The 72,089-nt window shown below is 46.1% G+C and overlaps 1 protein-coding gene across 3 annotated transcripts; it reads left to right on the top strand.

Moving 5' to 3' along the window:
• The first annotated feature begins 31,533 nt into the window (after positions 1–31,533).
• LOC542424 (gamma-tubulin) lies at positions 31,534–56,618 on the top strand. 3 transcript variants are annotated; one of them, XM_008650083.4, is made up of 12 exons: positions 31,534–31,872; positions 32,502–32,702; positions 32,859–32,970; positions 33,109–33,509; positions 33,724–33,777; positions 33,858–33,962; positions 34,440–34,514; positions 34,596–34,640; positions 34,748–34,876; positions 35,324–35,428; positions 35,499–35,560; positions 54,003–56,618. In XM_008650083.4, the coding sequence occupies exons 1-11, from the start codon at positions 31,744–31,746 to the stop codon at positions 35,550–35,552; spliced, it is 1,410 nt and encodes a 469-aa protein (XP_008648305.1). In that variant the 5' UTR covers positions 31,534–31,743; the 3' UTR covers positions 35,553–35,560; positions 54,003–56,618. The 3 variants fall into 3 exon arrangements, with proteins under 3 accessions (XP_008648305.1, XP_020394786.1, NP_001358557.1); XM_020539197.3 differs by lacking the exon at positions 54,003–56,618 and adding an exon at positions 44,174–44,458; NM_001371628.1 differs by lacking the exon at positions 54,003–56,618 and having other exon boundaries at positions 31,593–31,872; positions 35,499–35,711.
• Positions 56,619–72,089: the final 15,471 nt, after the last annotated feature.

Raw genomic sequence — 72,089 nt, forward strand, 5'->3', positions numbered from 1 at the left:
AAAAGGCGAAGAAGCTCCTAAGGGAGGCTTACGGCGAAAAATAAACGCTGATTCCGCCGAAACTAAAAGGCGAAGAAGCTCCTAAGGGAGGCTTACAGCGAAAAGTCAACGCTGATACACCGAAAAGTAAACGGTGAAGCCGAAAAGTTAACGGCAAAAAGATTTTTATCATTCTTGAGGGGACGAAGGGCCGTGCTTATGGTTTTTTGAACATATGTCTTAATATTCATTTGTACACTACATGTCATCATGTCATTTGCATTCATAAACATCCATTTAGACATATATAGAATCATCATCATGCTACACAAAAAAGACAGGTGCTTCAGAGAATAAGGAAAAGATTCGAAGGAAAAATTTTCTATGCTTCGTTGTGTACGAAAAGAAGGGAAGGTGTTTTTCGCCTTCGGCTCAAAAGAGAAGTTTTGTCCACAGCAAAGCAGACTGGATGCGGATAAGGGAGACATAATATATTACAAGGTATGTACAAATTTACATAAGTTATTCCATATCTATATTACAAGAGTTTCTCCAAGAATTTTTGCACGAAAGCACATTATAAGCAATTTTAAGCTTCAGCTAAGGCTTCGTCTTCAGTTTTATCAAACTTCAGCATTGTCAATCTTCAGCTTCGTCATCCTGTATATACCAAACAGCACAGTAAGAAAGGTACAAATTTCAAAGGAGAAGGTAAAAGTAACAAACATAAGTTTCTTACCGGCTTAAGATGGCTTCGAGCTTCGTCGCCTGCCATTTTCCGCCCGCCACTTACCCAGATCTGGGTCATGAATCTATTTCCGATGCTTCTAGCTAAGTAGGGATATCTATCAAATCTGAAGCAGACAAGCTGAAGTTTGGTCTGTTCACAATGTTTCCATGCGTGCAGCCAGCCTTCAAAAAAGCAGCAGCTGTGCCCCGAGAAGATACCATGGCGCAGAAGTCGGCGTGCCCACCAATAACTTCGTCAAGGGCGTCAACTTCGCCTTCAATATATTCTAATGTTCTTGGCAGATTCTCAGCTGAAGGTGTAAATTTCGAAGAGCTAGCTCCGACAGAGTGAAACACATCCTTCAGCCGCTGCACGCATCGGCTGCCGAAGCTTAAGCATTTCTCCTGAAGTTCTCTAAAGGATTTCTGCAAATTTGAGTATTTATCCACTTCAGCTTTCAGGCTTGCTTCAAAATATTTCTTTTCTTGCTCGAATTTTTCTGATTGTCGGAGCAATTCATTCTTTAATTTGTCATTTTCAGTTTGGACTTCAGCCAAAGAGCCCTCCATGGTCTGAATAACAAAATCCTTCTTTTCTAATGCACCTTCATGCTCTTTGACCATGATCTCAAGGTCTTGGATTGCGAAGTCTTTCTTTTTTAGATTGGCTTCGTGATTTTCAATTTTTTCAGCCAAATCTTGAATGACAGCTTTGTTTTTCTCTTCCTCCAGATCTTGTTGCATTTTCAGAACCTTGCTTAATAATATGCTCTGTCGAAATGATCTTCGTTAGAACACGACCCAAAAGATAATAATAATAGTAATAAAATAACAAAAATATTCGTTACCTTGAAGTTAGCATAAAGCAAGCTTCCGGCGATGTGGTGTCATTGATAACGGCACAAGTCCGCTTCCAGCTTCGGCAAGCCAATGCTTTTGGAAAGGGTTCTGACAATTTTGGCCTCGGTGCGATTCCGAAGGCACCTTAGTTTCCCTTCGTTCACCCCACCAAATAGCATAGCCCCTGATTTATATCCGCAAGATATGACATATTTTTTCAACTCCTCTTTTTCGGCGTCTGTTAATTCTTGTCCAAGCAAATCTTGAAAGTTAAAATCTCCTTCTTCTGAAATTTCATTAATCTGCTCTTTCCCCTTTTCAGTTGCCGTATTCACTGCAGCCACAGTAGCTTCTTCTTCAGCCATTTTAAGGAGTATATTGTCGATAACCTCAAGTGTGGTTTCCAGGTTCGATTCTTCGGTGGCCCCGGTAGCTTCGGCTTCGCCGGTTTCAGCTTCAGTAGTTTGCATCCCGGTAGCTTCGGCTTCGGCAGTTTCAGCAAAGGCAATTTTTGACACCATTGCCGGTGGCGGCGTCTGATGGATCACATCTGTTACTTGAATAATTCTCCGTTTTTTCGGCTTCGCGGGACTTTCTGCTACCGAAGCTGCCTTGTCCTTCTGAAAAAACTTCGTCAGTTCCAGTGCCAGTGGACTTAGCCTGATAGGCAAGGGTTCAGTCATTACCTTCATAATTTCTTCTACTTCAACAGCAGAAGGAGAAGCAGGAATATCTTCTTCTCGGACCGGCGTTTCCGGCTCCGGGGATGCACTTTTTCTCTTTCTTGTAGGGGCCACCTTCGGCTCAGGATTTAACTCTTCAGCGCTAAGATTTTCAGAATCTTTCTTTTTCTTTTTGGCTACCTTGACGATCTCTTCGTCAGTAGCGCTGGCAATCCTTTTTCGCTTCGGGCCTCCAGCATCTCCGCCCAGTCGACCGTAGTCAGCGTATTCAAATCCTATGGCGTCAAGCACCCTGTTCAGCCTTCGTTTCGGCCGAGTGCCGAAGGCCGCTGTCATTAGTTGGTCCTCTTTTTTAGAGTAGTTCCCAAGAATTTCATTACTCATTATTTCAATTGTATCAAGCCATTCTTGGCAGGGTACTTTAAAATATTTCTTGAATTTATAATGATAAGGTAGCCTGACCAGTTCCCCCTCTTTCTTTTCCCCTTTAAGCTTCGGCATTGTCCACTCTTTCATAGTTGGAAAAACTCTGAAGGCCAGGAATTCCTGCACTAAATCTCTAGTGCCAATATGTTCTGCAATAATTTTGAATTTGCCCAGTGCAGCCCAAGTTGGACCATCTACTGCCATTTTGCATCGGGGTCTTGTTTCTCCGAAGGTTAGTTCAAGAGGGCTCTGAACCAGCTTCTCTTTGTCTTCGTCAACTTTGACATAAAACCATTCTGATTTCCAGCCTGCCGGCCATTTGCTTCGATAGCTGATCACGGGAAACTCCGTGGTTTTCCGATAAGCAAAATTATAGCAACCAAAATTTTCATGCAGACCATCTTTTCTGGCCTTAGTTTGGTAATGCAACTCATGAACTCGACAGAAGCTGTCGGCAAACGGCTCCACCGCCTGGCTTCGGAGAGCCCAGATATAGACGCTGAGCCTGACAATTGCGTTGGGAGTCAGTTGGTGAAAGTAGATACCAAATCTTTGCAGCACATCAGAGATCATCCTATTTAAGGGGAATCTCAACCCAGCTTTTAGGAAGCTCTTGAAAATGACAATTTCATCCTTTTCTGGCTTCGGAGTAGTTTCTTCCCCCCCCCCGAAGCGAAGTAGCTTCTTCTCATTCTCACTGAAATAACCCGGCTTCACCATCTTGGAGAAATCAGCCTTGGAGACAGTAGACTTTCCGAAGTCCAAGTGGCTGGGCTTGCTTGGCACGACAATATGGTAATCATCATCGGAATCAGCTTCCTCAATATTTCCTTCTTCCGCTTCGGCAACAACTTCTTCTGTCTCGGCAACAGCCTGCTCTGTCTCGGCAGTACGGATTCCTTCCGAGGTCACCAGTCCGGATCGTTGCATCGATTCGGAGATAGGAACAGTCTCCGCTCCTTCGGCTTCGCTTCCCTCACGCTCAACTCTAGCGGTAGAGCGCACTCTGGCCATTTAATTCTGAATTTCTTGGGAACTAAAAAACTTTTTCTTCCGAAGCTTTTTTCTTCTGACGAAGTAGGCTTTAGACTGGAGCTTCGTCCGATTGCGAGAGCCAAGCTTCGGCTATGGTTAAAAATTTTGGTAGCAAAATAGTGCAATAGCAATGAATGCTGTGGTAACTTCACACCTACCCGTCTGTTTATATAGTGCTGCAGGTAAGAAGGTGAATCGTCAGGATTTTTACACCAGACAAACAGCTGCTTACACCCGCTGCACAGTGGACCGCAGAGACCAAATAGTAACCCTGCAGGGTGGGACCGCTACGCGCTTGGAAACTGAATCGTTTCTCGACAACGAGCTCAGGGAAGGTGTTTTTCGGACCTTCGGCTTCCTGAAGCCTAAGAGACTTTTTTCACGGATCAAGCTTGTTACGAAAAACGATCTAGCACCGCGAAGGGGCTACTATTGGGACCATGCTTCGTCGTCGAAGGTCCTGCAGGAAGAAACAGCTTTGGATGAAGCTGTCTGCACGTGATGACCGAAGGTTGCTGTTCATGAAGCTTCGGAATTACAAACCGACTTAAAAGTAGAATGACCTTTTAGTCCATAAGTGTTTGAGTCGTTGTTGTAAACTTTTATGAGGGACATGATTGTAATTCCTCACAGGCTGTGTCTTGTGCCTATAAATAGTGAACAGTATTCCTTTACTGTTCACACATTCCTGTAATTGCAATCGCATCACTCGGGAATTATTCTTCGCCAAGGCAGAGGTATAAATGTATCTAATATTTGAATACATTAAGTTGATATAATATGAAAGTGATGTTATTTATTTATAATTTATTTGTCTTTGATGCTTCATATCCTGCATTATTTTATATAATCTATTAAAATTCAATTACGAAGATTCAACCTTCGTAATTGTACCGTCCTTAACCTTCGTCCGAAGTTCATTAAATCCTTAAGGGAATAATGCTTCAGCAGACGAAGGGCATTAACATTTAACATTTTATGTTGCCTTGTTCTTAATTCATAGCATTTGAGAACGAGTCCCCAACACTCCTGCTTGATATAGAACATGTGGCACACAAATATGTGGAGTCATAAAGGTTGCATATGTCAAACCGAATATGACATTGCACCAGCTTCAAATTTGACTTGGTAATCACAGAAGTAACCATTAAATTATGTCGTAAGGACAACAGACTTGAACTGAGCAAACAAAATGTGCCCCGAAATCTAGGGTGGGTATGATGCCGGGTGGTAGACGAATCCCCCCGGATGCTTCATCTAAATCCACGCTAAGTCCCCTCAATGTACCACGGGAGCAGATTCATGTACACTTATGTCAAACGTTGATGAACTGTGTTAAGGAAACCCTAACCGATAGAGGAAATCCATGTACACTTGTGTTGCTCGTACTATTCGAATCCGGTCATTCACATGAGTTCGGTAAACTACAGAACTAACACGTACAAGTTCAAAAATAAAGGAACATTCAAGAACCTGGGAGGAGAAACAAGAACACGGTCGCACCTGAATAACTGAAGATCCGGGCCGCAACAACACGAATCGAACCGATGAAGTCCGGATCTGAGGAAGGCGTCGATGCACCGAGAGGAAAACAACGGATGCGCAGACGAAGCGCCTCGATGGACTGCGATTTGTGGGCGCTTCGGTTTCCGAGGCGAACGGGGTTCACTGCTCACGAACTGGACGTGCTCCTCTTCGTCTTCCTCGCCGCCGACCTCCACTGGCCCAAATCGGCCTTCTGCCGGTAGATCCACCGCCTTGTCGCCCGATGTCGTCTGACTTCCAGAGACGCGTCGAGAGGAAGCAAAGTAGACCGGGAACTTTCCTCGGTCTGGCGCGAGCGCCGGCTTCTGCGATAAGCAGTCGTGGAGGAGTGAACAGTCGTCCGCTTCATCTGGCATGAGAGAGAAGGGGAGCGCGTCGGAGAGATGCCCGTAGGGCTCGCCGTTGTGGGGGTTAGGGTGAAACTATAGCCCCTAAACACTCAACAGTGTTAGGGGAGGGGATGGGAAGGGGGGTGCGCTGCAGACAGTCTCAGAGGCTACCGAGTGATCTAGTGACGCTAAACTACAACAGTGCAAGGGGAGGGGCGCGCTCAAGCGTTGTACCTAGCTTTAAGACCGAGTTCAACGATCATCTCTAAACTTATCCTCTTATATTTTCTCACGCACCACGTTAGCAACCTCTCTCCCCTATATCTATACCCTCTGCAGCGTTTCTCCCTATATCAAATCTTTATACCCCACCGTACTATTATTATTTACTCCCTGCGATATCAAAATACAAATCGTTTAGGACAATAACACGGTCTCCAAAATATAACATTGATCAATGTTTTTTTGTTAAAATATAAAGGAACTTTTAATATATGTATACTTTTGCAAAAGTATTTTTTAAGATAAATCTATATATATGACTATTAAATTTCAAAACTAAATAACAAAGTCGTTATTAGTAGTCAAAATTTTATATGTTTGACTCAAAGCTTGTTCAAAACGGCTTTTTTTAAGATTGAAGGGAGTCCATATCTCTTCAACTAACTCAGCTAACAACTATTTTTTTTCTCTTTGTACAGTGTTACAGCGCCTTGTGCAGAATTTGAAGATCCGTGGTATTATAATTATTTTGCTCATATTCGTTGAACATTTTCTGAATTTTTTTAATAAACGCTTATTTAATTCTAGAGCACAATTATTGTTACTACAATATAAATACAAACATGATAGGGTTGGAAAAAAGTTTGAGCTCGATGAGCTGGCTCGGTCTCGCAACAACTTGGCTCGGAGCGGCTTGACACTTAGAACGAGCTCGGGCCAAGCCTATTTTTGTAGCTCGTGAAAAGTACGAGCCAACTCAGCTTGGCTCGCTACATCTCGCGAGTTGGCTCGTGACTCGATCCAACAACAATTTGTTAAAAAAATTCTAATTAGCATATGCTGCTAGTACCAAATAGAGGATTAGTTTATGTTAGTTGAGATTACAATACAAAATTAATCTATTTCTATATTATATTAGTAATATGTTTATTTTCTATTTTAAAATATGTTAGTTAAATTATTTTCGAGATTTTATCTTATAATTTAGAGGGCAATTTCATATTTATGGTCAGGCTCGTTGGCTCAGCGAACCGGCTCGCGAGCCTGGAGCGAATCGAGCCAACTTTTCAGGCTCGATAGAAGAACGAGCCGAGCCGAGCTCGGCTCGTTATTTGACCGAGACGTAGTGAGCGAAGCCGGGCTCGCCTTAGCTCGTTTCCACCCTGTAACACCTCTGGTGTTTATGTTCCGCTCGACAACGAGTATGGATTTAAGCACGTGATATCAGTAAATCAGACGGACACTAAGGTCTATTTATCTTCATTTATCGCGATTTTAATATCGCATCTGTTTCGTCTGTCGCGAGTGCGACATCGTTTTTATTTTTATCTGTCCGGGCTCTTCCTAAATTTTTGTGATGTTCGGAACATAGTCATTTCGAAAATCGGTGCGTCCGGTGATTATTTAAAATTCGTCGCTCGCGCGAATACGAATTCGGAAGCCCGACTCACTCGGATGATTTTATCCCGGACAAATTAATTTGAACTCGACGACTAAGTTTTCAGTGTAAAATAATTTAATCCCTTTTTTGTTATCTGTGACATCGCGTCTATGGATTTTTAATTAAATTGTTCTCGTACCAAGTGGCCAGCTGGCTGGAAGAGTGAATGGTTTTATGTCAGAGTTGATGAGAAGAAAGAGGAGTTGGTTCAAAGCCCATTAGAATTAATCTTCGGAGAGACTAGGCCCCGGTGCGACATGAAACTGGATAGCCCAAACCAAATTGCACTGGGCGAATTTCGAGTTATTGTGGAGCACATTGGCACTAGGGATCTGGTGCAAGAATTCTTGGCTTTTAGAGTGTTCCCAACTTTGAAAGAATGGGACGTGTCGAAGCTCAAAGGGGAAAAGAAAAAAGAAGGAACTTGTTCGGTTGCCCTATTATTATAAATTCAAGAAACACTTCAAAGTTCCTTGCCAAGAATGGTTAGACACGATTGAAGTTATGTGCAACGAGATCCTCGGGAATTATTCTAAAAAGAAGATCAACTAATGACTGCAGCCTTCGGCACCTGTCCGAAAGAAGGTTAAATCGGGTGATGGATGCTCTAAACTTTGAGTATCCTGACTATGAGCGACTGGACAAAGGTGCCAAATGACAGAAAAGAAAGAGAGTTGCTAGTGTCCTGGATAACGAGGCTGCCAAATTGGTGAAAAAGGATGAAGAAACTTTGAAGAAAAGAAAATTAAGCCCTGAGCCGAAGATAACTGCTTCGAAGAAAAAGAAAGCTTCAGCTCTGAAACAAAAAACAACTGAAATTGAGGATGAAGCTCCTTCAACACCTCCTGCTATTGATGTAGAAGAAATTTTAAAGGTAATGATTGAATTTTTGCCTGTCAAGATAAGTCCACTAGGGCCACATCTGACGAAGCTTTTTCAGAAGGAGAAGGAGCCTTCAACAGCGAAGAAGCCAAATGACCCGAAAAAACGAAGAATTATTCGTGTAGTTGAAGTTATCGAGCAAACGCCGCCGCTAGCATCGGCGTCAAAGACTCCAGCTATTGAGAGCTCTGCTGCTGCCGAAGCTATACCCGCCGAAGCCGAAAGTGCTGAAGCTGAAACCGCTGAAGATGTGAATCTAGATGCCACGCTTTCTAAAATTGATACAATGCTTCTAGATGCGGCCGCGGAAGAAGCTGCTGCATCCGCTGAAGAGATCCCGGGCACAGTTGAAAGTGAAATGTGCCCTTGGGCCATTTCTATAAGATTTTGGTGATTAAGTGCCCAACACACATTAAGGGAATGAGTATATGCCAAAGGGTGGACAAAGTGCAAATCAATACAAAGGTATGATTCTAGACTTAGTACATTGGTTTTTGTGTACTAACATATTTGTCTAAGTGCTAGAATCAGAGAAAAGACAATTGGAAAAGACTTGGCTCGAGCAGCCAAGACTCTGCTCAGTCTGGGTGCACCGGACTGTCCGGTGGTGCACCGGACAGTGTCCGGTGCGCCAGGCTGGCTCTGGTGAAAAAGCCGCTCTCGGGAATTCGTCGGCGGCGTACGGCTAAAATTCACCGGACTGTCCGGTGAGCCAGCAGTCGGCCGAGCCAACGGTCGGCCGCGCAATCCGCGCGTGACACGTGGCGGGGCCAACGGTCTGAAGGGGCACCGGACTGTCCGATGTGCACCGGACAGTGTCCGGTGCGCCAACGGCTCCAAACCTTCAACGGTCGGCAACGCCAGAACAGGAAAGAAATCCGCACCGGACAGTGTCCGGTGGTGCACCGGACTGTCCGGTGCGCCAGTCGACAGAAGGCAAGAATTGCCTTCCTGGAATGCTCTCAATGGCTCCTAGCTGCCTTGGGGCTATAAAAGGGACCCCTAGGCGCATGGAGGAAAACACCAAGCACACTTTGAGCATTCTTGATCATTCACACTTTGTTCTTGCGCACTCGTTTGACATTCTTAGTGATTTGAGCTCCGTTCTAGTGAGAACTTTGAGATATTCATTTGAGCTCAAGTCTTGGTCGTGTGCGTGTGTGTATTGCTGTGGACTTGTGTGTGTTGCTCATCCCATCCTTACTTTCGTGTTCATTTGTGATCATATTTCGTAAGGGCGAGAGACTCCAAGTTGTGGAGATTCATCGCAAACGGGATATAGTGAAAGGAAAAGAAATACTGTGGTATTCAAGTGGATCTTTGGATCACTTGAGAGGGGTTGATTGCAACCCTCGTCCGTTGAGACGCCACAACGTGGAGTAGGCAAGTATTGAACTTGGCCGAACCACGGGATAAACCATTGTGCCTCTCTGTGTTGATATCTTTGTGGTTATTGTGTTTTGCAAAAACTCCTTTCTAGCCACTTGGTTTTATTGCTCTAACACTTAATCAAGTTTGTGGCAGTAAGTTTTTACAGGATGACCTATTCACCCCCCCCCCCTCTAGGTGCTCTCAACAGTGGCTGGAAAAGGGAAGGAGAAAGCCGAGGATATTTCGGAAGAAGAGGACTTCAACTTCCAAGATATTCTTGGGCAAGAATTATCGAAGGCTGAAAAAGAAGAACTAAAAGAGTACGCTATATCTTGTGGATACAGACCAGGTGCGCTACTCTTCGGGGGAGTTAACGAAGAAAGCTTAGGATGCCTTCGGGACCACACTGGGGCGAAGGTTGTTGGTACTATATCAAAGAGTGTTGGCTTCCCGAAGGTTGAAGCAGACCTCAGCAGGTACCGGCGGCAACATATCGTCGGCAGCCTATTTTATGCTAACTTTAAGGTAAAATTCTTAACTTTTCATTGTTTTGATATGAAGATTGTTTTCTAATGAAACTTATGTTATCGGAGCTTACTGCTAAGCAAAGTCCTAAGGATGCAATAAGACCTCGAGGACAAAAAGAATGAAGTTATAATTGAGGGCCTGGAGAAGAAGATTAAAGACCATGAGGCTACTTTGGAAAAGAAAGACTTCGTAATTCAAACCATGGGAGGTTCACTGGCGGAAGCCTAGGCTGAAATTGCTAGATTGAATAGTGAACTCTCCATGGAAAAGAAAATTTTCGAAGCCAAACTTGAAGCTGAAACTGAGAAAAATTCAAATTTGCGAAAATCACTGAAAGAACTTCAAGAAAAATGCTTGGACTTCAGCAACCGGTGCCTGCAGCGGCTAAAACAGGTTTTCAACTCGGTCGGAGCCGGTGCGGAAGAATTCAGTCCTTTGGTTGAGAACCTGTCAGAAACCTTCGAACATATTGAGGGCGAAGTTGATGCACTCGACGAAGTTATAGGTGGACACGCCGATTTCTGCGCTCTGCTAGCTTCTCGGGGCACAGCTGTTGCCTTCATGAAATCTGGCTGTGAACATGGAAAAATTGTCAACAGACCAAATTTTAGCTTATCTCCGACATATTTAATTGATATCCCTAGCCTAGCTCGGAGTATAGGAAACAGATTCATAACTCAAATTTGGGTAAAAGGCGGGCGAAAAATGGCTGGCGACGAAGCTCGAAGCCACCTTAAGCCGGTAAAAATTTATGCCTGTTACTTTACCTTCTCCTTGAAGTTTGTACTTCTCTCATACCATTTTAATATGTACAGGATGATGATGCTGAAGAAAAATGAGCCGAAGCTTGACAGGTGATCCGAAGTTTAGATGATCCAAAGCTGAATGATCCGAAGCCGAAGACATTGCTAGAAAAATTCTAGAGAAAAATCTTGTAATATCATTGTAGAAAATATTTGTAATTTCAGAATCGGATACTAATTCTGTAAATTTGTGCATATTTTGTAATATATCTTTACCTTTTTGTGCATGTATTGAACTACTTTGCTGTGGACGAAAATAGCATTTTTTGAACCGAAGGCGAAAAACACCTTCCCTTCTTTTCGTACACAACGAAGCATGAAACTGCTTCTTTTTCTCTTTGCCGAAGCCTTATCTTTAGAGCCGAAGCACCCGCCTGTGTTATGATGATGATGATCCTATGTATGTCTAAATGAATGTTTTATGAATGCAAATGTATGATGTAATGTGTCGTGTAAATGAATGTCCAAACACACGCATACGAAGCCACAACAATAGCCTTCATTCCCTTGGGAATGATTGAAGTCTCTTTGCCGTTTATTTTTCGGCTTCACCGCTTATTTTTCGGTGTATCAGCGCTGACTTTTCGCAGTAAGTTCTGCATCCCCCTAGGAACGTCTTTTGAACTTCTTCGCCTTTTATTTCGGCGGTATCGCGTTGACTTTTCGCGCTTCGCCTTATATTTCGGCGTTATCAGCGTTGACTTTTCGCTGTAAGCTCTGCATTCCCTTGGGAATGACTTTTGAGCAGAAAACTTACGCTGCGCTACCTTAGGAACGACTTTTGTAGCTTCGTCGTGCTCTGCATCCCCTTAGGGACGACTTTCGAGCTTCTCCCTGTTTTCTCCTTTTTCTCTGCACTCGATGGTGCATGCTCAATTTTTACATTTACATATCTGGGGGATTTTTCTCTCGTACAGCTGAATAAGAAAAAGAGAAATTACATGCTATGGCCCCATTAAAAACCTTTCTCCCCCTTCGGAAAGGAAAAGGGTGCCATAGAAAAAATAAAAAGATTACATCAAGCTAGACATAATATTGCCGAAGCTCATCCGCATTCCAAGATCTAGGAATGTTGTTGTCGTCTATATCCTTCAGTCTGTAAGAACCGGGTCTTGACGAAGATACTACCAAAAAAGGTCCTTCCCACTTCAGCTGTAGCTTGCCTACTGTATCTAGGTTGGCCACTCAATGAAGTACCAAATGCTCTGGCTTAATGTTCTTTAGCCGAACTTTTCTGTCACGCCATTTTATTATTTCGCCTTGGTATTTATTGATATTCTCCACAGCTTGAAGCCTGATCCCTTCTATAACATCTTTTGCCATAGAATAATCAGCTTCGTCTTCTGTCGAAGCCACTGTTCTTATTGATCCTGTCTTAGCTTCTTCTGGGGTTATTGCTTCGTCACTAAACAATAGTTTGAATGGTGTAAAACCTGTTGACCTTGATATTGTTGTATTGTGGCTCCACACCACTTTGATCAATTCATCTGGCCACTTTCCTCTGGGCTGATTAAAGATTAACTTTATTATTCGCGTCATTATAATGTCATTGGCTCTTTCAACAAGTCCATTTGGCTCCGGATGTCTGACCGATGCAAAATGAATCTTCGTGCCAATTTGTTCACAGAATTCCTTGAAAGCTTCAACATCAAATTATGTTCCGTTGTCTACAGTAATGGCCTTCGGTACTCTGAAGCGACAAACAATGTTTTGCTAGAAGAACTTCTAGACAGTGATCGAAGTTATTGTGGCTAAAGGCTTCGCCTCAATCCACTTGGAAAAATACTCTACTGTCACCACAACATATTTTAGATTTCCTTTGTGCTGGTGGAAGTGGGCCTAGCAAATCGAGGCCCCACCTTTGCAACGGCCAAGTGGACTGTATTAATTGAGTGAGGGATGAAGGTTGCTTCTGGTCTCTTGCATATTTTTTACAGCCTTCACATTTTTGGACTAATGCTGCTGCATCCGAAACTGCCTTCGGCCAATAAAATCCTTGTCGAAAAACTTATCCCAACAAGGGCCTAGATCCAATGTGAGATCCACACAGACCTGCATGTATCTCTTTCATTAATTCCATACCTTTAGTTCTTGATAAACACTTAAGGAGTGGTGAACAAACTCCATGTTTATACAATTCTCCTTCTATTAACACATATGGTCTTGTTCTTGCCTACATTCTCTTGTTATAAGCTTCGTTAGTTGAAAGACAATTGCCTTGGAGGAAAGATATTATCTCAGTTCTTCAGTCTTCACTTTGTACTGGAGAAATAGTAAGCACTGTTCTCTCCATGAGCTCAACTGAAGGTGCTTTTATTGTTTCAAAAAATACTTCGGAGGGTAGGGGGAGCCCCTGAGCCGCTGATTTGGCTAGCAAGTCTGCATGCTCATTTTCACCTCTTGGAATATTTTTGACGAAAAAACCTTCGAAGGAAGCTTCCAAACTTCGAACTGCATCCAGATATTTTCAAGCTTCGGATCTCGTGCTTTACTGCTTTTATCCACATGGCCAGCAATAACTTGAGAATCAGTCTTTAGGATGGCCCTTCTTATTCTCATTGCCCTTAGTTTCCAAAGCCCCAATAAAAGTGCTTCGTACTCAGCAATATTATTTGTGTAACTGAAATTCAGTTTGACTGCATAACATGTTTTGACTTTTGAAGGTGCCACTAGGACCGTAGCTGCTCCTGCACCGAAGGCTCCCCAAGAACCATCGCAAAACATTGTCCAAGCTTCGGAATCTTTACTTGTCCCTTCTTCGTGAGCCCCTGGCGTCCAATCAGCGATGAAATCTGCCAGTGCTTGAGATTGAATTGAAGATCTGTGCACGCAGTCAATAGTGAATTCATTAAGCTCTGCGGTCCATTTTCCAATCCTTCCAGTAGCTTCTCTATTCCTCATGATATCCTTCAGGGGTTGTGTTCTGATATGCTTGAAAAATAATGTCGAAGCTTCCTAGACGCCATTAACACAGCATACAACACCTTCTCCAATTCTGTATAGTTTTTCTTTGATAAACTCAAAACTTCAGAGACAAAGTATACTGGGACTTGCTTTTTAGCTTGTCCTCCGAGCTTCTCTTGTACAAGTGCCGCACTCACTGCAGAGTGCGAAGCTGCCACATACAATAGCAATGGAGCCCCTAGCACATGTGGAGTTAATGTTGTTAAATCGATCAAATATTGCTTCAGCTCTTCGAAAGCTTTCTGTTGAGTTGGGCCCCATTGAAAAACTTCAGCTGACTTTAGTACTTCAAAGAATGGTAAATTTCTTTCTGCCGATCTAGATATAAATTGATTCAAAGATGCCAATCTTCCTGTCAGCCGTTGGGCCCCTTCTTTGTGCTTGGCGGCTCCATTCAAGGAACTTGCCTTTCTTCACTCCGAAGACACATTTTTCTGGATTTAATTTCAGGCTAGCTTGCCTAAAATTAGTAAATGTTTCCTGCAGATCAGTAATGTGGTTTTCTTGCTTCGTGCTCTTCACTATAATGCCATCAACATATGTTAGCACATTTCTGCCTATCTGAGAGTGAAGGACCTTGGCTGTCGTCCTGCTGAAGCTTCCTCCAGCATTCTTGAGCCCCTCGGGCATCCGAAGATAACAATATATACCACTGTGGGTTATGAAGCTGGTCTTTGGCTCATTTTCCTTCTTCATACAGATTTGGTGGTAGCCTGAATAACAATCTAGCAGACTCATGAGCTCTGACGAAGCTGCTGCATCTACTAGAGAATCTATTCTTGGTAATGGGAACTCATCCTTTGGACAAGCCTTATTCAGATCAATAAAATCAATGCACATTCTCCATTTACCATTGGCCTTCTTCACCATAACAGTGTTGGTTAGTCATTCTGGGTATTTCACTTCTCTGATGACACCAGCACTGAGAAGTCTTTTTACTTCGTTCCGAGCACCTTCGGCTTTATCGTCAGACATTTTCCGAAGCTTTTGTTTCCTGGGTTGGTAGGATGGATCGACATTGAGTGAATGGTCAATGACGTCCATGCTGACACCACAGAGATCGTTGGCTGACCATGCAAAAACATCTTTGTTGTTGAATAAAAACCTTATCAAGATTTTCTCCTGCTCTTCAGATAATTGGGATCCTAGCAATAGTTTGTGCTCTGCTATGTCTTCACATAGAAGCATGGGCTTCGGCTGATCAGCCGAAGCAGCCTTCTCTCTTCTGTACTTATACTGTTCACAAGCTTCGGCTCCATCTATATTGTGGATTGCTTTTGAGTCTGTCCAATTTCCTTCAGCCTTTCTTGCAGCTTCCTGACTTCCATGAATAGCAATGGGCCCTTGATCCGAAGGTATCTTCATGCATAGATATGCTGGATGAAGAATTGCTTCGAATGCATTGAGTGTTCCATGACCAATAATTGCATTATAGGGGTATTCCATGTCAACAATATCAAACACAACCTGCTCAGTTCTTGTATTATGGACAAATCCAAAGGTCACTGCATTGTGATCTTGCCAAGTGCTACAATCTGCCTACCTCCGAAACCACAGAGAGGGTGTGTAGCATCATGGATCTTATCCTTTGGCTCTTGCATCTGTCTGAAGGCCTTAGCAAATATGATATCTGATGCACTGCCTGTATCAACCAGAACATTGTGGACTATAAATCCCTTAATGATACAAGATATGACCATAGCATCATTGTGAGGGTAATCCTTAAGCTGAAGGTCCTCTTGGGAGAAGGTAATTGGTATGTGAGACCATTTTGACTTGATGAAGGGTCCCTACACCCCAACATGTTGTACCCTTCTCTGGGCCTCCTTCTTCTGCTTCTTCTTGGCCGGCTCTAAGCATGAACCGCCTGTTATCGAGAGCACCAGCTTCATAGCCGAAGCAGCTTCGTCTTGGTTGTTGAACGAAGCCATCAACTCAAAAAGTGGAAGTGAGTTCACCGGAGGTGGGCGCCAATGTTGGGAACTTGTTCTCAAATGCTTCGAATTAAGAACAAGGCAACATAAAATGTTAAATGTTAATGCCCTTCGTCCATTGAAGCATTATTTCAGTCAAGGGTATAATGATCTTCGGACGAAGGTTATGAACAAAAGGTACCTTCGTGACCAGAATTATGAAATAATGAAAGATAAAACATAAAATATGAAACATGAAAGAATAATACATCAAAACACATAAACTTATTCATATATTTCATCATACAAACTTAAATATTGAAACATAACATTTAATTACATTTATACCTTCGTCTTGACAAAAGGCAATAATCCGAGTGTCGCGTGCAAGCAATTACAAGATTGCGTGAACAGTACGGGGGTACTATTCATCTATTTATAGGCACAGGACGCAACCTGTGAGAAATTACATTCATGCCCTTTACAAATGCTTACAATCATGATACAAGCTATCACGGGTCGATTAGTCGTTTCATCTTTAAGTCGGTTTACTCCTTCGTCTTGAGACATGTCACTATGCTGAAGCTTTATGGGTGATAGCTTCGGCACTGCTTTTGAAAGGATCTGCCGAAGGTGTTTCTTCTTTCAAGATCTTCGGCGACGAAGCATACCCCCAACAATACTCTATAAGGTTATTTGTGCAGCTGAACTCCAATCTGGCTGTGTAGCAGGTTTTGATTTTAGATGGTGAAATTAGGATAGCAGCTGCACCTCCGAAGGTCCCCCATGACCCATCACAGAACACTGTCCAAGCTTCGTTATCTTTTGTGCTTTCTTCGTCCTGAGACCCTGGCGTCCAATCAGCAATGAAGTCTGCTAACGCTTGGGATTGGATTGAAGACCTATGAACATAATCAATAGTGAATTCATTCAGCTCTGCAGCCCACTTTCCAACTCTTCTTGTGGCTTCTCTGTTCCTTATATTGTCCTTGAGAGGGTGAGACGAAGGTACTATAATATGGTATGACTGGAAATAATGTCGAAGCTTTCTGGAGGCCATCAATACAGCATATAGTACCTTCTCCAGCTATGTGTAATTTCTTTTTGATGGACTAAGTACTTCAGAGATGAAGTACACTGGCACTTGCTTCTTCGCTTGGCCATCTTGTTTCTCCTGCACCAACGTTGCACTGACTGCAGCGTGGGAAGCAGCTACATACAGTAGCAATGGGGCTCCTGACGAAGGTGGGGTCAATGTTGTCAATTCTATTAGATATTGCTTCAGCTCTTCGAAAGCCTTTTGCTGAGGTTGTCCCCATTGAAAGACTTCGACTGATTTCAGCACTTCGAAGAATGGCAAGTTCATTTCTGCTGATCTTGAGATGAACTTGTTGAGGGATGCTAGTCTTCCTGTTAATCTGTGAGCACCTTTTCTTGTGCTTGGTGGATCCATCCAAAGTATAGCTTCTATCTTGTTTGGATTTACTTCAATTCCTTTTGTTGACACAAGACACCCAAGAAATTTCCCCTTCTTCACCCCAAAGACACATTTCTCTGGGTTGAGCTTGAGAATGACCTTTCTAAAATTGGAAAATGTTTCTTGTAAATCGGCAATGTGGTTTTCTTGCTTCGTGTTTTTCACTATGATGTCATCGACATATGTTAGAACATTCCTACCAATCTGAGAGCTAAGGACTTTGGCAGTCATTCTACTTAAGCTTTCTCTGGCATTTTTGGGCCCCTCGGGCATCCAAAGGTAGCAGTAGATTCCACTAGGGGTTATGAAGCTTGTCTTAGTCTCATCTTCCTTCTTCATCCAGATTTGATGATAGCCTGAATAACAATCCAATAGACTCATGAGCTCCGAAGTGGCTACTGCATCCACAAGGGAGTATATTCTTGGCAAGGGGAACTCATCCTTTAGACACGCTTTGTTGAGATCCTTAAAATCAATGCGCATTCTCCACTTCCCATTAGCCTTTTTCACCATCACAGTGTTGGCTAGCCACTCTGGATATGTCACCTCTCTAATTATTCTGGCACCCAGGAGTCTTTTGACTTCGTTTCTTGCACCTTCAGCTTTGTCATCGGACATCTTTCGAAGCTTCCGCTTTTTTGGCCTGATAGGTAGATCTACATTAAGTGAGTGTTCAATGACATCTTTGTTGACATCATAAAGATCATTGGCTGACCAAGCAAAGACATCCTTGTTGTTGAACAGAAACCTCAACAAAGTTTTCTCTTGTTCACCAGACAATTGGGACCCCAGCAACACCTTCTGCTCGGCTATGTCTTCGCACAGAAGGATGGGCTTTGGTTGGTCTACTGAGGCAGTCTTATCTCTTTTATGTTTATACTGTTGATGAGCTTCGACTTCATATGTGTTATGGATGGCCTTTGAATCTGTCCAATTCCCTTCGGCCCTTCCAGCAGCTTCTTGACTTCCATGCACAGTGATGAGACCCTGGTCAGATGGTATCATCATGCATAGATACGCTGGATGGAGTATTGCTCCGAAGGCATTTAATGTCCTTCGACCAATGATTGCATTGTAGGGATATTCCATATCAACAATGTCAAAAACAAATTGTTCTGTCCTTGTGTTATGAACATAACCAAAGGTGATTGACATTCTTATCTTCCCGAGTGCCACTATCTGTCTTCCTACGAAGCCACACAGGGGGTGTGTTGCATCATATATCTTATCATCCTGCTCCTGCATCTGCCTGAAAGCTTTTGCAAAGATGATATCTGCTGCACTACCTATGTCTACAAGGACGTTGTGAACCAGAAACGCCCTTGATGACACAAGATATAACCATTGCATCATTGTGAGGATAATCCTTGAGCTGAAGGTCTTCCTGGGAGAAGGTGATTGGTATATGAGACCACTTGGACTTGATGAAGGGTCCCTACACTCCAACATGTTGTACCCTTCTCTATGCTTCCTTTTTCTTGCTTCTTATTGGTTGGTTCAGAACTTGAGCCGCCTATGATTGGGAGCACCAGCTTCGTAGCCGAAGGTGCCACAACTTGGTTGCCTTGCAAAGCCATTGTCACGGTCGTGGGAGTGAGTTCACCGGAGGTGGGCGCCAATGTTGGTCACTTGTTCTCAAATGCTGTGGATCAAGAACAAGGCAACACAATTGTTAAATATTAAGCACCTTCGTCTTCCGATGCATTATCTCCTCTAGGATATAATGATCATCAGACAAAAGTCATGAAGACCATACTGTTGACACATATTTTGGCCTTATCAAAATAAATGGCCATGCGGGCTAAATAACTCCGATTAATATGACCCCTAAATTTCGATGCATATGGAATAAGTAAATATTCTGAAAAATAAATATACGAATATTTAAAGTGGCTATTTGTTCATAATGTTCTTCTGTTCTAAAAGTTTAGCGCGTCAAGATATTAAAATATGTACGGCCTCAACTATATACCCATGCGAATATATGACTAAATAGTCACGCATCAATAAATAGTCATGCATGCATTAATTAAAGATTCGTTTAAACAACTATAAAAATGACATGAACAAATGACATTTGTCAATATAATTGTAAACAAAGCGAATATAAAATAATATTTAATGTAATCACAAGATAGTGTTTGATAATAATAATAAAACAGATTCAATATATAAATAATATGAAATAATGAAGAGAGAACACAAGTGCTACTCTCATACAACCGTCATAGCCTCTAGCCATGAATAAAAAATTTATAGACGAATACGTACAATAGTGGTGAATGGATTGGTCTCCCATCAATCAATTGTAACTTCTACAGCATTTGCATGTGCGTATGCATGCTGCCATGTTCCACCCTCACACATGCTGCCACGTTCCACTCTCACACTTATAGCTTTTGACTGGAGATAATTAAGCATTCTCTTAATCACATAATAAAAAAAGGGAGAAAGAGAAAGCCACTTGCCATGCAGATGGACGGCCGGACGCTAGCGTGCATGCTTTTCAAATGGAGAAGACCGAGGCCTGACGAAAGCAACTGTCACGAACCCACGTTATCTGCGCTTGTATGAACCTGCTCTTCCACATCCACACATGCCTCGCAACGCCTATTGCCCCTGTTTGTTTCAGCTTCTGGCCAACAAAAGCTGCTGCGGACTGCCAAACGCGTCAACTTTTCAGCCAGCTTCTATAAAATTCGTTTAGGTAAAAACTATTCAAAATCAATATAAACATATAATCGGTTGAGTTGTTGCAATAGTAGGAATCCGTCACTTTCTAGATCCTGAGCCCTATGAATATCTTTATCTTTCTCCGCACGTCATCCTAATAATACTCAGATTCTCCCTGCAGCCAGATTCTCCTCACAGCCAGATTCTCAGAAAAACTGGTCAGAAAAAAGCTGAACCAAACAGGCCCATTCACGCCAGAACCGCGATGGCGCGTGCACGACTGATGCACATCTTTGCACCAGCGCACTGGCTCGGCTTGTCCGCACGCCTATAAATGAAAGGCACCTTGGTCACCATGGGGATCAGCAAAAAAAATTGAAAGCACTGCCAGGCTGCCGTCGATCAGTCTGTCTCCGTGCGTTGTCGAAAACACAGCGCAACCGAGCCGCCGTGCCCACCATAGACGTCGCCAGGCTGCCCATCATCGGATAACTGAGGGTCAAGTAGGTGTTGGGGACTTGTTCTCAAATGCTAAGAGTTAAGAACAAGGCAACATAAAAAGTGTTAAGTGTTAAAGTCCTTCGTCCTTCAAAGCATTATGTCCCTTCGGGAAATAATGAGGTTCGGACGAAGGTCATAAGAGACATACCTTCGTGAACATAACAAGTAATGACGAAGGATTCATATAAAGCATGAAATATAATATAAGCATCATCATAGAATCATTTCTATTTTATTAACATGGAAAAATAGAAATGATTTCAAATTACAAATGTACCTTCGGTCCTGAGAGAAGATAAAAAGTACAAGCGTGACGCAAAAGCAAATGCCAAGTCAGCGTGAACAGTACGGGAGTACTGTTCATCTATTTATAGACGCGGGACGCAGCCCACGTAAAATTACATCCATGTCCATTACATTTGTTAACGGCTTATGGAAATCTGTCGAGGCCCCCGAAGTCTTTTCATCTTTAAGTCGGTTCCCCCTTCTGCCATCGCGCCGAAGCTTCCCTGCGCACAGCTTCGGCTGCACTCGACCTTCGTCTGGTTCAGGCTTCGTCCTGGCCGTGCTCCATATTCATAATTCTGGATTCGAAAATACCTGTTCACATAATCCACTCGGAAAACATTGTCAAATCATGTTTTTGAGGACCTTCGGAAGACGAAGGCCCCCAACAGTAGCCCCTCGCAATATTAATTTGTAAATAATAAATTCAGATTGCGATATGGACGAAGGCCTTGAGCCGAAGGTCCGAAAAAACACCTTCCCTTTGCTAGAATAGCAACATCCACTGACAAGCGGGGCCTTTCAATTTTCAACGCCCTAGACGTATAAATAAGATCACATCGCGAACTCATTTGGTACGCACACTAGCCTTCTGCTTCGACCCACTTAAAATTTTTAGCTCTTGCACTAAGATTTGTTGGTCTTTTTGATTTTGAAGCTTCGGCCTCGGGAACAATTTTTTAGCGTTTCCGAAGATGTCTGAAGGCAAGAAGATCCCTGCTGAGACGAAGCTGAGTCTTGAGGAGGAGAAGAATCTGGGGTTCATTATGGCGATGGCGGAGACCAATACAGAGAAAATCACCAAGGAAATTCTTGAAGGTCTGTCCGAAGACACTGATGACAGCGACAGTTTTGATGTAGAAAGTAGCGGGGAAGAGGCCGAAGATCGACCGTGGCGACCAAGTCACGCGGTTTTCGGAAAAAACGACCATCAAGCAGAGTCACATTGATAATATGAGGGGGCGATATTTCCGAGACATATCTATTGTGAGAGCTGATGCTGGGGAAAAAACTTCTCCCACCCCCGAAGAAGATGAAGTTGTAATCTTCCGAAGCTTCCTCAAGGCTGGGCTTCGTTTCCCCTTGAGCGACTTTGTTATTGAGGTACTGAAAACATTTCAAATCTTCCTGCATCAAATTACTCCCGAAGCCATCATAAGAATGGGAGTGTTTGTCTGGGCTGCGAGAAGCCAAGGTTTGGAACCAGACGCTAAAAGCTTCTGCAATATTCATGAGTTATTATACGAGACGAAGCCCTGGGGAAAAGAGCAATACCACAACAACTTTGGGTGCTACAGCTTCGGCGCCCGCTCCGGGTCAAGCTGCCCTGTGCCAACCTTTCGGAAGAGGTGGTCCGGAGCTTGGATGACTGAATGGTTTTATGTAAAGAATGACCTAACGACTCAAGAGAATGTGAAGAGTATCATTATGCGACCAGTCTGGCAACGCTTCGGTCTTCGAAGGCCGAAGGTCGAAATGGACGAAGCTGCCGAAGAATGCCAAAGGGCCTTCGGAGTAGTCTGCTCGTTTATTGGGACAAGGGACTTGGTCCAAGAACACATTGCCTTCAGGGTATGGCCACTTGCAGAAAAGTGGGAAATGCCGAAGGAAACCATCAAAGAATCCGACGAAGGCGGACTAGTCAGATTAAAATACACATTCAAATATGGGGACAAATTTGTCGAACCTGACGACGACTGGTTAAGAAGCATTGAAACATTAAGTGATGATCTACTTGGGGCATATTCGAAGGCTGAAAATACTGCACTATCAGCAGCCTTCGGAGGCCGAAAAAAGAAGAGACTCAACCGGGTGTTTGATGCAGTCGGGTTCTTCTACCCTGATTATCGTTATCCCATCCGAGGGCAAAAAAGGAAAAACACAACCTCTGAAAAAGAAGAAGTTGCAACTGCTCCTAGCGAGCCAGAACTGAAAGGAAAAAGGTTAAAGGTCCTCACACACCGACCACGCCATATTGAACCAGCTTCGGTGCCTGAGTTTACCGGAGAAACATCTTCGGCCGCTGAAGCTGAACAGCCAACCTTGCTGCCAGAAATTGCAGTGATGGCCGAAGCACCATCCACAGAAAAAATGGAAGAAGTGAAAAAACCGACTAAGGAAAAAGCATCAGAAGTTTTGAGTCCTGCAGCAAATGCCGAAACAGCAAAAAACCAAAAGGGTCCAACAGTGACCCCAAAAAGGAAAAGAATGGTAAACGTACTAGATGTCTTGGAGACAATTAAGTCTTCAAGCACAACTCCAAAAAAGAGTGTTGAAGTTGCTGAAGCTTCTACTGAAGCTTCGACGCAACAGGCTGAAGCTGAAGCTGGGCCTTCAGAGCCCTTCAAGGAGCAAACTTTGGAAGCCGAAGCTATAAAAATATCAGAACCAATTTTAGTTGAAGAAGCTGATACTGCCATCCCCGAAGCACCTGCCAGCATGTGTGATTACATCATTCGACATGCTTCGGGGAAAAAACTATCTGAAGAAGAAACTCATGAAGCTAACCATTATGCGAAGGAGCTAAAATATCCGAAGGGGGCAGTAATATTCAATGGGACGAATGAAGATGACTTCTTATACTGCCTGCCTGACAACAAAGAGCTATCTGTCTGCCGAGAAATGGCCAGAAGTATTGGTTTCCCGAAGCTTGAATCTGGATTAAGCGCCATGACGAAAGAAGATCTCGCAGACAGTCTTGCGTACAACAGCCTGAAGGTATGGGAATTAAACGCTTGAAAAACCCCCTTATTTTTTACGCAACTCATTCCTTTTTTCTTATATGAATTCTTTTTCGTATAGGGCCTGATCCTAAGCAACGCACTAAGAGCCCAAAAGAGCGCCGAAGATGAAAGCTATGAAATTGCGTTTAATAATTTACGCTCCGAAGTTATCAAACTGAGAAACGAAGCTTTGGAAAAAGATAAAATTCTGCTTACACTGGTAGATAAAGTGAAAAAAGACGAAGCTGCTTCAAAAGCCCAGGCCGAAGCTCAAAAATGCGAGATTAAAGATCTTCAGAAACAGCTGGCTAGAGCTAAAGAGGAGCGCACGCTTGAGGAAACGAAACGAGAACTTAGTGATTTTATGGTCAGCAAATTGGAATCAAGAGTTAAGGAGCTTCGCACATCTCAGGGGAAATGCTATGTCAAATCTGTAGAATGTGTGAATAAAATTAAATCCAGCTTCGCCAGCGTAGGCGCCTTTTCCAGCGAAGAGAATTTCTCTCGAGGCAATCCCGAAGGTCCGCTGGAATGGATTAGCCACGAAGCAGAGGCCTTCGAAGAGATTCTGAACAGTCGTGGCGACATATGCGCTTTTTCGGGCGCCAGAGGAATTGCTTCTGTCTTAGAGAAGAAAGGTTGCGGGCATGTAAAATTTTTAGCTCAATCCGAAGCTACCTTATCTTCCGAAGACATCAAGGACCCCTCGGCCGAAGCAAGCGTGGTTGGTGGCAACATTCATGACGCCAGAAAAGTAGCAGAAGCTGCCGAAAGGAGTACAGAACCCGAAAGGCAATTAGGTACCAATTAGTCGCTCTTATTGTGTTGTAATTTTTATTCCAAACTTTGCTCAAGGTTTGTAAAAGTAATGAAGAAATGTTCTCTTCCCTCAGAAACTGCTGGATCAAATGTCAACGAAGAAATTAAACAAATGGCCGAAACTATCTTGGACAAGGTTGTTGACCAACTTGTAAATGAGGCCGCCGAAGCAGTATTGAGAGAAGATTAGATGCTATTTGGAAAAATCATTTAAAGTGTAATCTATGTAACACTTTGTACATTTGAATGTAATATACAAGTCTCCTTTCATTATTGAATTCTTTACGATGCATGAAACATTAAGTACATACCATTTTTGAGCCTTCGGCGAAAAAACACCTTCCCTTCTTTTCATGCTTCGTGAAGAAGATATTCTCCGTTAAAATTATTCTGATGAATCACATCCATGCTTCGTCAAAACATTCTTCGAAGCTATACTCCGAAGCTATACAACTTCGATATTGATCTGATAAAGCTCGCCCATGTTTCGTAAAAATATTCTCCGAAGTGTATTCCGAAGCTATACAGTTTCGATGTCACTTTCTCAAAGCGTCCTTTCGAAGGTTGAGAGTATCTCCTTCTCTTGCCAAATGCAATATGATGTATGATGCTTATGCTATGCAAAATGATGTGATGATGTTATGTTATGCATGTGATATTTGTTCCGGAGATACACATAAAATATATTCGTAAACTCTGCATTCCCTTGGGAACGTCTTTGGAGCTTCTTTGTCTTTTACTTAGACGGTATCAGTGTTGACTTTTCGCTGTAAGCCTCCCTTAGGAGCTTCTTCGCCTTTTACTTAGGCGGTATCAGCGTTGACTTTTCGCTGTAAGCCTCCCTTAGGAGCTTCTTCGCCTTTTACTTAGGCGGTATCAGCGTTGACTTTTCGCTGTAAGCTCTGCATTCCTTTAGGAACGACTTCTGAGCAGAAAACTTACACTGCGCTCCCTTTGGAACGGCTTTTTGTGACTTCATAAACTTACTCTGCGTTCCTTAGAACGACTTTCTGTTACTCCGAAGGATTTTTAATCCGAAGGTCCTCCTTGGTAACGGAAAAAGTTTTAGGCTTCAGCAACTTAGGCCTGTGGAGCAAATAGATTTTCCTCGTGGGAAACAACGAAATTATTACATGAAAACTATCAATGTTTTTTGCTGAATAGAAAAGACTGCTATCAAAGGTAGGATATGTCAATAAATGTGCTTCGACTCTGGCACAGTGCTGTTGACTGTGCGAGCTTCGGATTGTTCTCTGAAGTCCCTCTGATGTGGAGCGTATTGACTCCCTTCTGGCTGTTGACCTTGCTGCAATGGAGGTGGAGGCGGAAGCTGCTGCTAGGAAGCTTGAGGTTGACTTGCCGAAGCTACAGAAGCTGCAGGGTGGTTGTCCATGTATTGTGGGATATAAGGCGGATGATACGAAGCGGTATGCATGACCTGCTTCGGCTGAGCTTGTTGAGATGCAGCTTCGGCTATTTCCTTTTGCTTCTGGATTGTAACATGGCACGTCCTAGTGGTATGGCCCTTGCCTTCTCCACAGAACAAGCAAAACAGTCTCCTTGGCTGATCTCCGAATCTTCCGCCGAAGCCCCTGGCGCCTCTGCCTCTTGGAGCTGGTGGCCGGAAGGAAGTTTGTTGTTGCCCCGAAGCCTGTGAGGAGCACTGCGGTCTGTTCTGCTGACTCCCCTTATCATCATTCTGAGTGTTGTGGATGGAACGGACATGCCTCGGGTAGTATCTTCCTCCGAAGCCCTGGTCATTTCAGAAAATCTGAAGGCCTCCTCCCTTCTTTGGCGAAAGTCATTGTCAGCACGAATGTACTCATCCATCTTTTGGAGCAATTTCTCCAAGGTCTGAGGAGGCTTCCGAGCAAAGTATTGAGCTGCAGGTCCAGGACGAAGCCCCTTGATCATGGCTTCGATAACAATTTCATTGGGCACCGTCGGTGCCTGCGCCCTCAGTCGTAAAAACCTTCGGACATACGCCTGAAGGTATTCTTCGTGATCCTGAATACACTGGAACAGGGCTTGAGCTGTGACCGGCTTCGTCTGAAATCCTTGAAAGCTGGTCAGTAACATATCCTTCAGCTTCTGCCATGAAGTGATTGTTCCTGGCCGAAGGGAGGAATACCAAGTCTGAGCAACATTCCTGACGGCCATGACGAAAGACTTCGCCATGACTGCAGCATTGCCCCCATACGAAGACACTGTTGCTTCGTAGCTCATCAAGAACTGCTTCGGATCTGAGTGACCGTCGAACATAGGAAGCTGGGGTGGTTTATAGGATGAAGGCCAAGGTGTAGCCTGCAGCTCAGCGGACAAAGGAGAAACATCATCGAAAACAAAATTTCCCTGATGGAAATTGTCATACCAGTCATCTTCGTTGACGAAGTCCTCCTGACGAAGGTCTTTCTGCTGGGGCCTTCTGTTTTGCTCATCATGGGTAAGATGGCGGACTTCCTCAGAGGCTTCGTCTATCTGTCGTTGCAACTCAGCTAGCCGGGCCATCTTCTCCTTCTTCCTTTGCACCTGTTGATGTAAAATTTCCATATCCCTGATTTCTTGGTCTAGCTCTTCCTCCTGAAGTGTCGGGCTGACAGCTTTTCTCTTCTGGCTTCGGGCCTCCCGAAGAGAGACGGTCTCCTGGTTGTGGTCCAGCGGTTGTAGTGCTGCAGCCCCAGCCGCTGAAACTTTCTTCGGCGCCATAGCGAAGGTCTATAGCTTCCGAAGGTGTTCACGAAGACTCGAAGTGGAAGTGAGTTCACCGGAGGTGGGCGCCAATGTTGGGGACTTGTTCTCAAATGCTAAGAGTTAAGAACAAGGCAACATAAAAAGTGTTAAGTGTTAAAGTCCTTCGTCCTTCAAAGCATTATGTCCCTTCGGGAAATAATGAGTTTCGGACGAAGGTCATAAGAGACATACCTTCGTGAACATAACAAGTAATGACGAAGGATTCATATAAAGCATGAAATATAATATAAGCATCATCATAGAATCATTTCTATTTTATTAACATGGAAAAATAGAAATGATTTCAAATTACAAATGTACCTTCGGTCCTGAGAGAAGATAAAAAGTACAAGCGTGACGCAAAAGCAAATGCCAAGTCAGCGTGAACAGTACGGGAGTACTGTTCATCTATTTATAGACGCGGGACGCAGCCCACGTAAAATTACATCCATGTCCATTACATTTGTTAACGGCTTATGGAAATCTGTCGAGGCCCCCGAAGTCTTTTCATCTTTAAGTCGGTTCCCCCTTCTGCCATCGCGCCGAAGCTTCCCTGCGCACAGCTTCGGCTGCACTCGACCTTCGTCTGGTTCAGGCTTCGTCCTGGCCGTGCTCCATATTCATAATTCTGGATTCGAAAATACCTGTTCACATAATCCACTCGGAAAACATTGTCAAATCATGTTTTTGAGGACCTTCGGAAGACGAAGGCCCCCAACAGTAGGCAAGGTGCTGAAGCCTCGTTAGACTACTTCAGCACGCTTCATCAGCATCGGATAACTCTCCATCAAACATCTCTCTCTAAAGCATACCTTAGAGAGAAACTGGTTCAAGAAACCTGAAGGGTTACCCTTGAGAAAGATCGCATCGCCGGGTTATACATAATCTCAAGGACATATCCTCAAGAGAGATCACACTGCACAGACATATACACCGTTGTGACCCATCGGAAAAGTCTACTGCAAGGTAAGAAAAGCCCACATGTCGATATACCGTTCCTTGTCTTCTTTACCATCGCGGAAGAATTATGTTCTTCGTCTCGTGTTGTTGATACGAAATCAGCAACAAGTACTAAAGTCGACATCTGCCAAAAATAATTATATTCCACACATATGTATAAATTATCGTGAATATATGCGATAAGTTGTACGTGAAAATCGAAATTCTATGTTAAATATTGTTCAAAAAAGTTATTTGTGCGCTCCATTGACAAGAAAGTCCCCGTCAAGTATCTCTCTAAGGCATATCTTAGAGAGAAGCTGGCTCGAGAAACCTCAAGGGCATACCCTTGAGGAAGATTGTGTTGATCGGTCGTACACGCCATTGTAGCCTGCTATAAAGGTCTGCTGCAAGGGCTATTAATTAAATAAAGGAAAAGAAAGAAAGTACATACATGGCTACATGTGTCTTCCGCGATGTGCGCAAAATTTGGCTCTAAAATAAACGATTCCCCATACTCATAAAAACGTTCGTATCAGACCAATCACAATAAAATAAATTCTTTACACAATGGGGTTTGTTCCATTGAATATTCTTTTTTGGCATTGCATTATAGTTGGCTATATATATATATATATATATATATATATATATATATATATATATATATATATATATATAACAATCACCATAAAGTGTTAAAATATAAAATAAAATAATATGCACCACGATCAAAATCCAACATATCGGTATAATCAAGAGAGAGTTTAAAAAATATATTTACTCATAACTTAATTCACTTGAGTCCTCTACGCTTAGTCGAATTTCACACATATGTAACTTTTATATTGTTCATTTAAGGTACACAAATGGATAATATGTTCCGTTATAATGCATTTGGCCTATAAATATGTTTCTATTCATTTCATATGTGTGAGATAAATACTCTTACTCTTGCCGAGCTATTTATGCAACAATCTAATGATGTTGATAATGATAAAAAAATATTGATAGGTCACGTCAAAATTCCCTATATGATATCTGCATGGCCAATGTGGGATTAGTATCCGTAAAATGCTTTAGCAACTTGAGTTGCGCAAAAAAAAAAGACTAAATCCAATTAAATAGCGCAGCACATGCCAAGTACTATGTCGCGGGTATATATTGCTATTATAATAGAATAAATTAACTACATACACCATGGACGCTACATCATGTTCCGCTAAGCCTCGATAAAAAAATAATAAATATGTTGGTTTGGCTTAAATAGATTTTGCACCATATACCAATTGCATTCGTAAACAAGTGTCTTAAAACATGTGGTCTTAGATGATCCGATCAAATCATCATATTTAAAATTTAAGGTTAACCGTATGCATATATGATAACATCATCCATCAACAAAATAAATATCGATCAAATCAAACAATTAATTCTTATTGGTCTGACATACATATGAGTCATATTATATGATTCATATGTCTACCATTCAAATAATTAAAAAAAGTTGCATGCTGAGTTATTGAAATTCATTGCCATGCCATAGTTTCAACAAATGACAAGATAAAAAATATGTGTGAAACAAAATACATGCATATTATGTCGAGCAAGGAGCTAACCAAGCTATCGAATAACCATGCAAGAGATATTTATTAGTTCGTCAACAATGAAATCATATCGTATTTGACATACGCATGCAACCATCCATGACTACATGAGACGAAGACTTTTGTTTTCTTTTGTAGTTTGTAATAGTCAGCCATATGATGTAATTTTTTATTTTTTATGTACTCATGTTGGAACTCTTAATCAGGGGTTTTCTATACGGAGATGTAATTAACATAATTTTTATGCAAATATAAGAATTATGGAAGTATGAGCATGTAATATCTGTATTATTTACTCTATTATATCTAAATTAAAACTTCTCTGTTGATGTGGAGATGGCGCTTTTGCCACCCATTTTCCCGACATCACATACCTTCATCATTTAATGGATGAATAAGAATACATAGAGATAATGAATGTAATCCATTGGCCCATTCACATTTGTATTTCATAATGTACACATGAACATTAACAAAATTTGTATTACATTGATACCTTCGACTTGCTCGAAGGTGATGACACGAGAGTGATTACAATCTAGCGTGAACAGTACGTGAAAAGTACATTTATAACCTTAACATTTATTCTTAGTCGTAACATAAATCACTTGGGAGTAGTTAGTATTTTCCTCCTCGGTTTGGTCTAAGCCGAAGCTGGTGACAGCTTTGGTATTCGCCATCGTTGCCTCAAGACATAATCTCTGTATCGAGGACCTTCGGCAGAGAGACAGAGAGTTCTCAAAATCACTTTGCCGATGATGTCTTTGTCTTGAGTACCTTCGGTGGAGAAGAAAACCCCCAACATATAAGAAGCTAGAAACTTAGAAAAATACTTTTCTAAGAAATCTTCAGACTCCCAAGTGGCCTCTTCTTCTGTATGTTGATTTCAATCGGACTAGATCCGATGAATTGACATTTTGTTCTAATTTAAGTGTGCCGTTGCTCTTGAGGCAAGACCAAGGCAACTAAGCTGGAATAATCTGAGCGGTTCTAGAGATGGCAATGGGTAAATACCCACCGGGTATTACTACCCCATACCCATACCCACGACACAAAAATAATCCCACCGGGTCACCCATATACACTGGCGGGTATGGATTTACCCCCATACCCATACCCATGTGGGTATGGGTCACCCATCGGGTCACCCGTACCCACAAAAATTAAACAACTATCAAAATATTATACTATACAAATGGCAAGTATATCCATATAAATACCATTACAAAATTTTATAGCATCATTTAAGCCTCCATTCAACACACCAAAGATAATTGGATAAAGTAGTAACACTATGATAGTACTACATAGCACATTACATGTTCCATTACATGGTCATTAAATTGTTGTTAAATAGTAAAAAAGTTGGATGACTGAAGTCCAAGTTCATGCTTCAGATAAGTTTATATTGGGTATTTTATACCCACGGGTTAACGGGTATGGGTGAAGGCAGAACGTTCTAATACCCGTTTACCCATTGGGTGAAGATTTTTGCCCAATAACAGACCCACGGGTAGAATATTTAGCCCACATACATACCCTAATGGAGTAAATACCCATCGGGTATCGGGTCGCGGTACCCATTGCCATCTCTAGGCGGTTCCGTCACAGTTGGTATCAGAGCGAATACCATTACAGAGAAGTTAATAAGACATGATTACCAATATTTTCAAAAGTGAAACTTTCTTATAAACTAAGTTGGATAGATGTTAGGACGATAAGGATAGATTTAGGACATGAAGCTTTAAGAAATAGATGGGTAAATATGTGTCTATTTAAGCATACTGCACAGGCTGCTATTGTTATAAAAACGATGATAGTAGATTCCTATGGTTGATGAGAAGACACATAGGTCAAACATGCATGTATCATTATATATCATTATTATAACAAAAGTCAGTTGTAAATAAAAAGTTGTATAAAAGGTGAGTTGCTCCAGACTATTAAAACAACTGGTTGAAAATATGATAGGATCTTAAATGGGTAAGAAAAAATTTAGTAACTTGGTTAAATAGAGTTGCGAAACTAGACATATACGTGTTTTTTTTATAAAAAGGGTAAAATGCAAAAAAAAAAAAAAAACGGCCGCCACGCTTCGTTTGCTTCCCGCTCCCACCGCCACCACCCACCAATCGCACTCGCAGTTGGCGCGCGCTCCCGTCCTAACCAAGCAAAACCCACAACCCTAGCCTCCGCCGGCGCCGCCATCTGCCGGGCCTCCCTCCGGTCCCGGCCGACCGTAGCCTCGCAGCACCCTAACCCTATCCCTCCCCCGCTGCCGCGGGAGCAGGGTAAAAAAATGCCGCGTGAGATCATCACGATCCAGGTGGGGCAATGTGGAAACCAGATCGGGATGGAGTTCTGGAAGCAGCTCTGTCTCGAGCACGGTATCGGCAAGGACGGCCTGCTCGAGGACTTCGCCACTCAGGTACGTCCGCGCCCCCATTCCCTCTCTCCCCGGTCCTCGTCTAAGTGAGCATGACCTGTTCGAGAGCTCCTCCCCTCACGCGCTGGCCGCGGTGAATCGATTGATGGCGGTTTCCGGGTTGCTCGAGGTCAGCACCGCTTGTGCTCTGATCTGTGCTGTTTGTGGATATGTCGGCGAGGTCAAGTGGCTTGTCTTCGGACCTCTGCTGCAGGTTTCCTACAAGTAGAATTCGCACAAGCCATGCTTAGGTCCCCGTGAGAATTTTGGAGATTTCATTTGGCATTGGTGGATGGGCACTGAATTTTGTTTTTCCTCAAGTGTAAACACGTTTTTCCCAGTCAACAGGGATTAGTGTTTAAATGTTATTGGCCTATAGCATTGTATTTAGCTGGAATTAACGATATACAAGAAATTGAAGGAACTGTTTGATACTTACAACACCCATGTATCATGTTCCTCATTATGCTGGAAATTGTTTATGCGAACTAACTGTGCAGCCCTTAAAAACATCCACTGTAACACTTATGCCGCGTCTGTAGTGGATGAATGCAGTATTTGCCATTTCTGTTTATCTGGGGTATATTGGTGGCTAAATTAAACAAGAGCCAGCTCTAATTAGTTACCTGCAGGGGGGCGACAGGAAGGACGTCTTCTTTTACCAGGCTGATGATCAGCACTTCATACCCAGGTCTCTGCTTATTGACCTGGAGCCGAGAGTGATCAATGGAATCCAGAACAGTGAGTACAGGAACCTGTACAACCACGAGAACATATTTGTCGCTGAGCATGGTGGTGGTGCCGGGAACAACTGGGCCAGTGGGTATCATCAGGTAGAGTTTCTCTGTATATCTCTGCTTGGACCTAATGTTTCCACTGGATCAACCAATCTTGCAGGCTTTGTAGACTTTCTTCTTTTGTCACTTGGCGAAATGCTTATTTTCTTGTTTTAGGAATACATGTTCAAATTCCTTTTCATATTCTCATAGGGTGAACAAGTTGTTGATGATATCATGGACATGGTTGACAGAGAAGCAGATGGAAGTGATAGCCTTGAGGGTTTTGTCCTTTGTCATTCTATTGCTGGTGGAACTGGTTCAGGTTGGCTATCTGGCTTTAATTTCGTGGTGACTACCATCTGATTCACTGTACATTGGATATTGCTTTGTTATTATAAAACACTAAAACAGATTTTCTCCTACCATTTGTCTAATTGTCGTGTTTCCCATGTTCATTCAGGTATGGGTTCTTATCTGTTGGAGACACTGAATGATCGATACAGTAAAAAGCTTGTGCAGACATATAGTGTTTTCCCAAATCAGATGGAAACAAGTGATGTTGTCGTCCAACCTTACAACTCACTTTTAACTCTGAAGCGTCTGACACTGAATGCTGACTGTGTGGTGGTTCTTGACAATACGGCTCTTAATAGGATTGCGGTCGAGCGTCTTCATTTATCAAATCCTACATTTGCACAAACAAACTCTTTGGTCTCCACAGTTATGTCTGCAAGCACAACTACATTGCGGTATCCTGGATATATGAACAATGATCTGGTTGGCCTTCTTGCCTCCCTGATCCCCACTCCAAGGTGTCATTTTTTGATGACAGGCTATACTCCACTGACTGTTGAGCGCCAGGTGACTTAATGTTCTCTTTCCCAGTTGTTACATTGGTTCATGTAGCATTTTTTATATCGTTGTATTCTTTGTGGAATCTTTAGTTACTTGTGCTTGTTCATTGACTGCAATTTGGGACACTTCGACAGAAGAATTAGTGAAAGTAGTTAAATTGTTGTTTGTTTTGGGCGCTGAACTGTTCAGTTCATAATATATTGGATCTGCTATGTGGCAGGTTAACATGATACGCAAAACAACAGTATTGGATGTTATGAGAAGACTTCTGCAGGTATTACCTGTCTCTATAGGAAGGGTGGTTAACTCTTAAGTCTTCATGAAGTTTGAATCCTTTATTATGAAATATTGCAGACAAAGAATGTAATGGTGTCATCATATGCTCGAACAAAAGAAGCCAGCCAGGCTAAATATATCTCCATATTGAACATCATTCAAGGGGAGGTGGACCCTACACAGGTACAGTTTTGTCAGATGACCCCCCCCCCCCCCCCCCCCCAGTGTGGATATATATTGGTCAAATCAAATGATGGCACCATGGAATAAGCTTTGCCAAATGCTGAAGTGTAATGACTTAGGAGTTACATACATGGAATGGTCATCTGAAATAAGAATCCACGATAAAACATAGTAGTGTACAGGAAGTTACTGGAGATATGAAAGTTTAACCTGTGTTGTTTCCTTGATACATCAAACAAAGCACATTTGTATCCACCTTTCTCCTTATACACTCCTATATGGCCTGATAGGCTGAAACAACATGAACTTTTACTACAAATCTGTAAATGGATTTTTGTAAATACTAGCATGGTGGCATGTTATTTGTTAGTCAATAACTTTTAGTTGGAGTAAAATACTGTTTAATATTTTTCCTTTTTTGTACCATGAAATTATTTGTTTGTTGTCTTATTTTATTTGGTCTTGCCATGTATTTAGGTTCATGAGAGCCTGCAAAGGATACGTGAAAGGAAGCTTGTTAACTTTATAGACTGGGCACCTGCAAGCATTCAGGTTATCCTTTCTTTTTGTAACCATTCAGGTCTTTGTTCGATTGTCTGGCATTAAAATTTGTAAGCATTTCAACTGCAACAGGTTGCCCTGTCAAGAAAATCCCCATATGTTCAAACAACCCACAGGGTAAAATGATCTCTTCCTCCTACCTTCCCTCCATCTTTGGTGGGATTTCAGTCTTTTATTTATTTGAAAAAATGGATAATGCTGTATCAAGTGATGCTGTGCTACAGGTTAGTGGTCTGATGTTAGCTAATCATACGAGCATCCGCCACCTGTTCGGCAAATGCCTGGGACAATATGAAAAGCTAAGGAAAAAGCAGGCTTTTCTTGACAACTATAGGAAATTCCCAATGTTTGCAGTAAGAACATTTTTCAGCAAGTTTTAAATTTTCTAGTTCATTTATTTGAATAGTTTAGTGTACATGCATATTTTGCTGTTTACATAGTTGGCTGTTTGGTCATGTATTCTATACGCTGTTTAGTTGGTGTGGTCAAGTTCAGGAACCTTTCTGATGCCAATCAACTAAAACTCTAATCTTGCAGCTGCAAAGAAATTTAGATACCGTGTCATTGTTACTTAGGCTGATTGCTCACATGTTTCTTTAGATAAAATGACATGCATATGCAATTATTTTTTCTTGAGAACAAACACCAACAGTGTTTTTAAAGCGTAAGGTGAGGCAAGCCGTTGGACCACCGCCTGGACGCCTTAAAAACACTGAACAACAGTACTGTCAACTATGTACAACCTTGTGGACGGCTTCATTCTTTTGTGAGACATACTGATCTCTGACCTCTTCGTGCAGGATAATGATCTCTCTGAATTTGATGAATCTCGAGAGATAATAGAGAGCCTAGTTGATGAATACAAGGCCTGTGAGTCGCCAGACTACATTAAATGGGGAATGGAGGTAAGTTTAATGAAGTTTAAATGTTGTTCTTTGCGCTATATAAAATGCTGAGCAATCTGTTCCAAAGCAGGACCCTGGAGAGGCAAACGTTGCAGCAGATCTTGACTCTAAGTTGGTAGTGTAAATATAAAGGTACCATTTCATGAATCATGATCAGGCACTTTATATGCGGAAACAATTTGATGTCCTATCATATTGATTATTGATTGAATTGACAATCCACTTGAACACCACTCTTTCTTTTGATAGCCATGTGGACTACATCAATTATTATAAATGATCCACAATCTCTGCTACATGTTGAAAATGATTGCTAAATCCCTGGGCATATCTTTTGTTAGAGTACCTGTCTAGGGTTTTGGGGTTAGCCCCTTGTAATTATTGTCACACCCTTGTGTAATGAGCCAGGCCCAACATCTATTGATATATATACCAGCACCAACCCTAGTTAGGATTAGGGTTTCCCATTCCAATTTGGTATCTGAACCGATTCCTCTCTTCTCCCTTCCATCTCCCTCCCCATAGCCACCGGCGTCGTTGGCTCTTGGCTTGTCGCTGGCCGTTCCTCTCCTCCCTCATCGGCTCCCACGAGCTCCTGCGCCTCAGCCCCGTCGGATCCGCGTCCGTGGTGCGCGAGCGCCGCCGACCGGTGCCGTCAGACCAAGCTTTCCGCACGCTCCCTCCACGCTGGTCGCCGCCATCTCCGGTCGACCTCCCTTGCGTGGCCCGCCGCCGGCTGCCTCCATTTGCCCTCCCCTGTGCGGCTCGCCCCTATCCGTCCGTCTCTCCGGCGGGTCCTTCATGCGCGCCTAAGACAGCCGCGGGGGGGGGGGGGGGGGTGCGTCCTCCTCCTTGCGTGGCCGGTCGGCCTCCATCTGCCCTCGGTCGCCCTCCTCTCTGGCAGGTCCTTCCTACTCGCCTAGGACGCGCCCCCCACCTAGGACGCATCGACCGGGGGGTTGCGTCCTCCCAGCGCCCTGCACGGGCTCTCCTTCGACGCGCCGCCGTCCCTCCTGCCATGGGCTCGGTCACGTTGTTGGACCACCATCTCCATCCTACTATTGACCCCCTCACCAGCATCCTCGTGTCTCCCTCTCCACCTCTTGGCCCCTCGGTCCAGCATCCTCTCCCCGTGCTACCCTTCAACAGCAGCGCGACCTCTACCTGTCGCGGTGGCGTGACCCCCTTTCCCTCTACCCTTCTACCGTACGTCGTGGCTCCCGGCACCTCCTACGATATCCCACCACCCTTGGTGCCTCCAGCTTCGCCCAGTTTCGCCGTAGTCGCTGCGTGTCCTCCTTCACGATGGCCACCTTGTCCAAGTATTTTTGTGTCCTTCGATCAGGCCATGAACCGTGTTCTTCGTGACCGCGTCGAGCTCCACCCCCAGGCCGACCGTCATGTACCCGAACCCATTGTCTTCCTCCATGCTGCAATCGCCTCCCTGGCAATTGAGCCTCCGTTGTCCCCCTGCTCTCCTAGTGGCCCTGTCGGAGCACCTGCCCTGGCCCTTTCCGCGCGCCTCGTGGCCTCACCACCCTCTCCCTCTCTCACCGACTGGGTGGTCGACTCCGGATCCTCCTTCTACACCACTCCCACAGCTAGCTCGTTATTCCACCATCATCCACCACACCCCTCACATCCTCCATCGTTGTGGGCAACAGTTCCACCCTCCCGGTCACCTCAATACGTGCATCGGTTCTTTCGGGACCATTCTATCTTAATGACGTCCTTGTTGCTCCTGGTTTGACTCATCTCCTTCTCTCGGTTCGTCATTTCACTAGTGTCAACCATTGTTCTATGGAGTTCGATCCCTGGGGCTCACCATACGCCTTCCCACGCGTGCTGTGCTCGCTCACTGTGATAGCTCCGACCCCCTCTACTCTCTTCACTTGCCCTCCACTTCCCCCACCAGCGTAGCCTCATCACGTACTCCTGCTACTACCACCACATCACATGCTCTTGCTACTACCACCACCTCCGTCGTTTGGTATAGTCGCCTCGGGCACCCTGGACCTAACGTGATGTCCTGGCTTTCCAGCCGCTTAGACATCTCCTATACCCGAGGCTCCTCTGAGCGCCTCTGTCATGCTTGTCAGCTCGGCCAGCACCCTCGTCTTCCTTTTTCCACTTCCACGTCCAGGGCTGTTTAGGCCTTTGATCTTGTCCACTGTGATCTCTGGACTTCTCCTGTCCTCAGCCTCTCTGGTCACAAATACTATCTAGTCATTCTGGACGACTACTCCCATTTTCTTTGGACTTTCACTCTTCGGCTGAAGTCTGACACGTTCACCGCCCTCACCCAATTCTTTGCCTGGGTCTCCACCTAGTTCCATTGTCCGGTCCATGCCCTCCAGTGTGATAATGGCCATGAGTTCGACAACAACGCCTCTCGATCCTTCTTCGTCACCCATGGCGTCCAGTTGTGTCTCTCGTGCCCCTACACCTCTCTCCAGAACGGCCGAACCGAACGCATCATTCGCACCACCAACATGATCCGCTGCCTTCTCTTCCAGGCGTCTCTCCCTGCCAGCCACTGGGCAGAGGCCATGCACACCGCTACACATCTCCTCAACCGTCTCCCCTCGGAAGTGGTGAGCCACCCCACTCCCCACTTTGCCATGTATGGCACAACCCCCCTCCTATGACCACCTTCGTGTGTTCGGTTGTGCCTGCTATCCCAACACTTCCACCATCGCTCCCCATAAGCTATCTCCTCACTTCAGTCGCTTCCTCTTCCTCGGTTACTCCCCTGACCACAAGGGGTATCGCTGTCTTGACCTCGGCACCCATCACATACTCATGTGTTCCGCCTTGTTGGCTCCTCCCCACCCACCGATCTCGACTCTTTTTGAGTCGGATCCGGTTCCACCTCCACCCCAGGCACATCGCCTTGCGTCATTCCCCGCGCCAAGCGCAACGTCGACGCCTTTGCTCGTGCCTCTATCCATGCCACGTGCGGTCTCGACGCCTCCGCCCGCGCCTCTTCCTGCACCACGCGCGTCCCCGTCGATCCCGCATGCGCCACACGCGGCCCTGTCAACCCCTCCCACGCCATGCACGGTTCGCTTCGCCGACCCGCCCTTGTCTACCAATGCCGCGGGCGGGCCACTCCCTCGGCTCCTGCTGACCCGGCCCCGTCGACGAGCGCAGCTTGCTTCGCCGACCCCGCGCTTGTCTACCACCATCGCGAGCGGGCCACTCCCTCGGCTCTTGATGCCCCGCTGGCTCGAATTGAGCCTCCCGTGTACCACCTGGTCGCCATCCACCGCGACTCTGAGCATGTCCACCCGATGGTGATTCGTTGCACAGCCGGCGTTCTCTGGCCCGTCGACTCGCTGATCCTAGCGGCTGCCACGAATGCCATTCCATCGGACGCCTCCCCGGTCCCTCCGTTCGCGCCGCCCTCGTCGACCCCCACTGGCGTCACGCTATGGAGGAGTACGCGGCCCTGCTGGCCAACCACACCTGGGACCTGATGCCATGTCCACCAGGCACTAACGTGGTCACCGACAAGTGGCTCTTTCGCCACAAGCTGACCTCGGATAGCTCCCTCGATCGCTACAAGGCTCGTTGGGTTCTTCGGGCCTTCACCTAGCACCCCGAAGTGGAATATATGACGAGACCTTCAATGACGTCATTAAGTTTGCCACCGTTCGAGCCATCCGCTCCCTCGCCATCTCCCGCGACTAGGCGATCCATCAGCTCAACGTCTAGAATGCCTTCCTCCACGACACTCCGATAAAGACTATCTACTACAGCCAGCCCACCGGCTTTGTCGATGTCGCTCGTCCGGATCTGGTTTACCGGCTGAACCGCTCCCTGTACAGCCCAAGGTTTACAAAACCGTTTCAGATGTAAAAACCGCCCCCCACCGGTAACGGTTTACCATCGGTAAACCGGTGAAAACCGGTAAAAACCGACCGGTTTGGCCAAACCAAATCATTTTGAATTCAAACTGGTTTACCAGCGAAAAACCGGTGAAAAACCGGCGAAAAACCGGTAGAAACCGCCGGTTAACCACGAAACAAACTGGTTTTTATTATTTTTTTGCAGAAAAATTGAAAATTTTGTTAGAATTTATTTGTAGTTTGCTCAATTCACATTGTACAGTAAATATTAATTGATCTACACAACATGCATTCACCAAAAAAACATATAATATATATATATGCAACCACAAACTCCAGTTCTCATGTAATAAACAACCAGCGAACTTCGCATACTCAAATACAAGTTCTTTTACACCTCTCCAACGAGGCAACGACACATAGGTCGACTTATTTCACAATACTCACATGTTCACCTCGAGTCATAGTGATAGTACTTAAGCATGTTGGAAGGGTCGTGATATTGTTTCAATCCATCATAGTGATAGTGATAGGTCTATACAAAAGATACGAGATACATTAGCGAGAAAATAAGAACGACAAATAAATACTTATCCATAAAGCAAAACAACATACCGGTATGTATGTTTGGTGTTTGTGTATTGCACGTGCACCTCACCAAGTGTTGAACTTTTCTCCTGATCAGCAAATCTTAGGAACACATACAGAAGAACTGGAGCTAAGAGTTCTAGCTAGATTGAGTATTGTCTAGACGGATACTTATTAGAAGAACTGAAGCTACTTGATCCACAGATTCCATCTTGGACAGGAAATGTAACCGAAATTGACCACTAAATGTCTAAACTTGACTTGAGCTACCGGTTTCATCTTCAAGCAAATCTTAGGAACACATACAGAAGAATTGGAGCTAAGAGTTCTAGCTAGATTGAGTATTGTCCAGACGGATACTTATTAGAAGAACTGAAGCTACTTGATCCACGGATTCAATCTTGGACAGGAAATGTAACCGAAATTGACCACTAAATGTCTAAACTTGACTTGAGCTACTGGTTTCATCTTCAAGCAAATCTTAGGAACACATACAGAAGAATTGGAGCTAAGAGTTCTAGCTAGATTGAGTATTGTCCAGACGGATACTTATTAGAAGAACTGAAGCTACTTGATCCACGGATTTCATCTTGGACAGGAAATGTAACCGAAATTGACCACTAAATTTCTAAACTTGACTTGAGCTACGGGTTTCATCTTCAAGCAAATCTTAGGAACACATACAGAAGAACTGGAGCTAAGAGTTCTAGCTAGATTGAGTATTGTCCAGACGGATACTTATTAGAAGAACTGAAGCTACTTGATCCACGGATTCCATCTTGGACAGGAAATGTAACCGAAATTGACCACTAAATGTCTAAACTTGACTTGAGCTACGAGTTTCATCTTCACATATAGCATATAACATCTCCACATATAACATATAACATTAAACAAGACTAGTATACCTAAATTGACCACTAAATACTCAATCGTGGCATTAAATTCGGGTTTCCGGCAAAAATTGGCGGTTTACCGATCTAAAATAACGGTTTACCGGTCCCAAAAAACGGTTTACCGACGGTTTCCGGTTTTTATGAATTTTTTCAAATTTTTCAAATTTGGAACGAATTTTGAAAAAAAACCGGTGGTTAACCGAAACCGCACCCCAGCGGTTTCGGTAAACCGACCGGTTTACCGCCGGTTTTTACCGGTTTTGTAAACCGTGGTACAGCCTCAAATAGGCGTCACATGTGTGGTACAGTCGCTTCGCCTCCTACTTGGCCTCCATCAACTTCGTCGAGGCCAAGTCAGACATGTCTGTGTTCATCTACCGACGCGACGACGACACCGTCTACCTCCTGCTCTACGTCGACGACATTGTGCTCACGACATCCACCCCTGACCTTCAACAGCGCACGATCGTCGCCCTTCAGCGGGAGTTCATGATGGACCTGTAGCCCCTTCACCACTTCCTCGGCATCACCGCCGAGCGCCGGCCTCAAGGTCTCTTCCTCCACCAGCGCAAGTACACAATCGACATCCTGGAGCGGGCTCGCATGTGCGACTGCAACACGCCTGTCGACACTCAGGCGAAGCTCTCTGAGGACGGCGGGCCCTCGGTCGCCGACACGACGTACTACCGGAGCCTGGCCGGCGCGCTCCGGTACTTGTCCTTCTCCAGGTCCGTCATTGCCTACGCCGTCTAGCAGGTGTGCTTGCACATGCACACCTCGCGGGAGCCCCATCTCATCTCTCTCAAGCGGACCTTGCGCTATCTCCGTGGCTCCCTCGACTACGACCTTCTACTCCGATCCTCCCCGACGTCGGAGCTCGTAGTCTACACCTTTGCTGATTGTGCTAGCTATCCTGACACGCGCCGGTCCACCCGATTTTTTTTTGCATTTTAGTCCTTTCTCGGGAAAAAATCACGTTTAGACCCTAGAAAATTTTAATGTCATTTTTGGACCCTTTGCTCGCCGCCGTAGCCTATGGCGCCGAGGTAACACAGCTTGGCGCCATAGGCTATGGCGCCGAGGTACGTGCTGCGCTGGCACAAACGGACGTCGTGGCGCCGACATGGCACCGAGCTCGGCGCCATAGATCTTGGCGCCGAGCTCAGTTGTGTACACAAAACCTGTTTAGCTCAGTCGGTAAAGCACAAGGCTCTTAACCTTGTGGTTGTGGGTTCGAGCCACACGGTGGTTGTATTTTTTTAATACTTTTTGTCTTTGTCACTGGTTTGTTTTTTTTGTTGTCCAGATTTTTCGTTTATGTCGCTGATTTTCCGTCCAGATTTATTTCTCATCCGAATAAAAAGAATCTGGACGAATACAAATCAGTCACAAAAACAAAAAAATCTGGTTGAGAAATAAATCTGGACGGACAAATCAGCGACATAAACGAAAAATCTGGACAACAAAAAAATAAATAAATAAGTGACAAAGACAAAAAGTATTAAAAACGCCCACCGTGGGGCTCGAACCCACGACCACAAGGTTAAGAGCCTTGTATTTTACTGACTGAGCTCGGCGCCATAGATCTTGGCGCCGAGCTCGGTGCCACGTCGGCGCCACGACGTCTGTTTGTGCCAGCGCAGCATGTACCTCGGCGCCATAGCCTATGGCGCCGAGCTGTGTTACCTCGGCGCCATAGGCTACGACGCCGAGCAAAGGGTCCAAAAATGACAGTAAAATTTTCTAGGGTCCAAACTTGATTTTTTTACGAGAAAGGGCCAAAATGCAAAAAATTCGGCCGGTCCACTTCCGGTTATGCCGTGTTCCTGGCCGCCAAGCGGCAGCCTGTCGTATCTCGCTCCAGCGCAGAGGCCGAGTACCACGCTGTGGCCAACAGCGTGGCAGAGACCTCCTGGTTGCGCCAGCTTCTCCAGGAGCAACATAGCCTCTTCAGCGCGCCACCCTCGTCTATTGCGACAACGTCAGTGCGGTTCACCTCTCTACTAATCTCGTGCAGCATCAGCGCACGAAGCACGTGGAGATTGACCTGCACTTTGTTCGCGAGCGTGTCGCTTCCGGTGGCGTTTGGGTCCTCAGCGTCCCCACCATGCTACAGTTCATCGATATCTTCACCAAAGGGTTACCGTCGGGTGTATTCACCGATTTTTAATCTAATCTCAATATCTGTACATGATAGAGTTGCGACTAGGGGGGAGTGTTAGAATACCCATCTAGGGTTTTGGGATTAACCCCTTGTAATTACTGTCACACCCTTGTGTAATGGGTCAGGCTCAACATCTATTGATATATATATAGCAGTCCCAACTCTAATTAGACTTAAGGTTTCCCATTCCAACTTTCTATATATTGCTGGCAAATAACGGCTAGACAAGGCTTTACTTTTCTTTTGAAGGAACTGTAATGTTCTCTCAGTACTGAGAAATTCTTAGACAATGCTCCTTTAGAAGCAGACAGTGGCGGAGCTCCTTAAAAATAACGCCCCGGGCCACTTTACAAATATAACGATGTACTACTCGTCTTTTAGTTTTTCGCACTTTAGGGGTAGTAACATTTAAAACAATCCAATGGAACTTTTAATTTTTCGCACTTTAGGGGTAGTAACATTTAAAACAATCAATGGAACTGTGGCAGATAGAGAAAAAGAATCAAACGTTCGACAACAATTACTCACAATAGAGGAGAAACACTCAGCACACATCGCTTGCCGCTCAGGTGGTCGCTGCCAATTGGCCAGGGAGGCGCTCCGCCCTCGCCTATGAATAAGAAAAGAAAAGGAATCAGGTTGAGGAAGTTGTATAGTTTGGGAGAAGGTGTAATGGCAGGGGTAGATTTGGGCGGTGGCGCGGCGCCAGTGCAGGCCGCGTGCGTCATTGCTACAGGGACGCTAGAGGCGAATTGGTGGAGGTGGAGGCCGGACTGGCGGTGGCGGATGCCTGAGTTAGAGCTCACCCGGCCGCCTCGGAGGTTGTTGCCTTGTGCCCTTGCAGAATTCGTAGAGCCTTAAGGCGTGGAGAGCGATAGAGGGCTGAATGGAGGCGGTCGCGCCACTAGCAACATAGGAAACGCAGCCGCACAGGTTTGCGAAATAATTGAAAGAGTCTATGTTCTCGTGACTTGAGCGACTTAGGGAGACCGCCAGCGCCAGGCTCAATCAGTGCAAGCAGGAGGTCTTTTGGGCCACATTTTTAGACTAAAATGTATTTTGGTCTAGATTTTTTGGTTGAAAAAAGACATATATATATAAGAGGATTTTGGGCTGCGCCCCGGGCCACGGCCCAGGTGGCCCGGGGCCCATATCCGCCCCTGGAAGCAGATAATTATGGTGCCCTAATTCTCGTATACTGACTATGTTTATGAATTCGATAATTTTGGAATCTGCACTATTCCAGCAAATCGCACAACTGAGGAAGGCTCTCTACATGCGACCCTGTGTTGGTCATTCAAAGATGCTACTGTCACTATCTAGTAGTCTTCAGGTTGACGCAACCTGCTTATCTAGATCATATCGGAGTGCCGCCAAAGCGGGTTATGAAGTTATTCGACCTCAAAGTTTGTCTTAGTCTGCTATGTATATTTTGAAACCCACTTCCTCTTGTCTGTGCATTTCCCCTTCAATGTCTTGTGACTGCACTCTTTGGCGGTTGATGGTGAGGTCTTCCATGCCCTTTGAGACATTGATGCTGATAGTTTCAGTTGTGCCGAGCGTTGCTTGCTGATGACTTAGGGGGGTGTTTGGTTGCTCCTGAAGTTTAGCCCGGGTCACATCAAGCGTTTGACTTTTAAATAGGAGTATGAAATATAGACCTAACCAACTGGACTAGATTCGTCTCGTCTTTTAATCTTCGGCTGACAAATTAGTTTTATAATCCGACTACATTTAATACCCGGAACGGAGGTTCAAACATTCGATGGGACAAGGGCTAAATTTTAGTTTGGGGTAACCAAACACCCCCTTAGAAAGTTTTACTTAAATCTAGAAGTATGAAGGTGGAATCTTTTCTGGCAATGTTTCTGTTTGCTGGGTTTGTAAACATGAAGTGTTTTCCCCGAACCGAGCATTTGGTGTATTAACGAGGGACATGGTCACCTAGAAGTATGAAGGTGGAATGGTTCCATCAGCTTGTGGATATGTAAGGGGTATTGGTTTGGGGAATTACTCCATCCAAAATGATGTGGAGCTATAGGTGTACATTTGGGCCGGGCCTGATGGGCCGGCCCGAAGCACGGTAAAAAAAGCACGGCCCAGACACGGTACGACACGAAATATTTTAGTGCCGGGCCGGTACGGCCCGATATATCGGGCCGGGTTTGGGCCGAGGTCACGGCCCTTGGGCGGGCACGAGCATGACCCGTTTAAGGCAGACACGAAATGGCCCATATAGAGGCACGAAAAGGCCCATATATTTATTAAAATCACACTTCATTCTACACTTTCATGTACTTGTTAAAAACACAAAGCTATAGATAATTTTAGTTAGATGCTTTTTGTAGCTTTGAATTAGAGTATGTGATGTAATTTTATTTTTGTTATGAACATTAGATAATAAACTGAACTTACGAACTTTATTTAGAGCTGATTATACTCTTTTTCTTTCTAACAAAATGATTTGTAAACGAGGTAGTCATTGCATAGCTCTAGTAACTTAATACAAATATTAAGTTTGCTTTTGGTCAAATTTATTTGTCTTATCTTTTATTTGTTTATTAAATTTGTTTTGAATTTCGGGCTCTGATGTGAATTTCGGGCCCTGATGTGAATTTCGGGCCAAAAACTGCATTTCGGGCCAAAAATTGAATTTCGGGCCCTAATGTGAATTTCGGGCTTTTATAATTTCGGGCCGCCCGAAATGAGCCCGACACGTTTAAGCAATTACGAGACGGGCCGTGGGCTAGGCCCATGGGCCGGCCCGGTACGACCCGAAAATCAAACGGGCCGGGCCGGCCCGAAATTCAAACAATACGTGCTTTTTCGGGCTTGGGCCGGGCCGGGCCGGGCGGCCCGAATGTACACCTATATGTGGAGCATTATGAGTCTATTCTTTAAATTTGGTGGGATGACCTCATTCCTCATATTAGTGTTAACTAACTAACTATGAGGAATGAGATAGTGATGGATCAACTCATTCAATTCCACAAACCAAACAAAAAAAGTGAGGAGCGAAAAGATGGACTAGCTCATTCATCAAACCAAACACCCTGTAAGAGTATTGATTCCCATCGGCTAGTGATTAATGTAATCAAGTGTTTTGTGACAACAACTTTGTGTAATTTTGTTACTACCATGTGTTCTCAGCTCCAGCTAGGTGATCAGATATCAGCAAATCTCAGGTGATCGTATAAAATACTGTTTTGTACTATAGATAACACTATTTGTAGTTTAGAGTTTGAAATAGAGACGAGACATGAAATAGAATAGGAGAGCTGTCGGAGATAGCTTAAGGACAAGCTGATGCTGCTCTTGTTTTATGTTTTTATGGTGGACTAAAAAATTACTCTTGATTGTTAGGTTTGAAGAAAATTTTTTGTAGAGATTAAAAGATTTTAGGTGGGTCCACTATGTTATGAAATTTTGGCCGAGTGAAGTTGCATGTAGTTGTGTGTGCTTTATGTTTATGTTAGTTAGCTAGAAATTTGTGCTCTATGTTTAGGATAGTTATTTAGAAATTTAAGTTGACATGTTTAGGTTTATGTTAAATTTGGTTAGTATGTGTAGGTTTTAGTTTGTTGCTGTAAGTAAAATGGATTTGCTAATAGTGTTTTAATGTTTGATGATCAACACAACAATTTAGACTAACATTGTTTGGCATGTTTCACAAGGTCTGTCTTTCTTAAAACAGACATCTGATAGTCTTAACACATGTTCTCCCTTTATAAGCTTATGAAGGTTTTTCATACCAACATGTGCTAGACGACGATGCTAGAGCCAGCTCATGCTAGTCTTAGCAAGTAAACATGCATCTAGATCGACATTATCTTTAGTAAAATCTACTAAGTAAAGCTTGCTATCAGATACACCTTTAAATGCAAATTAACTATCACTTCTTCTAAAGATAGTTACATCAACATTTGTAAATAGACAATTATATCCCATATGACATAACTGGCTGACAGAAAGAAAATTATATCCCAGCGATTCTACCAAAAAGACATTAGAAATGAAATGCTCGGTAGTAATCGCTATTTTACTTATCCCCTTTACCTTGCCTTTCACATCTCCAAAGATGATGGTCTCATGGGAATCCTACGTAGGAGGTGAACATCTTCTCCCCGTCATGTGGTTTGTGTATTTGCTATCAATGATCCAGGTTGAGCCCCCAGATGCATAGACCTGCAAGGAATTTAGGCTTGGGTTTTAGGTCCCCAACTTGTGTTGAGTCCTGTTAGGTTTGTTACATAAGATTTTAGGACCCAAATGCAAGTATTACCTCTCTTGTATTATGGTCTCACATTGGTAGCAACAATTTTATCATTCTTACGATAAATTACATAGGAATCATCAAAAGTTTGAAACAAAATAGAAGGACCATGAGATGCATTTCTATCCTTAGGCGTGTGAGAATCAACATGAGATGCACGATGCCTAGGTCTACTCCTATGAGCATAAGAACCAATAGATGAAGCAATCATAGTGCGAGGAGCAAAAAAAGCATCATGACACGTATGTAAAACATGATCAATACATGCATCATGATGAACACTATGAGCATTATGAGAAACATTCTTAACATGAGAATATAAATAAGCATGGTTCTTATTTTCATGAAAAGAATGTGAACTACTAGCCATAGTCGCCTTTCCTTTCTCTCTAGTGAAGTTGGGGGCTTTTTGACTCTTTTTTTTCTTGGTTCCCTTTTGTAAACCAAGTCTAACTTTAACGGAGGGATGTCTACCAATGGTGTAGGCATACCTAGCAAACTTAATCTTATCACATTTATCTTTACAATTTTTAAGTTGAGCATGAAGTTTAGCAATATTATCATTCAACATGAAAACAGTAGAGGCATGATCATTGCAAACATTGACATCAAAATGCTTACATCTATTGCAAATGGATATATGCTTCAAAGATGAACTTGTAACACTTAACTTTTCTGTTTTAGCATTTAAATCGACATTTAAACTCTTAAGGCTATAAATCGAAGTATGGCAAGAAGATAACTCAAAAGCAAGCATTTCATTCTTCTATATTTCTAACACATGTGATTTTTTCGCTTCTACAACTTTATCATGTTTCTCATAAAGTAATCTTATTGTTTTTGTAGTTGTCGGGGACCATAATTAGGGGTACCCCCAAGACTCCTAAACTTGGTTGGTAACCACCATCAACACAAAGCTGCAAAGGCCTGATGGGCGCAATACAGGTCAAAGCTCCATCCACTCAAGGGACACGATCTCGCCTCGCCCGAGCCCAGCCTCGGGCAGGAACAACAGACCCATGTGGATTCATGTCTCGCCCGAGGGTCTCCTCAAGCAACGGGCGCACCTTCGACTCGCCTGAGGCCCAGCTCGGGCAGGCTTCGCGGAGAAGCAACCTTGACCAGATCGCCTCGCCAACCGACCGTATCGCAGGAGCATTCAATGCAAGGATCGTCTGACACCTTATCCTGACGCGCGTTCTTCAGTCGACAGGGCCGAAGTGACCGCAGTCATTTCGCCCCTCCACTGACTGACCTGACAGGAAAATAGCGCCGCCTGCCCTGCCCCGACTGCTGTGCCACCCGCCAGGGTGAGGCTGACAGCAGCCAAGTCCAGCCTTAGGCGCCATAGGAAGCTCCGCCTCGCCCGACCCCAGGGCTCGGCCCCCGCCTCGGCCTCGGAAGTCGGTATCCGCCTCGCCCGACCCCAGGGCTCGGACTCAACCTCAACCCTGGAAGACGGTCTCCGCCTCGCCCGACCCCAGGGCTCGGACTCAACCTCGACCTCGGAAGACGGTCTCCGCCTCGCCCGACCCCAGGGCTCGGACTCAGCCTCGACCTCGGAGGAGTCATCGCCTCGCTCAACCTTGGGCTCGGACCGACCACGTTACAGGGGGGCCCATCATTACCCTACCCCTAGCTAGCTCAGGCTACGGGGAACAAGACCGGCGTCCCATCTGGCTCGCCCCGGTAAACAGGTAATGATGGCACCCCGCGTGCTCCCATGACGAAAGGAGACGTCAGCAAGGACCCGACAGCCTCGACATCTGTGCTTCTACAGGGCTCAAGCGCTCCTTCGACGACCACGACATCACATGAACAGTGCACCAACACCTCTCCAACAGCCACGTCGGCATGTACATAGGGCTCTGACTCCTCTCTGCTAGACACGTTAGCACATTGCTACACTCCTCATTGTACACCTGGACCCTCTCCTTACATCTATAAAAGGAAGCTCCAGGGCCCTCGTACGAAAAGGTGGCCGCGCGGGAGAACGGGCTGACGGACAGGCTCTCGCTCTCTCTCTCTCCCTCGCGAACGCTTGTAACCCCCTACTGCAAGCGCATCCGCCCTGGGCGCAGGACAACACGAGCCGCAGTTCCCTCTTTTGTTCCCCCATGTGTTCCGTCTCGTGCCGACCCATCTGGGCTGGGACACGCAACGACAATTTACTCGTCGGTCTAGGGACCCCCCGGGGTCGAAACGCCGACAGTAGTAATCTATTCTTTTCATTAAGAACATTAATTAATTCATTGATATTATCTACTTTGGATCTTTCTAAGCCTTTAAAGAGATCACTATAGTCTATGTCATCATTCGAACCATCATCACTAAAGGGAGTGTACTTGGGGGTATCATGAGAGCGTACCTTCTTCTATTTTGTCATGAAGCAAGTATGATGCTCGTTGGGAAGAGGGAGTACTTGTTGAAGGCAGAGGCAACAAATCCCTCATCATCGGAGTCAAAAGAAGAGCAGTTCGAGCCCCATTCCTCATCGATATGCGCCTTGCCCTTCTTCTTATAGAACTTCTCCTTCCATTTCTTGTCTTGGTCTTGGTCATTTTCATTATAAGGACATTGGGCAATAAAATGACTGGACTTACCACACATGAAGCATGAATGATTTCCCATTAATTTATTCTTGTTGGGTTAGTCCTTGCGTCCCTTCAAAGCGGTTTTCAAGCGCTTGATAACAAGCACCATCTCGTCCTCATTGAGACCTTGTCGGGGAGCGCCTCCTTGTTGGTCGTCGCTTTGAGAGCAACGGGTTGCGGCTCATAATGAGGAAGAGGTCCGTTGACGATGTCGTCGACGTCGACGTACCTTGCTTCGTTTGCCATCATGCATCCGCTCACAAACTTACCAAGAATTTCTTTGGGCGACATTTTGGTGTACCCGGGGTTCTCACGAATAAGATTTACAAGATGAGGATCAATAATAGTAAATGACCTTAGCATTAAGCGCACGACGTCATGATCCGTACATCTTGTTCTTCCATAGCTTCGGATCTTGTTCACTAGGGTCTTGAGCCTGTTGTATGTGTCGGTTGGCTCTTCACCCCTCTTCATGGCAAACATCCCCAGCTCGCCTTCCACCAACTCCATCTTGCTGGTCATTGTGATGTCATTCCCCTCATGAGAAATCTTGAGGGTGTCCCATATCTCCTTAGCGTTGTCCAAGCCACTAACCTTGTTATATTCATCCCTACATAGAGATGCTAGAAGCACATTAGTAGCTTGGGAATTTTTATGAATTTGCCCATGAATATGAATAGCATCATCATTATCATCATAGTGCATTCCATTTTCTACTATGTCCCAAATGCTGGGTGGAGTGAAAATAAATGACTACGCATCTTATGACTCCACCAAGAATAGTCTTCCTCATCAAAGTGAGGGGGCTTGCCAAGCGAAATGGATAATAAATGAGTAACTAAACCATAAGGAACGCGATAGTAATTAAAAGATGTCTTAGAGTAATTTTGTTTGACTGTCTTTTTCTTGGAGTCGATGTCGTCGTCCTCTTCGGTGAAGATGAAGAAGCATAACTGTCGTAGTACACTATCTTGTTGATGTGCTTCTTCTTCCCGTCCTTCTTGGTCTTGCTAGACCCAGAGTCGATGGTCTCTCCTTCTCTTTCTCACCGGTCACCTTCCCCTTGTCTTTTGGATCCATTTCTTCGGGCGGTTAGTCCCTTAATGAAGAGAACAGCTCTGATACCAATTGAGAGCACCTAGAGAGGGGTGAATAGGTGGTCCTGCAAAACTTAACTAAAAACAACAAACTTGGTCTATAAATGGGGTTAGTGAAATCTAAAACCAAGTTCAATTTTGAGAATAGGAGGATTTCTTTACTTAATTGCTCTCACAACATGTGTATTGAAACTAGAGTAATAATAAAAGTGAAGCGGAGAGCTCAGAAGAACAAAATCGCAATGAAAGAAAGTAGACAACGAGACACAACAATTTATCCTGTGGTAAGGCTGAAGGCCTATCTCCACGTTGTGGCGTCCCAATGGATGAGGGTTTCACTCAACCCCTCTCAAGTGATCTAGATATTAAACTTGAGTACCACAGTTGTCTTACTTATAATATATTCCCATTTATGAGAAATCTCGACAAGTTGGAGTCTCTCACACCTTACACAATATGATCACAATCAAGAACAAGAGTGAGGGGGGAGTACCAACACACACAAGAGCACAAATATAGCAAGACCACGCGCACGAGTAAAGAAAAGAGCTCAACAATGAAAATCAACAAAGTCTCAACTCAAAACTCGCTCAAATCTCTCTAGAATGAACCAAAGCGTGATCGGAGTCTCGGGGTTTGTTGTATGCTCTTTTGATTGTTTCGTTGTGTTGCACGGATACTGCTCCATGACACCTAAGGGGTCCTTTTATAGCCCCAAGGAGTCTAGGAGTTGTTTGTTCTTCATACAGGAAGCAATCAACCTTCCCTGTGTGCGTGCACCAGACTGAATGGTCAACGATCTGTTTCCTTCTACTGCCGAGCCAACCGTTATGCACCTTCGGTCGCCTAGCACACCAGACAAGGCATGAGGCACCTAAGTCATGACTCGCCCGAGGCAGCGACTCACCCGAGGAAAATTGCCCGACGCAGTGACGACTCGCTCGAGGCCAACTACGTGCGGGAGACACAATTCCGATTCGCCTGAGGCCAACCTTTGCGGGAGACGTGGTTCAGATTTGCCCGAGGCAGTCACGATTTGCCGAGCGTAGCCATGATTCGCCCGAGGCAGTCACGACTCGCCTGAGCTTAGTTCTGATTCGCCCAAGGCAATCATGATTCGCCCGAACGCAGCCACGATCCCCCAAGCGTAGCCACGATTCGCCCGAGCTCAGTTCTGACTCGCTCGAGCGCATCTCCGACTCGTCCGAGCGCATCTCGGTTGACTGTCCGGTAAGGTCCAAGTTTGGACAAACTTCTTCACTCTATTTTGGCTTGACTTGAGAAGTTCCCTAACACTTAGATAACATTTTTAGGAACTAAAACAAATGAATAAGTGCTAGAAACATACCTTTATCTTTTTGATTCATAGAGGTTTGCAATATGCCTAATTTCAAGCCCAAAAGTGATTTTCTTATTTTCCTCAATCTTTTGGACTTGATTGCTTCAATTTGCTTTCTAAACACATGTGCTCATGCTCAGAAGAGGAGTGCTAGTTCATAATAATGTGTTGAGCATTTAATCACCAAAACAACTGGAAATGCCCCAAGGGCACATTTCCCTTTTAGCCTCGACCTCACGAAACTCGCCAAGGTCTTCCCTGAACCGCTATCGCCGCTAGTGAGCCCCTCCGCCCCTTTTCTTGCCACGACCACTGTGCATTGGAATCAGGACTGCGAGTTAAGGGGAGGGGAAAGCCAGGGGGTTTCTGCGAAGGCCATGACTCTAGGCAATAGTATGCCGAGGACTTGTCTGAGATAAGAAGGTATGATTTTAGCTAGGGGCCTGAACCCAAGATGATTTTTTTCTTTTCCCTTTTAGATTAAATACTTTACTTAAATCCACATAAAACTTTGAAAATGCATAAATAATTAAAAATGAGTCAAAAAATAGTGAAACCAATTTTTTAGCTCTCTGGATAAATTAAACTACCAACTAAAAATATGAAACTAGGTGGTCTCTACACTTTTTCTGGAATTTTTGAATTTAAGTAATAATCTACCCATTTCAAAATAATAGGGAGAAAATAGATATACTTTTGAACTAGGCCTGAGAAATTTTGAGAAGAAGCCATGTAGGATTTGTCACTGCATAAAATTACATAACCCTCTGATCTAGGACCTTTGATAGAGTTTAACCATTTAAAGCTATTTAAGGCCTTCACTAAATAAAAGCAAGAAAAATGACAAATAGGTAGAACCAGAGAACTAACTATTTATCCAAGACTATGTAGATGATGTAAAACCTAGAAAAAAATATAAACCATCCTGGTTCAGAAAGAAAATGAATAGAAACCTTTAATTTTTGCAAAACATGGATAACTTTAGAAAATCATAGAAAATCATCCTTGAAGAGATAAACCCCCAATTTTATGAATGCTTGCTCTTGTGCTAAGAGGAACTTAGGAAAATTTCTAAATATGTTGTTTAACATTTTTTCAAAACGCAAGTTAGTTGTTAGTGCCTTCTAACCATAAAACTTTAGAAAATCATGATTCATGACTAAACAACCACTATGTATCCCTTGGTAAAATTTGCCACAAGACTATGCTATTGTACCTAGATACCAGGAAAAATACCCATTAGGGCAGTAGCCACTTCCAGGTAGGAGGTGTAGTGTAATGTGCCCCTCTGCTCTAGTTCTTGTTATTTTTTCTAGAACAGTCCCTAATTAATTTTGACCCCATATTTCCAGGACAACCTATGTTAACCAATAGTAAGTTACTGTAATTTTTACAGAATTTTTGCAAATTTATAAAACAAGGTTGTAGTTCAAATCACCCTTAAAAAGCTTAATAGATAAAGAAAAGAGAATTAAAAGTTAACTAAACTTACTTAAATGATTTCAGTAAGACCTATCTGAAGCTTAACTAAGTTTTTAGGAAAATAATCTAAGCCTTAATCCACCTTTTTTCTTTGGTCAAATCTCAATCTGGATCCTTAAATGCAAACTGCTATAAATGCTTATTTAAATAGTATAAACTCTAACATTACTAAGTAACTTAGTATTGCTTCACCATGCATCCTCTACAAACTTTTTGCATATCATAGCATATAAATATCATATGAATTGCATTCATTAGATTGCAACCTCGCTTATGGAGAGTTCGTCCAGATTCTGCAGCAAGGAGTCGAACAAAAGTCCAAGAACATGCTCCCAAGCTGCTGCATAAGATCTCCCTGCAGCACCAGCACTTTAAAGGCAAGCCCTAGTTTTATGCATAACCGTTACTATGCTATTTTGCTGTAATTATTTTTGTAGGCTTGTATTGTGCACTAAGTGTAGGAGTTGTTTGAAACCTTGTTGCATGAACTCAAGTTCCTTTATGAGATGAATACTAGTATGCTAGGTCGAGTAGCTGCTATGCTAATCAAGGATCTTGGTAGAAGTCAAGTTATTTTTCTAGCACTCACACGAGGCCATGAATTGGTTGTATCCATTTTTGATAAATGGGATTATGATGGCTTGTGGACACGGGTCCCTGGTGGAAGCCCTGTCTATAAGACATAATCGGAATAAGGATTAACGTGTGGATACTTGTGGAAAGCGTTTGAACGTACTAAACACATACCAAGAAATATGATAAATCGGTAAGCCTAGTACCTTAGTGAACCTGCCCGTGGACTTCTCTCCTCACTCGTCGCGAAATGTGGTCTCCCATGCTAGCAATAGTGGGGTGCAAGGGCAGTTACTGCACGGCGTCAGTCAGGGTCAGTGGGGCATTGCATGCCAAGGCGGTGGGCCCTGTTCTGTTGCTAAAGAATCGATGGGATGACTGATGTGTGTGGGAATGGAGTGCCCCTGCATGTCGTGTGTCCACGTTTACCTAGCAAGGTTAAAACTCGATTCGAATTGTCTGCTTCTCGCAGCTAATGAGACTGCTTGATCCATTATACTGCATTGAGTAAAAAGTGGAAATGATGTTACTTGTAAAAATATGTTGATTGACTTAATGTTTGATACCATGTATGAATAGCTAGGTGCTCACCTAGTCTAAAGTATTATTCTAGAACCTGAAAAGCTAAAACTTGACTTCGACTCGGCTAGTGCTTTTAGCAAACCAAACCCCTGAGCCAAACAACTTCATGGTCTAGAGGTAGAGGAGCAGACCCCTCACACCAGGTAAGTCTAGCTGAGTATTAATATGCTCAACCTTACTTGTGGCATAATTTTACAGGTACAACTTTAGCTGAGTTGGGCTTCAGATTTCTCGTCACCTTGCTTCTATGTGTAGCAATACATACAAACAATCAAATAATAGATATGGTAACACTACACCAAAGATGAAAATAAACCACACAGTAATATTCTATGCATCACTACGAGATCGTAGGTTCGAGAAACATTAAAATCGGAGTTAAAACAAAGAAGTTGTGGGTAAAACAATTTTTTAGGCGTAGATGTTGCATTTAAATTAAGAATGTATTAAATCGAAATATTTGAGTTGATATTAATTACTTTAACAATTATTTATAAAAAACGTATGTTAAAACTATAAATTAGATTAACTAGATTGCCTATCTAATTAACATTAATTAAACAATTAATTAATTAATTAATTAAAACATGTGGCATCATTGAAGGAAACGTGTGACGCCTGAGGGGTGAATTAGGATTTCTAAAACTTTCTCTAAACTAGGCCATAAATAAATGCCTAGAGCAAAATCTATGTAAATAAACAATCTAGAATGAGCAAACTATGTTTTGTCTAAGTGTTGCTATCTCTACCGCAATGCCTAAGTTTCAATCCTAAACAATCTAAGTATAAAGACTAGATTGAAACTTAAATGCTTAATATAGATGCAGAAGCTAAAGAGCAAGGTAGAGATGCAAACTCTCGTGGATGACGTCGGTATTTTTACCAAGGTATCCGGAACCACACAAGATCCCGACTAATCCTCGTTGGTGCCCCTACGCAAAGGGAAGCCCACACGAGGGCCAAGCACCTCGGTCGAGTTACTCCGTAGAGAGCCGTGAGCCTTCTCCACGCGCAAGTGGTGCTCCACTTCCGTCTCCTCTCGGACGCTCCCCGCCATCTCCACTAACGAGCTTTCGTCCAAAACGCCGTGGGCCTCGTTCCCTCCGGTACACGGTGGCGGCCGTGACACAAACTCGCTTGTCACGGTCTCGCAAGACTCTTGCCCCACTCGGTACAATTACAACGGCTCATGCAAGAGTCGATGGGTTGTGTGGTTTTTCTAAACTCACTTAACTAACTAGGATTCACCTAGAGCAAGCGCTAATGCGGTCTAACTAACCTAAGCACTTCGCAAAGCACCTACGCTAATCACCGAGTGATTCTATTATGCACTTGGGTGTATGAGCACTTGAAAATGTCTATACTATGCCTTGTTATGTTTCTTGGACTCCCACACCTTGAAATGGTCGGTTGAGGTGGTATTTATAGGCCCCAACATAATTCTAGCTGTTGAAGAAAAGCTACTGCTCTCTACGGCACAACACCCAGAATTTGCTTGCACGATGTCCGCGCAAGAGAAAATAAAAAAACGGTTGTTACCGGTGCTTCCTCCTAAGTCGTGATTAGGTGGGGTCTTTTCTCTTTTTCTCTTTTCAATTTTCTGTTTGCATTTTATTTTCTATTTCTGGCTTCTAATTTCATATTTTCAAATCAGTTTGTATTTCAAAATTCAAATTTTGTTTGGATGCAACAACCAAAAGTATTCAGCATGAAATACAAAGTGTATAAATAAGTAAAAATGCTTCAAAACATGAACCACACATATTTTATTTCCATAGATACTCCTTTGAATGTATACTCTAAATTTCATTACTTATTTATTTAGGACAAGCTAATATATTTGCTACGAATTAATATTTTTTTGTAGAGGGGTTAATAAATAGATTGAAGCATTTCTTTTTATTTATTGTTCCAAGTTTTAGTTTTAAGTTTTGGATTTAATTTGTAAACCTTTCTTTGTAAACCCAATGCCATCTTTGTTATATCGGATTTAATTTGTAAACCCGTTCAGTTACAGACTTGTTTTTGATAGGGATTTGTAAAACTGATCAATGTCCTCTTCATCGAAGTGCCTTTCCATTCTATGCATGTCTCCTTGGGTGGCTACAATCTATGTACTTTCATGTCGATCATGTTTTCTTTCAATTCACAAGCCCGCTCTACTCAAAAGGAGCATCACTAAATTGAACTCGTGGAATGAATTGTACTGGTCCAGCTAATTCTTCACATTTGTTATGCATATATGATTGTTGTGTTACAATGCACGAACACTCAACCAAGGTTAACCAAACCGTTGGAGCCTAAAACACCGCCCCCTATAGTTAGGGATGAAACCATGACGAATACGGCCGGATACAGGGTCATCCCATATCCTACCCTAATGTATTTCTCTCGGATACGGGACCGGATACGATTAGTTAAGATTCGTGATCGGTGTCGGTGTCTACTGTCCGACCGCACACCCCGGGGTACCCTCGTGGTGCCTTTGGGTAGGACAGTGTTGTTGATCGTAGCTCGATGGTTCGTGCCAGAAGCACGAGAGAGAGAGAGAGAGAGAGAGAGAGAGAGAGACGGTCGATTTTCTGCAGGTTCAGGCCGCTTTGATAGGCGTAATACCCTACTTCCTGGGGGTGGCTTTGTATGTGTGGTGTGTTTACAAGTGGTGTTTCTCGAATGGAGAGGTGCTAATGACATGAAAATGATGGGGTCCCCCCTAGGCCTTATATACACGACCGTGGGGCACTCCCTACGCACACGCTGATCACACTCTTCCGGCTTATCTCCTAGCAAATAGCGAACTAACTTAGCTTATCTTAAGGAAAGCCCGACGGCTTCCTCCCGATCTATCTCTGGCGTTTGAGGGCGTCGGGCGCGGGAAAGACGGACGACTCCTTTAAGATTATGCATAATCCGCGGACGATCCGGGCACGAGCCCATTGCCTTCTTGGGTCGGCCCGTTTCAATTGTAGTCTTTGCCTTACCCACGATGAGACAACCTTGTGGGTCAACTGGTTTGTGGCCCCACGCAAGGGTTTTTGCCTTCTAGTGGACCTAGGGGATATCTGTTCCCCACAAGCCCTCAATCTTTGAGTTGATTTTGAAATAATCGACTCAAAGGTTCCTGGTCCTGCCTGTGGGTTCGTTGCATGGCCTGATTTTTTGTACTGCTGTTGGGTGTAGCCCCTGAGTTTTGAGTGGATTTTAGAAGTAATCCATTCAAAGGTTTTCATCTTTATGCTTAAATCAGCATTTTGGCCTCAAAGTATTGTGAATCTGTTGGGTGCACCGAAGGTGCACCCAATGGGTGTAGCCCCCGAGCTTTGAGTGGATTTTAGAAGTAATCCATTCAAAGGTCTTCATATTTATGCTTTTGAAATCATTTTCAGAATAACCAGGCGATGCCATCTGTCCATGCCTTGTTAGGTCTGGAATCAATTTGATTGGTGACAGGTTGGACATCTGGCTGGTTGAGATAGAGGGCCCTCGGCTGGACACCACTCTGCCCTGTACTTAAATGTTTCTGTTGATTGGACTTGCGCTTCAATAACCACATTTGGGCTTCCTCCCGTTTCAGCCGATCTCCTCTTTTTGTCGCGTTACATTCATTGCATATATTTTGTGGGTATCACCTATTCAGAAAATCTTGAAGCTTTTGGGCGATACACCCAATGGGTGTGTCCAAGGGGTGTCTGCCCCACGAAAGGTGTTTATTGCGTTGTCCTGAAGTAGTAATTTGATGTGACAGAGGGGGTGTAATCATTTGCCTGAGCAGTTGACTTGGGTCCAACCGATGCCGTGTTACGCGAAACAGCGCCAGTTGCCTGACTCATTTTCAGGCTGCTTGAATTGCTTATTGAATTCTTGCGACTATTCGGTGAGCAGGGTAGGAAGTGGACGGTCACCCCTCAGCCTCTTTAAATAGCCCGCTTGCCCTAACTATTTTCTTCACTCGCCCTTGATCACTTGCTCTTCTTCTTCTTCGTCACTTCTCCACTTTCTGCACGACCATAGGCAGGGGCAAGAGGGGCAAGGGATGGCCTCACCACGCTGACGGCAAGCACAAGCGTCCTCCAAGTCCACCCTTGGAGGACTTTGGTGACTCGGAGTATTCGGAGGAAGTTTCCTCCGAGTATGACCGGTCGCCCACTCCAGCGTCCCCCGTGGCGTCGTCCGAGGACTCGGACGACTCCATGGGGCTGTCCACCGCGGCCTGGACGTACTGGCGATCCATCGAGCGCGCCGGGATCGGTGGGTCGGATGACTCGGAGGAGACCTCCTTGGAGGAGGTGGAAGACTCCTCCAACTCCGAGGAGTGGAGCAACGACGAGGGCAACGACAGCAGCGGCGACGACGATGGCAAGGGCGGCGGCGACGACGACTACGAAGATGGCAACAACGAGGGTGATCGCGGCGGCGACAGCAAGGGCGACGGCAAGGGTGACGGCAGCGGCAGCGGCAAAGGCGACGGCAAGGGCGACGGCAAGGCCGGCGACATAATGCTCCTGGCGTAAATATTAGTATAGGTTGCAGTAGTAGTAGAATAAGGTAGTGTTAGTTAGTAGTGTAGTGTAAGTAGTAGTGTAGTGTAATGTGATGTAATGACCAAAGGGTGAGGAGGCTGACTCAGGATGAGTCGGTCTCAGGTTGGTAATGATCTCCCCCTATGAATGAAAACACAGTTCCTTGCTGATCCATTGTTGCATGTTCTGTTTGCACATTTGGCGGCTCACCGACATTTTAGAGGTAATGCCCGAGTGATGCTTGCGATCTCCACTTTTTCGAGTTACGGCCTGGCGCTTTGCGCCTGACTTATCGAGCCAACCCATACTTCTACTGACGTATCCCCTTGAATTCTGAACCCTAGTTCTCGCTTTTTCCTCCGCTGCTTTCCTGTTTCCTGAGTTCTTGAGTCCACCCGCCTCGCTCGAGAGACCACGATGGCTCCCAAGAAGAAGAGACAGAGTGTTGCTGTTCCGATCACCCTGCCAATCGATCCCAATAGCCAACTTCCATTCGCCGGCAGCCACATGTCTATTATTTCCGAGGTTGACCTTCTGCACCTGATCGAAACTTGTGTTCTTTTGCCAAAAGAGTTGTGTTGCTGGCGAATCTGGCGCTGGGTTACCGTTCCAACAGAGGACACCCACAAAGCTGTTATCTTCGTGCCATTTCTCATACGAGGACTGGCCCTGCTAGCTTCTCCTTTCTTCCGCGACCTTCTCGACTTTTATTCTCTGAATCTTACTGTTGGAACCGGACCGCCGACACACGGCGTGTCCATCGGGGCCGCCCGCACACACGGCGCGCCCACCCAGACTGTCGGGCCGCGACACACACGCGCCCGCAAGTATAGCAGCGGGCTTTAGGTCTCTTGGGCCAACACTCCCCCAAAAAGCTAGCCTTTTAGGGGTTGCACCCTCAACCATATAAACAATGCTTTCTCGTCCTCACCACACAATGTGGGACTATTCCTAACAATCTCCCCCTCACACATTGTGAGCCGAGATTTGTCTGAGAATGCACTGGGCCAACCTGGCTCCGATACCAATTGTTGGAACCGGACCGCCGACACACAGCGTGTCCGTCGGGGCCGCCCGCACACACGGCGCGCCCACCCAGACTGTCGGGCCGCGACACACACGCGCCCGCAAGTATAGCAGCGGGCTTTAGGTCTCTTGGGCCAACACTCCCCCAAAAAGCTAGCCTTTTAGGGGTTGCACCCTCAACCATATAAACCATGCTTTCTCATCCTCACCGCACAATGTGGGACTATTCCCAATAGTAGGCAAGTGTTATACTTGGCCGAACCACGGGATAAACCATCGTGTCTCTTGTGCTTGTTCTCACTGTGACTATTGTGTTTCACAAGAGCTCGGTCCTTAGGCACTTGATTTCATTGTGCTAACACTTAATCAAGTTTTGTGGCTTTAAGTTTTAAGTTATTGCAGGTCACCTATTCACCCCCCTCTAGGTGCTCTCAATTGGTATCAGAGTCGTTCTCTTCAAGAAAGGGACTAATCGCCCGAAGGGATGGATCCTAAGGGAAAGGGGATGGTGATCAACGACAAGGAGAAGGAGTCCTTCCTCAATGAGCCAAAAGACGACAAGCCCACTAACTCGGGCTCAAGTCATAAGAAGAAGGATGGGAAGAAGAAGAGGCGCATCAAGAAGATAGTATACTACGACAGTGACGAGTCCTCTTCTTCCCAAAGAGACGACGACGAGAAAAAGAAAACGGTCAACTCAAACTTTTCTTTTGATTATTCTCTTATTCCGCATAATTCCAATGCTCATTTGTTTTCCATTCCTCTTGGTAAACCTCCAGACTTTGATGGAGAGGACTACAGTTTTTGGAGTCATAAAACGCGTAGCCATTTGTTCTCTCTTCATCCAAGTACATGGGAGATAGTAGAAAATGGAATGCAATTTGATAGTACGGATAATCCCATGTTTATCAATGAACAAATTCACAAAAATGCACAAGCTACCACTGTTCTATTAGCATCCTTGTGCAGGGAAGAATACCATAAAGTGAGCGGCTTGGATAACGCCAAGCAAATTTGAAACACCCTCAAGATATCGCATGAGGGGAACGACGCCACCATGGTCACCAAGATGGAGTTGGTAGAAGGCGAACTAGGAAGGTTCGCGATGATCAGGGGGAGGAGCCAACTCAAACGTACAATAGGCTCAAGACCCTGGTCAACAAGATAAGGAGCTATGGGAGCACGAATGGACGAACCATGATGTCGTCCGACTAATGCTCAGGTCCTTCACCGTACTTGATCCTCATCTTGTAAACTCTATTCGTGAAAATCCTAGGTACAACGTGGCTCTAGTTAACGAGTACGAGGCTCTGGTTAACGGGTTGCGCATCGCCATCGAGCTAGGGGTCCAACGCCTCGACGCTCGTGGCGACTCGCAGCTTGTCATCGACCAAGTCACGAAGAACTCACACTGCCGCGACCCGAAGATGGAGGCCTACTGCGATGAGCTTCGGCGCCTGGAGGACAAGTTCTACGGGCTCGAGCTCAACCACATCGCCCGATGATACAACAAGACTGCGGACGAGCTGGCTAAGATAGCCTCGGGGCGAACAACGGTCCCCTCGGACGTCTTCTCCCGAGACCTACATCAACCCTTAGTCAAGACCGACGACACGCCCGAGCCCGAGAAGGTCTCGGCCCTGCCCGAGACGCCCTCGGCTCAGCCCGAGGCGCCCTTGGCTCAGCCCGAGGCACCCTCGGCCCCCGAGGGTGAGGCACTGCGCGTCGAGGAAGAGCGAAATGGGGTCACACCTAATCGAAACTGGCAGACCCCGTACCTGCAATATCTCCACCGAGGAGAGCTACCCCTCGACAAAGCCGAAGCTCGGCGACTGGCGTGGCGCGCCAAGTCGTTCGTCTTGATGGGTGACGGGAAGGAGCTCTACCACCACAGCCCCTGAGGCATCCTCCAGCGATGCATATCCATCGCCGAAGGGCAGGAGTTATTACAAGAAATACACTCGGGGGCTTGCGGTCACCACGTAGCACCTCGAGCCCTTGTTGGAAACGCTTTCCGACAGGGTTTCTACTGGCCAACCGCGGTGGCCGATGCCACTAGGATTGTACGCACCTGCCAAGGGTGTCAATTCTACGCAAGGCAGACGCACCTGCCCGCTCAGGCCCTGCAAACGATACCCATCACCTGGCCGTTTGCTGTGTGGGGTCTGGACCTCGTCGGTCCCTTGCAGAAGGCACCCGGGGGCTACACGCACCTGCTGGTCGCCATCGACAAATTCTCCAAGTGGATCGAGGTCCGACCCCTAAACAGCATCAGGTCCGAACAGGCGGTGGCATTCTTCACCAACATCATCCATCGCTTTGGGGTCCCGAACTCCATCATCACCGACAACGGCACCCAGTTCACCGGCAGAAAGTTCCTGGACTTCTGCGAGGATCACCACATCCGGGTGGACTGGGCCGCCGTAGCTCACCCCATGACGAATGGGCAGGTAGAGCGTGCCAACAACATGATTCTGCAAGGACTCAAGCCGCGGATCTACAACGACCTCAACAAATTCGGCAGACGATGGATGAAAGAACTCCCCTCGGTGGTCTGGAGCCTGAGGACGACGCCAAGCCGAGCCACGGGCTTCACGCCGTTCTTTCTAGTCTATGGGGCCGAGGCTGTCCTGCCCACAGACTTAGAATACGGTTCCCCGAGGACGAGGGCGTACAACGACCGAAGCAATCAAACCAACCGAGAAGACTCACTGGACCAGCTGGAAGAGGCTCGGAACATGACCTTACTACACTCGGCGCGGTATCAGCAGTCCCTGCGACGCTACCATGCCCGAGGGGTTCGGTCCTGAGACCTCCAGGTGGGCAACTTGGTGCTTCGGCTACGACAATACGCCCGAGGGCGCCACAAAGCTCACGCCTCCCTGGGAAGGGCCATTCATCATCGCCAAGATTTTGAAGCCCGGAACATACAAGCTGGCCAACAGTCAAGGCGAGGTCTACAACAACGCTTGGAACATCCGACAGCTACGTCGCTTCTACCCTTAAGATGTTTTCAAGTCGTTCATATACTTCGTTTACATATAAAGTCTAACCATCAAGGAAGGGCCAGCCTTGCCTCGGCAAAACCCGACCCTCCCTCGGGGGCTAGAAGGGACGAACCCCCTCTGCGTCAAAATTTTCCTCGAAAGAAATCTTCCACCAAGACGACTTTCGCGTCTCCCGGCTATATCAGTAACAGGACCCCGAGAAACGAATAAGAGTGCATGTAAGTGGCAAGGCCGACCGAGCCGAGGGACTCCTACGCCTCCGGGATACGGATACCTCACTCGTCACCTACCACGAAAAATAACTCTTACTTGGGTAAGCAATCCTGCTACTGACGAACGAGTCCGGATACGCAAAATAGGAGGAAAAGAGACGCAACTTTATATCACGACGACAAAGTGTTCGGGCCTCGGCGGCCGCAAAAGACACATACACATTCAAAATAAACTGCTCCGGCAGAATCAGGCGTCGCCCGGAGAAGGAGCCGCGCCCTCGGCTTCGTTCCCACCCTCGGCGAGATCCGCCTCGGCCTCGGACGACGGCGCAAGCGGAAGGATCTCTGCTTCGAAGGTGGTCGCCAGCACCGCGCTTGGGCCCGCGGCGGCCGCGTCGAGCCTCTGGAGTTCGGCCAGGGCAGCTTCATCTTCGTCGGGAAGGCAATACCCCTCGCTGACCCGCTCCAGATTCACGTTGTAGTGGGAAGCGAGCACGGCAAAGGCCCGCCTGACGCTGTGATGCAGCGCCTCGCGGAGTCTGCCGCGCGTGTGGTCACCCAAGGCCTGCAGGCGACTCTGAGGGGAGCTCCCCGAGGGGACGTCGTCGAGACCAAAGACCCAACAGAAGTCCGAGATAGCCTCGGACATGGCCACGTGGTCGGCCTCCCTCTACTCGGCCGCCTGGGCAAGTGCCTTGGTGGACTCGCCGAGGGAAGATCCGAGCTCTGCAAACAGCCAAAGCAGAAGTCTTCAAACACGAGTTGAAGAATGAAGCTGAATCAAAATCTTAAAACACCCAAGACATACCTTCGGCTCGGGCACGCTGCTCCGAGGCTGCGGCTTGAGCCACGGCTAGGTCTGCCGCAAGGGCTCCGGCCCGAGCAGATGCCTCGGCTAGCTGGTCTCCAAGGGCCTCGGCCCGGCTTTCAGCCTCGGCGGCCCGGCCCCGAGATTGGTCCCGCTCACCGATGACCTGGTCAAGCTCCGACTGCCGTCGCTGCGCCTCTGCGCGTGCCGCCGCTGCCTCCGCTCCCAGATCGACACAGAGCAACCGAAGGTTCGCCACCTCGGCGCTCCGTTGGGAGAGGCGCTCGGTAGCCTCAGCAAGCGTGGTCCTCAGGAACCGCAGCGAACCCCAGACATCGGCCTCGCGGCGGATGAACGACGACTTGGCGGCGCTCAGATCCGTCAGATCCTGAGGAAAGGAAGCGGGGCGTCACAAAGAATGCTTTGATCGTCCGTTCCTCGAACGGCTCGCGCACGCACAACGGCTGCCCCGCGAACCACTCGTCCCGTTGAGTTAACTCTGCGGCTGGACAGGCGGCACCTTTGGGAGGCGAAGCAGGCGACGCTTCACCTCCGCCATAATGACCGCGTCAAAAAAGGTGTGCCACGTCGTTCAATTTCGTATCCTTTTCCTCTTCCTCTTTCTCTCTCTTGCTACAGGGACCGAGAAAGGGGATACTCCGAAAGGGATCCTTCTCCGCGAAGGAAGCGGGCCCCGAGCCCCCCTACTGATCAGAGGTTCGAAGGCTGGCCCCTCGGAAGGGTTCGACAGCCGCCTCAGAGCGCTCGGGCTCCGAGCCCACCTACTGATCAGAGGTTCGAAGGCTGGCCCCTCAGAAGGGTTCGACAGCCGCCTCAGAGCACTCGGGCTCCGCGCCCAACATTGGTCAGAGGTTCGAAGGCTGGCCCCTCGGATGGGTTCGACAGCCGCCTCAAGCCACTCGGGCTACGCGCCCACTACTGATCAGGGGTTCGTAGGCTGGCCCCCGAAGGGTTCGACAGCCGCCTCAGAGCACGCAGAGCGAGGGATGACTCTGCGTACGTCCGATACATGGCCGAGGCTCAGGCTACGCTCCCGAGGTACCCTAGGACATTTCCGAGACCAGCAGGAGCGATTCTGTAACGGAATCCCATCAGAGGGAGGCATCGATCCCTCAGACCCTATCAAACGGGACCAGGTCCGGCAAATCACCTGCAGGTACTTTTGGAGCGCGCCTCTGGGCCACTAGCCGACCCTTATCGAACGGGGCACAGGCGTCCACTCGGATCACCCGTTAGCAACTCACTAGAGACACCATGTTTGGCGCCCTCCGAGGGCAACATGGTGCTTTCCCCCCTCCTCCTTGCGGAAAGGCGACGCAGGGGCGCATGAAAAAAGCCGAGTCAGTCCTTGACCGTCCTCTCGCTCTGTGCGGAGGCTCGGGGGCTGCTCTCGCAAAACCGGCTCTGGCCAAACCGTTGACAACGTCAACATACCAGCCCGAGAACTTGGAACCTGACTATGCACCCGGGCTACGGCCAGTTCGCATGAGGGAACAACCAGACCGGCCGAAGCATCACGAAACGCGCTAAGACCTCGAAGGAGTCAAACCACTCCTCCGAGGCCTCGGGGGCTACACCCGGCGGGTGCGCTCGCGCGCACCCACCGGAACGAAACGCAACCGAGAAAGGCCGGTCCCCTTGCAAAAAAGTGCGACAAAGCCTCCAAGCGAGTACCAACACTCCCTTCGAGGCTCTGGGGCTACTGTCGGGGACCATAATTAGGGGTACCCCCAAGACTCCTAATCTCAGCTGGTAACCCCCATCAGCACAAAGCCGCAAAGGCCTGATGGGCGCGATTAAGGTCGAGGCTCAGTCCACACAAGGGACACGATCTCGCCTCGCCCGAGCCCAGCCTCGGACAAAGGCAGCCGACCCAGGAGGATTCACGTCTCGCCCGAGGGTCCCCTCAAACAATGGACGCACCTTCGGCTCGCCCGAGGCCCAGGCTTCACGGAGAAGCAACCTTGGCCAGATCGCCACGCCAACCGACCGTATCGGATGAGCATTTAATGCAAGGATCGACTGACACCTTATCCTGACGCGCGCTCCTCAGTCGACAGGGCCGAAGTGACCGCAGTCACTTCGTCGCTCCACTGACCGACCTGACAGGAAAATAGCGCCGCCTGCCCCACTCCGACTGCTGTGCCACTCGACAGAGTGAGGCTGACATCAGCTAAGTCCAGCCTCGGGCGCCATAGGAAGCTCTGCCTCGCCCGACCCCAGGGCTCGAACTCAGCCTCGACCTCGGAAGACGGACTCCGCCTCGCCCGACCCCAGGGCTCGGACTCTACCTCGACCTCAGACAACGGACTTAGCCTCGCCCGACCCCAGGGCTCGGACTCAGCCTCGACCTCGGAGGAGTCACTGCCTCGCCCGACCCCGGGCTCGGGCCGACCACATCACAAGAGGGCCAACATTACCCTACCCCTAGCTAGCTCAGGCTACGGGAAACAAGACCGGCGTCCCATCTGGCTCGCCCCGGTAAACAAGTAATGATGGCACCCCGCACGCTCCATGACGACGACGGCTCTCAGCCCCTTACGGAAGCAAGGAGACATCAACAAGGATCCAACAGCCCCGACAGCTGTCCTTCCGCGGGGCTCAAGCGCTCCTCCGACGGCCACGACATCACATGAACAGGGTGCCAAAACCTCTCCGACAGCCACGACGGCATGTACTTAGGGCGCTGGCTCCTCTCAGCTAGACACGTTAGCACATTGCTACACCCCCCATTGTACACCTGGGCCCTCTCCTTACGCCTATAAAAGGAAGGTCCAGGGCTCTCGTACGAGAAGGTTGGCCGCGCGGGAGAACGAGCCTCCCTCTCTCTCTCCCACACGAACGCTTGTAACCCCCTACTGCAAGCGCACCCGACCTGGGCGCAGGACAACACGGAGGCTGCGGGTTCCCCTTTGCTGTCTTTTCCCCCCTTCGTTTTCCGTCTCGCGCCGACCCATCTGGGCTGGGGCACGCGGTGATAATTCACTCGTCGGTCCAGGGACCCCCCGGGGTCGAAACGTCGACAACAGTCTTCTCATCGTCTTCCTTTGCTAGACTGATCTGATGATACCCGGAGTAGCAGTCTAGGAAGGAGAGCAAAGAGCAGGCAGCGGTCGAGTCAACTACCTGATCTATCCTAGGGAGTCAGAAGGGATCTTTCAGGCAGTGCTTATTGAGATTGGTATAGTCGAACGCACATGCGCCAATCAATTTTATTCTTTTTGAGTACAAGAACGGGGTTTGCCAGCCACTCTGGATGCAGTACTTCTTTAATGAACTCTGCCGACACTAGGCAAGCTTACTCTGCATGAATGGCTTCTCTCTTGTCAGGCATGAAACAACGCAGCTTCTGTTGGATTGGTCTTGCCTGAGGATAAACTTTAAGTTTGTGCTCGACCAGTTCTCTCGAGACTCCTAGCATGTCAACAGGTTGCCATGCAAATACATCCCGATTGTCTTGTAGGAACTGGATGACGCACTTTTCGATTTGTCGTCGAGGCTAGAGCTGATGATTGCAGTCTTGCGTTCATCAGAGAATCCCAGATTGATCCTTTTAGTTTCTTTAGTCGACCGCATATAGGTCGGAGCCTGAGCTTTGTTCGAGGGGATCGTGAAATTCTCATCCTCCAGTCTGCCGTCAGCCTGTGTGGGAAGGGCTACCGGGGGCCTGGCTGTGAGAGTCGTTTGGATGGCGCCCTGAGAGCATTTCGCGGTGCCTTGGAAGTCGGCGCGCACGGTGATAATCCCCTGAGGTCCTAGCATCTTGAGTATCATGTACGAGTAGTGGAATAGCCATGAATTTCGCCAGTCCCAGTCTTCCAATTATGGCGTTGTACCCGCAGTCGAAGCGCCCCACCTCAAACCTCAAGAACTCGGTTCTATAGTTCTCTGGGGTTCCAAAGGTGATGGACAGGTAGATGTGTCCAAGCGGGTACTCCCCTTCAGTCGGCACGATGCCGAAAAAGGGAGTATCCGACTCAGTGAGGTCCTCGATGGCGCCCCCAAGGCCTGGAGCGTTCGGGGGAAGGTGACATTGATGATGCTTCCCCCCTCCACCAACTCTTTCTTTACCTGGCTTTCTCGGATCATAGGATCAACGAGTAGAGGATATTTGCCAGGGTGATCAAAATTAATCCATTAATCAGCTCGGTTGAAGGTTATCGCGTGTTCCGAGCATCGGTAAGGGGCCGAATCACTGGTTGTGGCCACTAGGACCTGCCGATCTTTGAGCTTTTGTTGCCTCCTGTTTTCTTGTGCCCCATGGTCTCCGAATATGACATTGACCTCCCTATCAACGCGCGGGAAAGCTCCGCCCCTCCCCTCTTCCTGCTGCTGAGGCTGCCTAGGCTCGCTAGGCTCTCCTCGTGGCGGGGGAGGTGGTAGTGGCTGGAACGGTCGGCCATGCCTGACGGAGTGTTTGAAGTATCTACAGTTCTGCAGGGTGTGGCACATGTCCTTGTGATACAGATACTGTGAGTCGAGGATCTCATCCAGTGTTTGCACTCCTCCGCGAGGTGCACCACGGGCTCGAGCGATAGGTGGACCGACAGTGTGCACCTCCTCGCGAGGCCTTTTTCCCAGCACTTGTCCAATTGCTGGTTCGTATCTCGCCGTGGTGTGGGTGGCGCGGATTTTGTGCCTCCGATGAGGTCCTGGGCCCGCTCATCCGCGGTGATGTAGATGTCCGCCTCCCTAAACAATTGTTTGGATGTGGTCGGCGCCTTTTGGAGTATGGCTCAAACGAAGGTCGAATCGTTGGATCCTCTATAGAAGTCTTCAATCACAGCCGCCTCAACAATTTCGGGGATGCGGTTCCTCATCGTTTGAAATCTTTTGAGAAACGATCAGAGGGTCTCATCATTCTGGCGCCTAATGGATTTGAGGTCCCTTGGTTGTGTCGGTTTATCGGAGAGAGACTGGAAGTTCGTGATAAACCGATGACTGAAGTCACCCCAATCGTCGACGCAGTGTCGAGGTAAGTGTCGTAGCTACTGTAGCGCGTCCTGTCCTAAGACAATGGGCAAGCACGCCACCATGACGTCCTCCATTGCCCCAATAGCCCGGGCGGCGGTTGTATAGGCGGCCAACCAGCCTCCTGGGTCTTGCTTAGGCTCGTACTTGTCGACGTTGGAGACCTTGAAGTTAGGAGGCCATTGGATGGCCCGGAGACGGGGAGTGAGTGCGAAAACTCCGCATGTATCTCCTGCCGATGTTCGTGTCATCGGTCTCGAGGAGGGGAGTCGGTAGTAGGTCATCTCGACTGTCCTCAGAACGGGCCACTGGTCGAAGCTGCCGTCGACTCAATTCGGGTGGCACGACTTCGCACTGGTACACCGTGATTTCGGTCGTACTCCTCCTGGTCCGTCATCTCATTTTCATGCCGTCGGTCGCGCGAAGCGCTGATGGTGCTTCGTGCGTCTCGTCGGCTGTTGATGGCGTGACGCAGGTCGTTCGCAGGATGAGCAAGGGGTAGAAGATGATAGGCTGCCTGTGTAAGCAGTCGCTGTAACCTTCCACGTCTGGGGTTCGCGGGAGTCCGTCGGCTATCTGCGCCAGTACTCCTCCAACTTCGCTCGGCGTGTTTAGTGCTCGAGCGAAATCGAGGTACAGGTTTCGAGTGAGGAGAGGGTTCTCTCGCCGTTGCCTAGCATCTTGTTCGGCTAGCTCTTGCTCCCGATCCTGAGGCTGTCGGCGATAACGGCGGTGGGAGTTATGTCTTTCTCGGTGTACTCGTTCATCGGGAGTTTCTCCCACTTCCGAGGCTTCGTCCCGGGACACGGGCTGCGCCGGATCCCGTTCCCCGGCTTCATGATATCGCCGCACGTTTCGGCGTCTGTTTCTTCGTTGCTGGGCATCACGCTGGGGAGGTTCCTCCCCTTGCATGGTAGGCTCATCTTCGGAGATTGGCGCTGACTCCAATCTCCCCTGGATGAAGAAGACGTCAGGGTTGAAAGGAGCCGGCATGACGGTGTTCTTTTTCCTGTCCTCCTTTGAGGGTGGAGGTATCGGAAAGGTGGCTTGGTGTGTTCTCCTTCCCCGACTCGGGTCGTTTACTTCCTTCTTCCGAGTGATCCGTTGAGAGCACCTAGAGGGGGGTGAATAGGTGATCCTGTAAAATTTAACACTAATAGTCACGAAACTTAGTTATGAAAGTTAGAACGACTAAGTAGCTTGAAATGAGCTCTTGTGAACACAGACAATCAAAGAGAAAGCACACAAGAGACATACAATTTTATCCTGTGGTTCGGCCAAGTAACACTTGCCTACTTGCACATTGTGGCGTCCCAATGGACGAGGGTTGCACTCAACCCCTGTCAAGTGATCCGATGATCAACTTGAATACCACGATTTTTCCTTTCTTAGTCTTTCTCCCGTTTGCGAGGAATCTCCACAACTTGGAGCCTCTCGCCCTTACAATGATGATCACAAAAGAAGCACAGAAGTAAGGGAGGGGAGAGCAACACACACAAGACTCAAATCCACAGCACAATCACGCACACAAGCACAACTTGAGCTCAAAACACAACACACAGAGTTCACAACTCAAATGGAGCTCAAGTCACTACCTCAAAGAATCGAATGCGTAAAGTTGGAGTCTTGGAGTCTTAGAATGTTTCTTGTAAGCTTGGGTAGCTCCTCCATGCGCCTAAAGGTCCCTTTTATAGCCCCAAGGCAGCTAGGAGCCGTTGAAGATCAACAAGGAAGGCTATCCTTGCCTTCTGTCGAGTGGCGCACCGGACAGTCCGGTGCGCCACCGGACAGTCACTGTAGACGGTCCGGTGCCGATCTCATTCCTTTTCTGGCGCAGACGACCGTTGCAGCTTCGGGGCAGTTGGCGCACCAGACACTGTCCGGTGCACACCGGACAGTCTGGTGCCCCCTACCGACCGTTGGCGCGGGCCACACGTCGCCCATGGATTGCGCGGTCGACCGTTGCGCTAGCGACCGTTGGCTGACCGGACAGTCCGGTGCACCACCGGACAGTCCGGTGAATTATAGTCGTACGCCGCCAAATTTTCCCGAGAGCGGCCTGTTCACCGGAGTCCAGCCTGGCGCACCGGACACTGTCCGGTGCACCACCGGATAGTCCGGTGTGCTAGACTGAGCTGGACTTCGGCTGCACACAGCCAAGTCACTTGCAATTCTTTTCTTTTCTTCTTTTCTCTATTTCTAACACTTAGACAACATCATTAGCATTCAAAAACAAATGTACTAAGTCTAGAAACATACCTTCTCTTTGTTTTGCACTTCTCTCTTCATTTAGCACATAAGAACTTAATTAAATGTGTTGGGCACTTAATCACCAAAACATAATAGAAATTGCCCAAGGGCACATTTCCCTTTCAATCTCCCCCTTTTTGGTGATTTATGCCAACAAATCCAAAAGCAACCAAAAGAAGTGCAACATCAATGCAATTGAGAACAAAATTGTCTTTGCACAAGTTTTGACATATTTGGATCATTCTTTGCCACCACTTGGTTTGTTTTTGCAGATCAAATTCATTTTCCTATCTCTAAGTTAAACACACTTGTTTAGGCACAAAGAGAGATATTCCAATGGAAAAATTGATCAAGTACCAAAACTCCCCCTTTTTGCCATAATAAAAAATTCTCCCCCACAAGAGGC

The sequence above is a fragment of the Zea mays genome, chromosome 6, assembly GCF_902167145.1.
Source record: "Zea mays cultivar B73 chromosome 6, Zm-B73-REFERENCE-NAM-5.0, whole genome shotgun sequence".
NCBI classification, from domain to species: Eukaryota; Viridiplantae; Streptophyta; class Magnoliopsida; order Poales; family Poaceae; genus Zea; species Zea mays.

Coding starts and splice junctions, on each gene's coding strand:
- LOC542424 (XM_008650083.4), top strand. CDS start 31,744: ATGCCGCGTGAGATCATCACGATCCAGGTGGGGCAATGTGGAAACCAG. Junction 34,515..34,595: donor GGGCACCTGCAAGCATTCAG/GTTATCCTTTCT, acceptor CAACTGCAACAG/GTTGCCCTGTCAAGAAAATC. Junction 34,877..35,323: donor GGAAATTCCCAATGTTTGCA/GTAAGAACATTT, acceptor CTCTTCGTGCAG/GATAATGATCTCTCTGAATT.